The sequence below is a fragment of the Neomonachus schauinslandi genome, chromosome 11, assembly GCF_002201575.2.
Source record: "Neomonachus schauinslandi chromosome 11, ASM220157v2, whole genome shotgun sequence".
Classification (NCBI taxonomy): domain Eukaryota; kingdom Metazoa; phylum Chordata; class Mammalia; order Carnivora; family Phocidae; genus Neomonachus; species Neomonachus schauinslandi.
This window is the reverse complement of record NC_058413.1, coordinates 31,351,229-31,423,317: the sequence shown is the minus strand read 5'-3', so window position 1 is coordinate 31,423,317 and position 72,089 is coordinate 31,351,229. Positions and strand designations below refer to the sequence as shown.

Genomic DNA, 72,089 nt, shown 5'->3' with positions numbered 1-72,089 from the left:
GAAGGACTCAGAGTAGAAATAGAAACAACGCTCAAAAGAAGCCATGATATTTTTCAGAGTAGATACAGAGATGCTTAATAATTTACTTCATTGCAGGATCCAACGTAACACTTGAAAGCTTCAATAAATAAGCATAATGGGCTCCCTTTAAAAATGTATTGGTTGGCAATTTATTTACTCATGTATATGCATCTTATGGTATGTGACATGTTGCCCTTCCTCTCTTCAAGGAAAAGTACTCTATAGGAGGCTCTAATTAGTGCTGGTCGCTGAGTCCAGAAACTCTTTCCTTGCCATACTTAATTCCTCTTACGCGGTCCAGTCTTCTAGATCTGTTTTTCCTTCTCTCCTTCTTTTCGTTTTTATCTCCTCTCTCTCTTTCCTTCTCTCTGTTTCTTTCTTGTTCTCACTTTTTTCTGTTAATTTCTCTTCTTTCCTGTCTTTGTTTCTTTCTCTCCTTTCTTTATTTCTCTCACTTTGTTTCTCTTTCTTTCTTCTTCCTTCTTTCCTTTGTTCCTTCCTCCCTCCCTCCCTCCTTCGCATTTTTCCACCCTTCCTATCTTCTTTCCTTCCTTCCTTCCTACCTTCCTTTCTTCCTTCCTTTTCATTCATTCATCACACTTCAGCCAATTTCAACAAATCTTACCCCAAGAGCTCCCAGCTGCAGGGAGGAAAACATAGTGAAAGTATGATATAGTGTTACTGGTATTATAAATGATGTATATAGGCAGCACATATATTAGGGTCAGGTGAAATTCTAGGCATGCAAGTGATAGATAAGTGAAAATTAGTATAAACTTGCTAGAAAGCAACTTGAAAATAGAGAGCCAAAGCTTTAAAAGTGGACATACACATTGACCCAGTAGTCCCACTTTGGGGAATCCATCCTAAATGATGGGGGGAAGATAAATTCTTGAGTATGCAGAAAGCTTTATGTAAAAGATTTTATCATGTTTATCATGACATTATGCATTACAAAAAACCCCACAAATTTACCTTTAAAAAAAAAACCTTAAATTGTTTTAAAAATCAGGGCGCATCTACTCAACCAGGACAATTCTCTCTGAGGTAGGAGTTGGAGGAGGATTCTAGAAATGCTTCCTGGAAGAGTTGACAAATAAACAAAGTCCTGGGAAAATAAAGAAATGATTACTCTAGAAATAGCATTAGCAAATAATTTTGAGCAACAGCTAGGTGATATGCAATATACTAGCTGCTTGACATACTTATATTTTATAATCCTTTACTGAACACCTACTATGTGACAGTTTGCTAAATTTTCAATTTGTGCTGTAACGTATATAATCTTAATTAAGTCTCAGGAATTCTGTAAATGTTAGTATGAGTATCCTTCTTTTAAATGTCATGAAAATGAAACTCAGAGGAAAAGAAGCAACTTGCTCAAGGTCAAACAAATAAGTCATAGTTGCAGGATGTAAGTAAGCATAGGTTTCCTTGTTCAGACTTGGGTGCCCTGACTGACCTGATGCTGATTTGTAGATTGGCACGTGATAAAGTACGCAAAACTCATAAGCACCCATGCATAGGAAAGTGCAGAAGGTGCTTGTTCCTGGGCCATTGTGTTAGTTTGTTTCCCACTGGGGAAAAGGTTCCACACTATTCTTTTTTTTTTCTCAAGATTTTATTTATTTATTTGACAGAGAGAAACACAGTGAGAGAGGGAACACAAGCAGGGGGAGTGGGAGAGGGAGGAGCAGGCTTCCCGCCGAACAGGGAGCCCGATGCGGGGCTCGATCCCAGGACCCTGGGATCATGACCTGAGGCAAAGGCAGATGCTTAACGACTGAGCCACCCAGGTGCCCCTCCACACCATTCTTATTAAGTGAACAGTGCTCCTCTTTAAGAAGCCTAAATTAAGACAGTAGTTACTCAAGTCATGAAATCATGGCAACGGCCACTCACTGTGGTTAGTGCTGGAAGGCTGGCTGGGGCCACAATGTACTGCCATCTTAATTGAATCAGATGTGACCACCACAGTTTACACCAGAGATAGGCTCAGCTGTCCAGAGGAGGGTCGTGTCTGAAACACTGTTCCTATCTCGATGCCACTTAGCCTAATCAGATGCCAGTGAGAAATGACTACAGGGGTAGATCTCATGGCAGTTTCCAAAGCATGTCTACATACATTTGGAATCTCACAATAATTCTATAAAGTAGAATTTTTTCTACTTTATAGCACCCTCACTTGACAGATGAGGAAACTGATGTCTGGTGAATGCACATGCTGAGACGGTGCTGGAAATTGGTGCATTCATTTGGGAAAGTAATTTGAGCACACATATACAGCAACTTAAAAATATACATATTCCTTTACCCAGTAGTTCCACTTTGGGGAAACTGTCCTAAGGAGGGAATCCAAAAGTCTACAAAAAGCTGTGTACCCAAGACATGTATAGGAATATTATTTAAGATAAAAATAACTGGAAACTGCCAACATGCTCAGGCCTAGGGCAAAGATTAAGGAAATTAAGGCAAACCCACTGCATAGACTGTTATAGAGCAAATAAAATGGTCTTTTGGCAAAAGGCTTTTCATAAAATGGGAACATGATAACGTATAATGTCAAACAAAGAAGATAAATTATGTATACAACAATAGTATGGTGACAACTATATAAAATTGCTAGAAAGAAATATTCCAAAGTGTTAACAGCAATTACCTCAGGGTCTGGGATAGCAATTTCTCAATAACATACTAGTAATTTTTTTAAAAAAGATTTTATTTATATATTTAAGAGAGAGAACAGAGTGAGCGAGAGAGAGAGAGAGCACGAGTGGGAATGAGGGGCAGAAGGAGAGGGAGAAACAGACTCCCCACTAAGCAGGGAGCCCAATGTGGGGCTTGATCCCAGGACTCCAGGATCATGACCTGAGCTGAAGGCAGACCCTTAACTGACTGAGCCAACCAGGCGCCCCCATACTAGTAATTTTTAAAAAGTAGCATCAGGAACAGTTATAATATATTAGGTTCTCTTCTAAGCACTTTTGCATGTATTCATTCATTTAATTCTCTTCACACTGTATGGACTGAATGTTTGTGTCCCTGCAAGATGGCTATGTAAAATCCTAGTCCCCAGTGGAGATGGTATTAGGAGGTGGGGACTTTAGCAGGAGATTAGGTGATGAGGGTTCAGCGCTCATGAATGGGAGCAGTGCCTTACAAAGAGACCCCAGAAAGCAATCTTTCCCTCTTTCTGCCATGTGGGGACACAATCAGAAGTCACAGTCTGCAGCCTGGAGGAGGCCCTCACCAGCACCTGACCACACTGGCACCCTGGTCTTAGTCTTCCAGCCCCCAGAACTGATAGAAATACATTTCTGTTGTTTAGAAGCCACCAGTCTGTGGGGTATTTGTTCTAGCAGCCTGAACTGACTGAGACGGTATCCTTGTAAGACAGGGAGTGTTACCGATAAAGCTGCCTCAGTTCATCAGTGGCCTCTGAGTCCACGTTCACTCACAGCACTCTGCTGGCCTCGCCGTGACAGCTAACAAACAGAGTGCTGACTAGGTTTCTAGTTCTTACCTTGATCATCCCATCCAGCTCTCCCATTAGCACTGTGAGGAATATATTATAATTATTCCTATTTTACAGATAAAGTAGCTGGCGTCTGAAGAAATTAAGTTACTTGTGCAAGGTCCCACAACCCTGATGCGGGCCTTCCATTTGACCACCGCAGTAAGCTACCTGCTGCTTCTTGGTGGTCATTTCTGTCCTCTCCTAAACTTTCTGCAATGGAGATGCTTTTCACTATTATTGCATTAGGTGTCACCTAACCATGTCCATCCTGTTGCCTATTTTTTAAATAAAAATTTTATTGGAACACATGGATGCCTGTTCATTTATGTAGTATCTACGACTGCTTTTGCTAACTATGGTAGAGTTGAGTAGTTGGGACACAGGACATCTGGCCCACAAACCCTAAAAAATTTAATATCTAGTCCTGTAAAGAAAATATTTGCTGACTCCCGATTTTAAGTCATCACTGAACTTGTAAGGATAACAAGGGAACTAGAATCCTGGTCTTCCGACTATTGATTGCTTGGAGGCAAGGTGGGAAGAGAAATGAGGGATTGTGCCTGTAAGTGAATTTGTAGATGGGATACAGTCAGGCTCCAAATCAGCTGTTAGCCCTCTCTCTTCTCAGATCAGACCGGACTAGCAAAATCTAGGACAAATGGTATGACTAGCACATTGTTTTCATCTCTAAATCATTCCATGAAAGCTTGGATAATCATAAAAGTGGCAATGAATGACTCTGGGGTCCTTTGTAAATTGCCAACAGTAGAACCACTTTGAAAGACTTGGGTGTGTCCACAGGATAAAAAATTTGAGCAGACAAATGAGAATTGAGTGTTTTTAAAGAGCATTCCAGTCATTTCAGAAGATTCCCATCTACACAAAAATGCAGTAAATGGGAAGACACACCCTTTAGAAGAGTCTTCCTGCAAAAGTGGGCCTTCGAGGCATTCCAGATTGGGAGAAGGGTGGAATAATATTCAGCAACCCCTGAAATAGATGTAAATGTCCGAGGGGCCAAAGAACAGACAATACAGCCTCCGGACAGTGAAGCTGAGCTCCAAGTAACTGAAAAACTGGAGACAAGTCAGGTTTTATGTGAGATCAGTCTCTGCCTCCTTGGGCTGGGGATGTTTCTATAAACACAGAAGGAAGTTTAAGGAGATCTAAAGAAGTGAGAAGAGAGAGAGAACATCTTTTGAATACTACTGTATGTTTTACATAGGATATTACTTTGTCCTCAGGCTTTATCTTACAACATTTCTTGGTGCTATCCCTAATTTACAGATAAGGAAACTGAGGTTCAGAGAGACCAAAGAATTCGCTCAAGGTTATATATCTAATAATAATAATAATAACAACAACAACAACAACAACAAAGATTTACTGAATGCTATACAGTTTAGCGGTTTAGAAGACAGACTCTGGAGCCAAGACTTCCAGAGCTTGTATCTCAACTCTGTCACTTTGAGTAGATCACTCACCTTCTCTCTGGCTCATTTTCTTCACCTGTAAAGTGGGAATTACAATTGCCCTCACTTTGAGTATACATGAGAAGTAAATGAGTTGATTAATTTGTAGTGCTTAGGATACTGGCAACCATAGTGAATACAGGATAAGTGTTTAAGTTAAAACTATGTGCTAGGCAGTGTCCTAAAGCACTTCATATACATTATTAATGTAATCCTAACAACAACCCTATAAGACAGGTATTCCTTCATTTTACAAATACAAAAGCTGAGGCCCCAAACAAACAAGCAACTTTCTCAAATGATAGAGCAAATAGCCTAACTCCAGAGCTGACTCTTAACCATGTTACTATGCTGCCTCTACCTCTAGAGGTCTGTTTCCCACACTCACGATCTAGATGTTTTATGACTTGGCATCCTCCTTGGTGCTACAGCTCTCTTTGGGCCCATGTTCCATCATGGAAGACCCAAATGGCCCCAAAGCCTCAAAGTTTGGCTCAGCCAGCTCGCCTTCTTTCTCCTGTGTTTGCCCTGTGCCTGGACCTGAATTCAAAAACTCTCTTTATCAACCCTCAGAGGCTGTGTGCTGTTTTTACATCAACAGAGAGAGACTTTGTTCAGGATAGTTTTTAGCTGAGCCTTTTTTTTTTTTTTTGAATCCTGGGCATAATTTATTTTTTTTGCATAGGCATAAATTAGAATCTAGAGATAAAAAATTCAGAACCAATAGTGCAGCATTTGTGACAGGAGAGCACAAAACGAAACCTGGTTGTCTGGGATGGGGCCACTGCCAGAGGACCAGAGGTGGCCTTAGGCCTCCTCTTCCAGCTTCCTCCCCTACGAGCCCATCTGGGGCTCAGCCCTGCTCCCGGGGCACCTGCCTCCACAGCAGCCCCTCGCGGCTAGCTGAACCTTTTCAATGCCTTCAACATGCTCTGAGAGAGGATAGTCCAGGAAGGAAACCTGCCAGAAGATTGCAGTAAAGCAAAGAAGACATGGCAACTGAAATCTAAGGATGAGGTCCAAGACCTGTCTGTTAGTTTGCTCAGGCTATAATAATAAAGTACCACAGACTGGGTGACTTAAATAACAGAAATCTATTCCTCACACTTCTGGAGGCTACAAGCCCAAGATCAAGGTGTTGGTAGAGTTGCTCTCTTCTGAGGCTTCTCTGCTTGCAGCTGGTCACATTCCCCCTGTGTCTCTTCACATGGTCTTTCTCTGTATGTGTCTGTGTCCTTATCCTGTCTTCTTATAAGGATACCATTCATATTGGATTAGGGCCCACCCATATGATCTCATTTTACTGTAATTACCTCCTTAAAGAGGACCAATCATCAAATGTAGTCACATTCTGAGATACTGGGTCTCAGGACTTGAACAGTTGGTTCTTGGGAGCAACACAGGTTAGCTCATAACAACCAGGCTCCACCACTGTTCAGCTGTATGACTTTGGGAAAGACATTTAACTGCTCCAGTCTTTACTCTAGGTCAATCTGTGAAGAAGAACAAGGAAACAAGATTGTTGTGGAAGGCAAAGGAGACTCCAAAGGACTATACCAACATTTGGACCTGCAAATTTGTCTATAAAACACACAGAGATGACAATAATATACTTGAGATCTCTGATTTTGGACATTGTACTTCAAGAGGAACATTGGCAAATTGGAGTAACCAGTTTGAGAGGGACCAGAATGATGAAGGATCTGGAGGAGAGGACATGGAAAGAACAGCTGAGCAAAGCAAGATATTTAGGTCAAAGAAGAGATGAGAAAGGAAGATGCAGAGAGCCATCTCAAAATACTTGAGCATTCCAGTCATTTCAGAAGATTATAATTATGATGAAAAGGGGATGGAATGAGTCTGCTTGGTTTCAAGGAGGGGATCCAATGATAAAAATTTATAGGGAGGAAGATTTGGGCCCAATAACAAGAAGAGTTTCTAATGGAACATCCACAGTTGAGGTACTGAGTTTCCTTTCTCAGAAGGTGTAAGGCCCAGGTGCTTATTTGAGTATCTACTCTGCCAAACATGGTGTTAAGCAATTTCACATAGAGTGGAGTAGGGAGGATCTGTCCTGCATCAGGTGTGATGATGGGATATCTGGCCTCTGAAGTCTCCCCAGTTTTGAGGTTCTCTCTCCCATAAACAGTATTGCCTATGAGACAGGAAAACTTAGGCAAGCAAATTTTAGTTAATGGAGTCATCTTATAAGGAAACAGAAGATTTCATGAGACTCACTGCAAAAAGTATAAATTTCTCATAAAGGACTAGGCCTGGAAACTAAAGAGTTTTCATGGATAGAAGCCATTTCTCTCCCTTCCTCATTGTGCATGGCTCTCAAATGGCCCCCTTAGTCTCGGACTCCAGCTCACCTTTCAGGTCCAGCCCACTCAGCTAATTAACTAGAACTTCTGACTTTCAACTCCAAAGGAACCCAGCTTGTGTAGGATGTGCCTCCTTGCTTCAGAGAGCTATGGAAGGGTAGGCTGGGGAAGAGGGGTTGCATTGTTCAGGGAGCTTTCATGACCCATCCTTATGGGAGGGGCGTCAAAGCTTACAGCATATGGGGCTGGGTAGCTGCCCCAAACCATGTTTGCATCAGGATTTCTCAAACACCAAGACAGAGATTTTTGACTTCATCTTCCTTCAGAGATTCTGATTCCATAGTTATTGGTAGGGTTTGGGAATCTATATTTTTGAGTTGCTCTCATAGGTGATTATAACACAAATCACTATTCTATGTTGTGATTCTTCATGCTGCTAATTTACCCATTTTTTTTTCATTCAAAATGCACCCTTATCTCATAGGAATGTGTTTGCACCCCTCACATGACATCTTTCAAACTACATTTACTCCAATTTTGTTTTATAACCCCAACTTAGTTATGTGGTCCTGGAGGGCACAGATTATTTCTCTTTCATCTTGCCAGTGGTGTCTGGCACAGTGTTGATTCCCATAGAATCGATATTGTTGTGAGAACCTACAGAAAGCTGAATTAATAGGATATTTTCTACCTCCCCAACCCAGGCAGGGAAACCCACTCAGAAAATGCCTAATTGTTCTGTGATTTGACATAGCTGGTTAGTCAGGCTGGGATGAGGGTGATTAATTACAAGTGGCATGCTGTGCTGCCCCAGAGGCTGGTAGCCTGTGTTACACAGTCAATTAGCTACCAGACACAATCATCTAGGTTGTTATTTATTACTGGGTATGTCTGAGCAGTGAATCCTATGAGGCAGAAAACAAGTGAGGGGATCTGTCACTGTGGGCCTCTGGGCAGGAAATATGGGGGGGGTGCACCAGGGACCCCTGAACAGGGGCTATTCTCTCCAAGTCAGGCAGCTGGAGAGGTTCCAGGTCCTTCCTTCTACAGCTCTTAATACACAAGATGAGGAGGAGCTAAACGAATTCGGTTCATGCAGGGTGTACAAGGCACCAGGGAGGCCCCAGGGGGTAGAGAACAGAGAAAATAATAAGATCCATGTACGGGAAGTCTGCAAGCTGGTGTGTGAGAAAGAGGCAGGCACTAGACGAAAGAGAGGTCACAATAAAGGCTTTAAGCAGCTTTACCTGGCCTCAGTAGATGGGTTGTAGATGAGAAATCAAAAGGCAGCTCACAAGTGGTATGGATCATCATCGGCGGGAAGTAAAAGAATATCACTTTTGACCAGGGTGATCTGGAAGAAGGTGAAATAACAGCCAGACCTGGAGGGTAAGGGAAGAGAATTGCAGGGAAGAGGGGAAAAAGAAAGCTTAGGCTTTGTAGACACCTCCTCTCAGACACTTGACATTGTGAAAGACAGTGCTACATTGTGGAAACACCATGGATATTGGGGCCAGATTCAACCTGACTTTGAAAATCTGGTTCTGCTACTTACCTTGGCCTAATTTCTTAACCCATCAGGGGCTGTTTCCTAATCTGCAATAAGGAAAAAAAAGATATTTATCTCAATGTGTGGTTACAAAGATGGATTGAGATAATCATATATGTGGAACACCTGGCAGGTTCTCAAAAAGGGATAACTAGTCCTTTTATTATTGTTGTTCAAAATAAACCCACAAAGCTGGCTTATCCCTTTCACAGGTGAGAAAACTGAGGCTTAGAGAAATGATGTGATTTATCCAAAACGACAAGCTGGAAAGCAACGGAGTCAGAATTTAAACTCATAACTGTGTGACTCCAAAGCACATGCCTTTTCTAGTACATCTTAAAGAGAAGGGGGCAACACAAGCTATATTTAAGGGAAAGTGAGTACGACACTTTGTGGGGAAGTGAAAGTTCACAGAAAGAGGTATTGCTTACTCATGTTAACAAATTAGTTCAGGATAAAACCTATCATTGGCTTCAACAGGTCTGAGCTTCCTGCCCCCCTCTGCCCCCCTCTCCTGCACCTCTGGCCTGTCACTTCCTCTGGCCACTGCCACACTGAATGGCCCTGTCTTTCACTGGCTTCAGTTGCTCCCTACCATCCTTATGCTTGTTGTTTATGTTCCGGAGGGTCCAGCACAGCTTGGTGATATCTTGAAGAACTTTTTTCTCTTCTTAATAAACTGAGCAGGACCGCACCCCCCCCAGGTAGAATTTCTTAGGCCTCAGAGACTAAAGAGACAAATGTGAAATGGCATACTTAGCTTTTTTAGCCCTTTTCTCCATTGGGCGGGGGGTTGGAGGGGGAAGGGGATTTCCACACCAGAGAAGAGCAGGGAGAACAGATTTAGGAACCAGTTCCCTAGGGATCTGAGCACCAACAGCTCCCCTCGGATTCTCGAGCTCCATGACAAAGTCTAGATCCTTGGGCTAGACTCCCGCCATTGTGACAAATTCTCTCTCTGGTGTCAATCCACCACCATTTGCAATTTTGTCCCAAAAAGATCAGAAACCTGTGCTTGCTTGGGTTTGGCCTTGGGAATTGGGAGTCAATTATTCTCTAGGAGGTTTTTAACTGACTGAGCCACCCAGGTACCCCTAAACAAGTTTATTTATTATAGGACTTCTCAGAGCCTTTATCTTGATGGTTCATATAGATCTCTTAGAGCAGGGGTAATTCTATAGATGTCTTATAAATTTAATTTTTTGAGTGGGCATTGCAGTCATATGGTTCAAAATTCAAAATGTATGAGGATATACACTTCAAGAACCTTTTCTTCTTCATATCCACTTTATCTCACCAAAAGCAATATTATTATTTTTTTATATATTTTCCTAGGAATATTTTATTCATGTATAGCTAATATATATATTTTCTATCCATTTCTAGACAAAGGGTATCATATTATAAACACTAGTATATACCTAATTGTTCTCTTACCAAATATTTTTTTCCATGTTAGTACATTAAAAATCACCTTTATTTTTTAACAACACTGTAGTATTGCGTTTCATGGGTGTGCCAGTTCTGTCTTTTGTGAATACATAATTTTTTCTCATTTTACAAACATTGTTGCAATAATTAATTTCATACATATATTTTTTACATGTGTGAGACAAATTTCCAGAAGTGGAATTCCCATGTTAATATATCTGTACTATAAAGAGTATGCATGTGCTGTATCAAATTTTTGGAGATTTGCCAAAATGATAGGTGAAGAATACTTTTCTTGGTGTAGCAATAATTTGCATTTTTCTTATTATGAAGGATGTTGAACATTCTTTCACATGTTTAAGAGCCATTTGTATTTATTTTTCTGTGCATTCTTTATCATCTTTGCCAGTGGTTTGTTGGTCTTGTTTTTATTGATTTATGAGAACTCTTTAGGTATTACAAAAATTAGCCCTTTGTTTTGCTTTTAAATAATCTCTACGCCCACATAGGCTCAAACTCACAACCCAGAGATCAAGAGTCGCATGCTCTACTGACTCAGCCAGCCAGACACTCCTAGCCCTTTGTTTAATGAGTTGAAAATATTTTTTCTAATTTGTTTTTTGCCTTTTATCTTTAAACATGGTGTTTTTTGCCATCTGGAACATGTTTATGTAAACAAAATTATTCATCCTTTTTAAAAGACTTTGGGGTATTTTAAAAATCAGAGTTAGAAAGCTTTTCCTGAAATTGTAAAAGAATTTTTCTACAGTTTCTTTTAGTACTTTTATATTTTCATTTTTACATTTAAATAATCGATTCTTTTAAGATTTACACTGGAGAAGTGTGCTTGGGTTGTTCAGTCAGTTAGGCTTCCAACTCTTGTCAGCTCAGGTCATGATCTCAGGGTTGTGAGATCGAGCCCTGAGTTGTGAGATCGAGCCCCGCGTTGTGAGATCGAGCCCCGCGTCGGGCTCCATGCTCAGCGAGGAGTCTGCTTGTCCCTCTCCCTCTCTCCTCCTCTCTCTCAAATAAACAAATAAAATCTAAAAAAGAAATTTATGCTGGGGTAAGGTGTAGTTTATACATCTGTTTTTTTCCAGATGGTTAACTTGTTGTACTGACAACAATTATTAAATAATTCATCTTGTCTTCAATATTTTGAAATAGCACTTTTTTATTTATTTAAGTTTCCATGAATAGGTCTATTTCCAAACTTTTAATTGTTATTTGGATCACTTTCTATTCATGCATCAATAGCACACTTTTAATTATTAAGATTTTATAGTATGTTTTAATATCTGATAGAACTTGTTCCCTTGTTACTTTTCTTTTTCAGAATTTTCCTGGCTATACATTTTTTTTTATTTTTCAAAATAAACTTTGGAGTTAGCTTGTCTGATTTTTTTTTAAATTTCAGTTGGTATATTTATGGAATTGTTTTAATCTTATAAATTACCAACTGAGAATTGACATCTTTTTGAGGTTGCAGCTTCCTTTCCAACAATATAGAATGCTTTTTTCCATTTGTTTAAGCCTTTTGAATCCCTCAAAAGAGTTTAAAATTTTTCATTATATAGATCTTTCTATAGATATTTCTTATTAAATTTATTTCTAGGGGTGCCTAGCTGGCTCAATCGGTCAAGCATCCAACTCTTGATTTTGGCTGAGGTCACGATCTCAGGGTCGTGAGATCCGCACTGGGTGTGGAGCCTGCTTGAGTGCGGAGCCTGCTTGAGATTCTCTCTCTCTCAGTAAAGCTGATCGATCCTCCCTCTGTCTCTCCCTGCTCCTTCTCAAGATAGATAGATAGATAAATAAATAAATAAATAAATATTAAAAATTTATTTCTAGCTATTTCATCTTTTGTTGCTATTATGAATGGGGTCTTTTATGCTACACTATGAAGCTTTTTTTAGAAGGGAATCTTATGAGACTAGTGGTCTGTGGGATCATCTTGGGAAATACTACTGGACTTTGTGCATCCTCTTTGCTCTAAATAACTGTGGCTGGATGGAAAATGACATTTCCATAGAGCATCCTGAGACCGTGAGAAGAAGGGGCAGAGGAAGACCATTCTTTTGCCTTTGGAAGTGTTTTGGTCCCATTCTGTGCTATATAGAAGCACTCATAGAGTATCTGAACTGGAAGACTGTGAACGATCAAGCAATTAAATCCTCTCACATGGAGCTGAGAAAACAAATGATCAAAGAGAAAAAATAATCTGCTGAGGTTGGGCAGAGCCTGGGTTCTGGCCCATATCTGTGGATGTCTGGGGCTTCCTACAGCTAAGCTTCCTTGTCACCAGTAATAGCCAACACCCTCTTATTCTGTCCTGAATTTCTTCATGATTTCCTAAGGGTTTGAGGGAGTGTATCCAACATCGATTTTGCCCTAGTCATGTACCAGATGGTATGTTACTCACTGCATATACACCGATGGTAATGACACTACACATTCCCATCTTTCAACCCTGTGCGATCTTGACTAACCTGTGTTTTTATTCCAGTAGAACCTCTATCTCTTTTCTATACCTAGAGAAATGATTACATCAATTTGTCCTTGTATGTGCAGTCAAAGCTTGGTTATCCATTGTGTGTGTACCATGGCTAAGGTGCAGTGGGGACCTGAATGAGCTCTCCCACCGGAAGGGGTTCAGAAGATTAAAAATGGTTTTGATTGTTAATAGGAGCAGGGCCTAGGTGCCCACCTACTTTGCTTCCTCCTTCACCCCTTGCCCTTCCCATCTCAGCTAATAGGAGTTTAACTGTGGAATTTCTTTAAGCCTGATTTAGAGTTGATGATTCATCAATTTTTCTCCTTCCCATGTCCTTTTCTGGTTAATCAGCAGTGACTGCAGTTTACCATAGAGGGTTTTTAGTGATGATAATCATGCCAACAAGCTTTTTCCGCACAACCTGGTAAAAGGAATACTGACTTGGGGAGGCAAAAGGCCTGGACAGACATTTTGCTCTCATGGTTATTGGTTGTGTGACCTAAGTCTGGTCACATAAGCTCTCAGGCCTGTTTCCTCCTCCCATCAATGGGAGAGTGAATAAATGCACTGTAGTCAAAACATATGAATTACAGCAATATGCAAAAATCTGGATGAATCTTAGCAATATGCTTTTTGTGTTTGTTTGTTCGTTTTGAAGCCAACTCAAACTTATAAAAAGTTACAAGTACAGTCCAAATGCCTTTTTTTCCCCTGCTCCATTTGAGAATAAGTTGCCAATCTGATACTCCATCATTCTTGAATACTCTAGGGTATATTTTCTACACACAAGGGCATGCTTTTACACAACCACAATACAACCATCATGATCAGGAAATTACATTAATGTTTGACCACCATGCAATCCTCAAACCTCATTTAAGTTTCTTCAGGTATTCCAAAATGTCTTTTTAGACCAAAAGAGTCTAGTTCAGAATCACATATTGTATTTAGCTGTCATGTCTTTTCAGTCTCCTTCATCTGGAACTATTCTTCAATTTTTCTTTGACTTTCATGACCTTTACACTTCTGAAGATTAAAGCAGAGTCATTTCATAGAATGTCCCTCAATGTGACAAATTGACATTTGTCTGATATTTTCTCATGATTAGATTCAGGTTATGTATCTTTGGCAGGAATATTCTGGAAGCAGTGCTGTGTTCTTTTCATTGCATCCTATCAAGCATATGATTTTGATTTGTCCCATTGCTGATGAAGTTCACTTTGATCCCTTGATTAAGATGGTGTCTGCCAAGCTTCTCCTCTGTGAAGTCACCCTTTTCCCCTTTAGCAATATAATTTTAGGTAAAAAATAGTAAGTCCAGAAATTATAAACAGTATAATGCCTTTTTATAAAGTTAAAAATAACTAACTTTAAAAAATGCTTATTAGGAATATGTGTAGATGAGATAGAACCACATAAAAAGAAAAGTAAATGAATCATGAGCACAGGAATAAGGTTGGCTATGTTGGATGGAAGCAGGTAGGGAGGTGGGTGGGGGAAGGAAGGCACAGGTATGTGTAAGTTATTGTCAAGGCACTGGCATTGGTGTTGGGTGTTGGGTTCAGAGAGGCTTATTATATTGTTGAAACGAACAAGGTAAGAAGTAAAAGAAGGTCATGCTTGGACCGAAGGTGACAGTGAGTCAAGAACCATTGATTATGATTAATTTAATTCTATGTACTTAAGTTCCAATTTTTAAAATTTAAAGAATGTTTGATAGGTATATAGTGGAGAAATACAAGGAAGTAGAAGAGAGAATTCTAAGGTCACTCCAATTAACTGCCCCCAGCCCCAAACACAGTGATTATAGTTATGTGAAGGGAACCAAATACTCCAAATCCTTCTACTCCCTTGGCCATAGTGGATTGGTTTGAGCCCAGAGAATAGACTCTACAAACACAGGAAAGCCATTAAAGCTTAGAGCATTTTGATAATAAAATCTAAGAAAATTCATCTCCTTCCTGGAGCAATTTTGCATCCCCAGAACATTTGCATTTTCCAGCTTCATTTCCCATTTGCAAGAATACATATGAACTTCCCAGCCTCCTACCTCACCCAGGCCCTGGCTCTTGCATGTGTGAGTTTGGCACAGTTGACACAGACAAGTCTTTATTAGAAAGAGTCCTGGGTTCTAATCCCAGTTGCATTTTTCTTTTTTTAAAGTAAGCTCTATGCCCAACATGTAGCTCAAACTCACAACTCTGAGATCAAGAGTCACATGTTCTACTGAATCCCAGTTGCATTTTTAATTGCTGAGTGACCTGACACAAATAATTTCCCTTCCATTGGCCTCAATTTATCTAGGTGGGATTACCCACCCTTTTCTTCCCCCCCCAGAGATTGGTTCGGTAGGTCTGGGTAGAGCCCAGACAGGTATATTTTGAAAAAAGCTACTCAGATAAGAATCAATATACTTGTTGACCATCTCATCCACACTTCTGTGTCCTTACCTTAATGCTTTTGCTTTTCTAGGTGTTCCACTCTGTAGTGGGTGTCCATTGAATTGCAGTTTTTCTCTGGGAAATGACCACACTCCACAGAGGTCGGCAGCCAAATGTCTGCCCTGTGATCCTGCCCTTAACTGTAGTCAATTTGTCTAGGGGTTGTCACCCAACTGAAAATAAGTCAGTTATAGTGTTTGTTTTTTTTTCTTCCCCTGGGAATTTGAAATTGAGACAAAGAGATTCCAGTCTCAATCTTGACCACTCTCCTGTGTCTCAAAGGAAATTTCTACATTGTGAGATTTGGTAACACAGAAAGTTTTAGAATGAAGCTGATGGATGGTAAGGAGAGAGAGGGAGGGGCCAGTGAGAAGTGTACACAATTCTCAAATGTTTCCCATTTCATGGTTCTAGTCCCTCTGGATGCCTGTTTTTTTGTTTTTCTTTTTTTGTTTTTGTTCATTTGTTTGTTTGTCCTCGACTCTTATATGATGGCTAATTGTGTGTGTCAACTTGACTGGGTTAAGGATGCCCAGATAGCTGGTAAAACTTTATTTCTGGGTGTGTCTGTGAGGGTGTCGCTGAAAGAAATTAGCATTCATTAGATTGAGTAAAGCTGATCCCTCTTCCCCGATGTGTGTGGGCATCATCCAATTCACTGAAGGCCTGAATAGATCAAAAAGCAGAGGAAAGATGAATTTACCCTCTCTGCTTAAGTTGAGACATCTATTTTTCTTCTGCTCTTGGACTTTAGTGCTCTCAGTTCATGGGCTTTTGGACTCAAACTGGGACTTAAACCATTAGCCCCCAGATGCTCAGCCCTTCAGACTTGGACTGAATTACAACATTGGACTTGCTGGTTCTCCAGCTTGCAGACAGCAGACTGTGGGACTTTTCAGCCTCCATAACCACATGAACTATTTCCTATAATAAATCTCTTTCTCTCTCTATATTTATTATATTCTATTGGTTCTGTTTCACTGGAGAAGTACACTGACTAATATGCCTTGAGTAGGTGAGATGATGAGATATTAAGGTCTCTTTTATTTTGTTTAAGTTTTCTTTTTTGAGATAATTTGCATAATAATTTGTTCTCTTCTGTCCACTGCTCTGCTTGTCTGCTTTCCTACTGGACTCTAAGAACGTCACTCTGGGTTAATGGACTATAGACTGAATAACTATAGGTAGAAAATAAACTTCTGAACTTGGTGGTGGAGGTAGGGAAGTCAGATAAATGTAAAAGTAAGCTAAAGTCCTTAGCTTGTCAGAAGGAGAGATATTTATTAATTCTACACATTAGAAAAATACATTTGAATGTATGTGTTAAAAGTTTCAGAGTAACCACTGGAAAGGTAAATATAAATATGTATATCTTTCAAATAAGTAGAGTAAAGCAAAATGGACAGAAAGAATTTTATACCTTTTGACATTATAGATATCCCCATTAGAAAAATGAAAATAGAAACAGGAAGTTTCCCTCAATAAAAAGAGTAATGATATTAAATCAATAATGAAAATGCTGCTTTTGTCCTATCAAACTGACAAACAAGACAAACACACAAACAAAAATTATAATATCTAATGTTGTCTAGGGTATGGAGAAATGAACTCCATGTGAACTTCTGGTGTGAATATATATTGCTATAATCTTTCCAGAAGGAAATCTGGCAACATATACCAGAGCCCTCATTTATTTATCTTGACTTTTGACCCAGAAATTCCACTTCTCAGAATATATCCTAAGGAAACAATTAAGAAGGTAAATAAAAGTATTTATTCTAGCATGGTTTATAATAGTAAAAATATTAAAATAACCTAAATGCTTAAAATTATAGTATTGTTATAATAAATCATGTTATTTCCATACTTCAGAATACTAGGCAGTGATTATCAATTATAATGTAGGTTAATATTTATTAGCATAAAATGGAGCATATTCACAATAGTTTTTCAAGTAAGAAATAGCAGGATACACAACAATATGGATTGAGTTTTCATAAAATTACTATATATCTCTAAATGCATAGAAAAATGTGGGGAAGCACTCACATCATGTATTAACTGATGTGTTTTTCTTTAAGTAATAAGCTCGATTGTTCATTTTCTTTTTCCATGGCTCACTTGGAAATATGAGTACACAAGCTCTGGGGGAACTCTGAATCACTATTTAAAAAGGTATTATTATTATAAAATGTGCGGTAAAAGACAGTCCCTATCGCTTTGTATCCTTCTATTTCTCACTTGACTCTTCAACTTGGTCTACTCCTGCATTGCTATGTGACCTGGGGCAAGTTCCCTAACCTCTCAGTGCTTCAATTTCCATATCTTTAAAATGGGAATAATCATAATTTTACCTTATAAAGTTGTAATGAGCATCGAATGAGTTAATACTTGTAAATATAATGCCAGATACATGTCACGCTCCCAAATATTAACTGTTGTTATTAATACAATGTAACCCCATCACCTGGAAACAACAGTAGCCCCAGTGGAGTTTGTGGGCATATATGCATTTACCTTCTGGGCACTTAAGACATTCTATATTGAAAATGGTCTGATATCTGGTTCCCAAACAAATCATTTCTGATTCTGTTCACACTTCATGTCAACCCTCCACTCTCCCATCCTATCCTGCCAGGAACTTTCTCTGTACTTAAGTCCTTAAACTTCATTCCTTTTTTGTGAAGCTACCTTTCCATCCCTCTCCTGCACCACCTCCAGGGGACATGTTTATATTATTAGCAAGGACCTTCTAAAGACAGAATATCTCAACTTAGAGGCACAAACTTAGAGGTTTGCAAATTATGCTTTCAGACCCTTCCACTCGTACTTTAGAACCCTTCACACTTACCTTGTGATGACTAGGAAGAAAGATGGTTCTGGCTTACTTTGCCTGGGACTTGGTCTTCAAGGGGTTGCGAGATGGAGAGCAACCACAACTGGAGTTAAACTTGAATTGGGCAAGTATTTGGCAATTGTAGCCAATGGGGGAGACAGGTCTGAAGGTAGGAAAAGGGTATTAATTTTTGAATTGATCTCTGAGAACAAAAACCACAACTGGTTTTTGATTTTTGGAAATACCCTAACCTCAGTTGTCAATGCTATCACCAGTGGAAAATAAATATGCAAAAACTAAATAGCCATGTGGAATTTGCTATAGAAGTTGGATTGCCTTTGCGGCTACATTGGGGGCATTTCCAGAGAATTTCCCATGAACATTAATGAGATAAATACTGACAACTGGGAAATACTAATTGCTGGGAATCCTAAAAGCTGGCTAATGCAGGTAGAAAACAGGATGAGATCTTTTTGATTTTACATGATGTTGAGAAAAATTCTACTGAGCATTATTATGAAGGGACATTTCTCTGCATTGCCTTATCCTCACGATGAGTGTTGGACAGCAATACCTGAAGGCACCTGACTTTCCAAAGGCGCTTTCATTCAACCACTAATTCATTCACCAAGCATTTATTGAGGCACTGAAACTAAGGAGATGGGGATCAATGAGACACTCTCTTTTCCCTTGAGGAGCTCACAGTCTAATGTGGGAGACAGGTAAGTAAATGGATCATTACCATTAAAATTATATACCAAAGGTCTGGGAGCATACAGGAAGGGTGACTGTCATAGACCTGAAGGAGATGGGTGGAGGTTTGAAGGAAAGTTTTTTCAGAGGCGAGAATGTTAACAGCACGTGACTGCAGCCTGAGTAACTGAATAAAGACTGGAGACTTTGGTTGCTAAGAGCAACATGGACAAGGAAAAGCACAGTTTCCACTGATCTGGAAAAAGAGCTTTTGCAGTGCAAGGTATGATTCAGTGCATGGAAGGGGCTGCATTTTGTCACTTCTGTGTCCGGCTCAGTGTTCTATTTGTATTTGATGAATTAAAGTGAAAAAAGGTAGTGATAATGAACTATGAAGAAGGGGATTAGCATGGACATCCTCTGATTCACAGCTCACTTAAGTGTATAACTACAATTAGACCAATGTTTAGAGCCTCTGCACAATTGACATTTTAGACTGGATAATTCTTAGTCGTAGTGAGCTGTCTCTACATTGCAGGATGTTTAGCAAAGGAGTAGTCCCCTAGTTTTAATAACCAAGAATGTCTCCAGATATTGCCAACTGTCCCCTGGAGGGCAAAATCACTCCTAGATAATAATTACTAATTTAGAAGAAAGTAGCCAAAATTTTTCTATTTTTTTTTTTAAAGATTTTATTTATTTATTTGAGAGAGAATGAGAGAGAACACATGAGAGGGGGGAGGGTCAGAGGGAGAAGCAGACTCCCTGCCGAGCAGGGAGCCCGATGCGGGACTTGATCCAGGGACTCCAGGATCATGACCCGAGCTGAAGGCAGTCGCTTAACCAACTGAGCCACCCAGGCGCCCCAAATTTTTCTATTTTGCTAAGCTAAACTTCCACTGCACTAGGAGGGATTTGAAGTGAAGATCAATGGGGCTCTTGTGATAATAGAAAAAAATCTACATATCCAATAAAAGATTGGTTAAATTAATCATGATATACCTATATAATGAAATATTATACAGCCATTAAAAATAACAGTATAAAAGTGTATTAACATGGAAATATGCTCTGGATTAATTTTGCTCCAGCATGTGTATATATATGTATGTGTATATATTTGGCCTAGGCAAAAAAGCATGGGAGGACATACACCAAAATACTAGCAATGAAAACTTGGGAGGGAAGAATTATAGGCTTTTCTTTTCTTCATTTCTATATTTTCTACAAGAATCTATTTTTTTTTTTTAAGGTAGATTGGGAGGAAAGTGATATGCCACTTCTAGGCCTAAACAGTGGGGATTTGCTTGATATGTTTGCTTGTTTTTCCTCTTGAAGTTATATGCCAAAGAGGTGCAGCTCCTTTAGGGACCTAGTATATGGATTTTTCTGGAAAAATGGGATAAAGCTTTCTCAAAGGCTGAAGGATGGGTAAACTGTGTTGTTCCTGCAAATCCTCCTACTAACATGGAAAAGTTCAGATAAGAGATCCGCTCAGAAGAGTCTTGAAGAAAGGGTACCCAATATATAGTGGGTTTGTGTACCTCTTCCTGCTGATGACCCAATAAAGGGAAAGGCAGCCCAGGCTTGCTTTAAGAACATCCACTCTTTGGCCTCAGTTGACTGCAGGCCTTTTCTGTGCAACTGCCACTCATTGGGCTGTGTGCATATCTTTAATTATCCACTGGCTGCAGCAAGCATCTCTTTCCCTTCCCCACAGGCCATAACCCTGAGGAGGCAAAGCCTTCAGGCTTTAGTGAGTCAGCCCCAGTAAGGCCAGGGAAGAACAAAATGAAGGGAGGGCAGCTGCTCTGGGGTTACTTGGGTGTCTGAAGTCAGTCAACCTGGGGGCAGCCAGGAGGTGTGTATCTCTTCTGCAGGTCTTTTGTTTGGGGGGCTCAGAGTGAGAACCAGGAGGGGAGGTGGAGGAAATGAAGAACCCTCTCAAAAACAACAGAAGTGATTTCTTCTTGTGTATTTATAAAGGCAAGTTTTTAAAAGTGAGATTTGTTTGATGGTGAGTCATCCCCAACATTTGATGGATATGATTCAGATGACCTTCCCTGACAGCATATTCTGAAAACACAGGCGAAAGTTTCCTGATTGTTCAGAAGCCCTCAAAGAGTTCTAAAAGGTAGCATCTTCAGCTTGGTTTTTAATCATCTATATTTCTGGTGGTGGTGTTGATAGTTTGAAAGCAAATAATAACAACCCTTGGCTCTGCTGGGAGGAATGGATGCTTATCTAGCACTGGCAATAATTAGTTTGCCATCATATGTAGAGCATAGAAATAAAGCAGAATTCAAGGGTTCTGAGTTCTAAAACTACCTCAATGACCAGCAAAGTGCCTTGACCTTGATCAAGGTCAAGGCACTTCGCCAACCTCAGATGTAACATGAGGGCAGAGTTAGCCTGGAGACTGTTAAGGTCCCTCTCAGCCTTCCTTGGTAGCCCGATACTCATCAAAGTTAAGTGTCCACCCTCTGTGCAACCTCAGCATCCTATGTTTATCCCTGTAATAACACATCATAGAATATTGTCATTGCTTGAATTGTCTGTAAGTGCTCCTTAGACTACAGAGAGACTCCCTATCTTATTCACCATTGTATTCCCAGAACCTGGAACACTGTATACAGCACATAGTCAACTGATCCTTGTTGAATCAAAGTATGATTGATCTTAGAGTTTTTCAATTCCAGCCTCCAGTCTCATTCTTCTGCCTTCTATTATTTCCCCTGCCTTGCCTTCTCATTGGGTCTAGAATAGAAACTTTTACTCAAACTTTGGGTGACCTTCAAGCCACTTTGGGGAACCAGCTACACTGGACACCTTTCGGGTATTTACTCTGTTCTTAATGACCATTGTGGCCATGGGAATGCACCTCTCAGATGTTCAACTATGAGAGTATGATTCACCAAGGGCCTAAGCTCCTGAGCTCTGAAATCCACTGCCATGTTTGCTCGAAGCCCACCACTTCCAAAGGCTACTTCTAGTCAATGGCTGAGTCCAGCAGTGATACTAAGGCATACTTCTTCCTAATTGGCTAGGATCTCCCCTGATGAGCAACTTTGGCTTGAGGACTCCCAATTGGCCTTGCTAAATTCTCCTTGAAGCTTAAAACTTGGATCTAATCCAGTCTAAAACACTTCCACCCTTCCTCTCTCCATCCTTCCCTCCCTCCCTCCTTCCTTCCTTCCTTCCTTCACTTGGGGTCATATTTACTTCTAATGGCTCTTGTTTGGCTCCTTTGCCATTCTATATCACAAACATTTCCCTTAATACATTTTATCCAATTTAATCTTCTCTTGGCTTTTGCTTCCTGGGGGACCTGGACTAACACAACCACTTTCTCTGAGATTTCCTCTATATCACTGGGTGGGTCCCTAATTATCTTCTTTGTCCTTCATCCCACTTCTAGCAATTTGGACCAGGGGCAGACTAATCACATTTTCTTTCCAAGGAATTTGAAATTGGTAACAAGTTAGTCTCTGTGCATGGCTGTAACTGAGGGAAACAAATGTTAACCATGGGACAGCTATCTTCTGACTATAGTGTACTTGAAGAAGCAGAGAAAGCCAGTCTGGAAAGAAAGAAAATGACACAAATTTTAGAGTCCTAAAGATAGTACTGCCTGATACTGTCTCTTGTTTCAGACCTAGCTGTCACTAACTTCTGCAAGATACTTTAGTATCTATCCAGTACATTCCATTTTCAGCTTAAGCTATTTAAATTGATGTCTGTTGCTTGCAATCAGAAGAACCTAGATTTAGTCACTACTTGTACCCTAATAAAGTTTCAATAATGAAATTGTAAACACATAATCACAGAAGGTCACTGTCATTACCTTATGCCCTATCGTGAGGGTGATCATACAATTTATTACCCAACCGGTAACAGTTTTGAGAGTGAAAGGGGGAGCTAGTCATAATTGTATTAGAACAACAGGCTTAATCTAGGAGTTTTCTGGACAAACTGGGGCTATTATGGTCACCATACTCCCATAAAGAGAGTCAGTTGATAAAAGAATTAATGAGGTTGGACACAGTTGCAGTGAAACAAATCCCTTATGGGATCATCAAAATCCCAGATGTCTCTGAAAAAGGAATTTTTGAGATTTGTTTTTCATGTTATTACTTTTCAGACAAAGAAACTGAGGTTCAGAAAGAAGTAATTCATTCAAGGCCACTCAGCCAATAATTAGAAGAGCTAGACTCAAACCCAAGTGTCTCTGTTCCTCTAGTCCGGGGTTCTTTCCTCAATGCAAAAGCCCTCAGAAGTATCAGTTCCCTTTCAGTGTGAGCTCTGGCCTCCTCCCCCTGGATTCTTGCCACTCCTTCATCAAAATGTAGTCTATTTTCCCACTATTTTGGATATGGGTGAGCCCTATGACTGCTTTGAGCAAGAGGATGTGGTGGAAGTAATGCTGATGGAGTGTGGCTTCTTTGCAGTTTTGCTTGGGCTACTTGGAATGCTTACTCTTAGGAAATTCCCTTTTGGAACCCAGCCAGCATTCTGTGAGAAGTCCAAGCCATCTGGAGAGGCTGTGGTCAACAGCACAACGGAGATTCCAGCCAACAGCCAGCATCATGTGAGTAAGCCATCTTAGACAACCAGCATTGCTGAGACTTGAGATGCTGCAGCCTAGCCAACGTACAATCTCACGAGCAACACTGAGTGAAGATCACTCAGCTGAGCCAACTCAACCCTTGGAAACATGAAAAGAGCAATACATTTTTGTTTTAAGTCCCTGAGTTGTGGAGTGGGTTTTTTGGGTGGCAATAGCCAGAACACCCAGAATCCTCTTTCCAAGTCCAAAGCAGTCCAAGCTGGGAATGGACCACCTTCTTGGGGTAAAGTGCTCACCTCATAATTATAGCCACTGTGAATAATCTACTATTTGTCAAGAGAGCTCTTTATGGGGGAGCTTGAGGTACCATTCATCTGAGTTTTTATTACCTGAGATAGAAACTGAGTTCCATTGGGATCTTTTCATGTAAAATCCAAGAATACTTGGCACTCCATCCATGACTTGACTTCAACTTACCTGCCTCATCCCCCAAACTCTCTGCTGTTATCTGGCAATACCTCATGGCTTTAGTGATTTACTGACAGCACCATGTTTTATTGTACCATGCTATGCTCATGCCATGGTCTCACCCTGGAATTCCATTCCTATCTCAATTCACCTATTCCCAAGTTACTCATGCTTGATGTAGTTTGAGACTGGACATTCTCCTCCCAATGAGGTCTCCTTAAATTCTCTGCATTTGTTTATCTAAGCAGGTAACACATTTTATTAGAATTACCTGTTAATATGTCCAACTTACCAAGGAGGATGTAAGCCTCTGGATGATGGGACAGTCTTTATCTATCTATCTATCTGTCTATCTATCATCTATCTATATCTATCTATTTATCTATCTATCATCTATCTATCTATCTATTATATATCTATCTATCATCTATCTATCCATCCATCCATCCATCCATTCATCTTTTAGTTAGTTAGTTAGTTAGTTAGCTAGTTAGTTTGGGGTCTTATTTTTTTTTTAATCCTCAGTATAATGACACTGATCAAGAAATGTTTAATGAGGTAAAACCAAGGAGTCAATGAAAATAAATGGAAGATTTTCAAAGAATCATTTCCCTTTTAACCAGCCCCTCTCACCAACAATTACTCCTTCTACCAGTAACAATCGCAACAGCAAAAGCAAACACTTATGAAGCATTGACATGTGCCGGGAACTCTTCTAAAGTGTCACACATGCATGATGCATACAATCCCCATAGCTTTATGAGGTAGATATTATTATCACCCTCATTTTACAGATGAGAAAAATCAGTAATTCATCCAAGAGCCCACAGTTTTTCAGGGGCAGAACTGGGATTTCAATCTCCACACTCTGGTTCTAAAAATGGGCTCTTGCCCTTTCAAGTCTTGGTAACTTGGGACAAGTCACCATGACTTGAAATCCTTGGGAATGCTCAGGGTTAACCGACCCAGCTCTGCTACTGTACTCTGTCTGGGGCAAGTTGCTAGTAAATACTGCATTCCCATAGGAAGACAAGGTTAATGAAAGAGAAAGAAAGGTGGATAAATAATTTACCACCTGAGCACTGGGAAGAGATTTCTTGGATTAAAAGTCAGGAAACTCAAAAGACACAATTTAGACAATAAAGTAATAAATGACACAATTACTATCCAATTGGCTACAGGCTCGTTCCGGCTCTGGAGTCTGCATTTCCCCTCACATGGCACCTGCTTCTGCTCCTCTACCACAATCCCTCTACAAACAGAGGCAGATTTCCTCCCACCCACCTTTATCAAAACAAATTTGCTTATAAAGCCTGAATTCTGTATTTTTAAAAGAGTGAATCTCCCAAATTATTAGCATGTGTGTTGAGCTATGGGACTGGAGAAGGACCAAGAGAGAGAGATAAGAAAAGTGGGAGAAAGAACAGAAAGCTTAAGGGGGTCAGCAGAGAGAGGGAGAGAAAAAGAGAATTAGAGGTAGAAAGAAACAGAGACATGAGGAGACATCATGCTGCTGTTTAATACAACCTCACGCTGAGCTGGACCCACCCCTCCCCCAGCCCCATAGGATTCCTGGGAAGTGTGGCTAAGCCAACTATAGATCCATTGGAGAAATGGGTTAACTGACCCACCCAAATTCCAAAACAAAATAAATTCCACTTTCTTGAGTGAGAGCATGTGCTCTGGGGCCAGATTGCCCAACTTGGACTTCTGGCTGTACCACTCACTGACTGTCAGAGCTAGGGCAGTTTTCTTTATTTCTTTCTGCTTCAGTTCCCTCATCTATAAGAGCAACACCTACTTCAGGGTTGTTGTGATGAATTTTCATGTAAAACACTTGAAGAGTGACTAGCACATTGGAAGTACTTGAATAATAGTAACTTAAAATAATTAGTCATGGCAAAATATGTGAGAGCTAGAGCTTGTCCCTTCTTTATAGGGGTTGTGGAGCTAAGACTCTGCAGGTTACTTCTCTCTGCAGTCAGAGTTATAGGCCAGAGAGAAGGGTCTTGCCTAATGGGGTGGAAGTTAGGCAGAAAGACTGGGATCACCAGTTGGATTCCCAGTTAAGGCTGTGGAGTTACCACCTGGATCATCTTCCACCCATGTATCTAGTTGTTCATTTATGAAACACAAGTAGTTATTACATTCTTCTTAGTAGGTCCTGTACTAGGAGCAAAAGGTAGAGAAATGTGTGAGAAGAATCTGCCCTCTTGAAATCATCACATTACAGGGAATGATATGGACATGTAGAATTAACATGAATATAATGGGTCTCCAGGAAGATCTGGGTTCAAATCCAATGACTGATGAGCTAAGTGACTTTAGGTTCATGACTTCTCTGAACCTCAAATTCCTTTTCTCTAAAATGCAAATTATAGTAACAGTAATAATAATAAATATGTAATTCAACAGTTTTGTAAAGCATACATGAAAAATTCACATAAGATGGCTTAGCACGTAATGCATACTCAATAATTACAGCTTTTAAAGAGTGTGATGTAATAGACAAAAGAAGAGTAATAGAAAACACAATAAGCTTTAAAAGAAATAGTGATATGAATAAAGACCTCTGAGGTGCCAAAAGAGGAGTTAGGCATTAATCCATTGTGAATTTGGGGAAAGTGCTTTGGGTTAGGGGGGTGGAGCTAGTGGTTAGCAGGGAGTTTACCAGGGGAGAAAGGAGAGGGCATTCCAGGCAGAGGAAACAGAAGAAGCAAAGGCACAGAGGAAAGAAAGGGGATATAGCAAGTTCAAAGAAGAGAAATTCAGTGAGTCAGGGAAGGGAAAGTATGGTCAGAGATGTTGTGAGGAGGTAAATCAGGTCAGCTCACAAAGGAGAACTTTCTTGACCAAATACAGAGTTTCGACTTTATCCTGAAGGCCAACACCTCTCAGGATCTGTTCTGTACAACATTCACATTGGAAGTTGTGAGCAACCACTGCACGAACATGGTCTGCCCTCAATAAATTCCAGAAGTGCTGGGTAGAACTACAGGGAGCTCTTCACTCCCAGAATCTGCAGTGCCTTTAACGTACTAAGAGTCCTCCTACCCCCAAGATGAAGAAGCATCTACAGCATTTCCCAAAAAGTTTGTCCCATACCCTCTGATATTAGTTCTGGGAAATTCCATTAGGCAAATGCTGCCATAGGTATGACAATAGTAGAGGCTGCATCTTGAGAACTGCCTTTAAGTGGATTAATAAAGAGAGTAGCAATACAGAGCATAGACTCTACAGCCAAACCACCTGGGTTGGAGTCCCAGCTTTGTCCCTTACTAGCCTTGGACACAGGATTTCATCTCTCTGTGCCTCAGTCTCCTCCTCTATAAAATGAGAGTGAGAATATGCTCATGGGGGGTATTATGAGTATTGAATGAAATAATATTTATAAAGCACTTAGAACAGTGTCTGGCACTTATTAACACTGCCAGAGCATTTTGTTAATTAAATGGAGAGGACAGGATAGAATTCTCAAAGGAGCTTTGTTGGAGCAAGTCAGAAAAGAGAGTGTGTGCAGTACAAAGCTCTCCTGTCCTATGCAGGTTTCTTTTTTTCTTTCAGTTCCCTTGGTTTCCTTTCTCCCTTCCTTGTTTCGTTTGTAGAGCAGAGCAGTCATTTCACCTGACAAAGAAGCAAACCAGGACTTTATATAAGCATTCAACTTACATGGATGCAAATAAAACAAAATAAAATATTTTTTAAATCATAAACACATATATTAAAATTGCATACTAATATAAGATATATAAAAATGACATTCATATAAACATTTAAGTGGTAGGGGCCATTCATCTGCCCACCTCCATATTCAGAGAGCTAGTGGGGGTATAGCTCAGTGGTAGAGCATTTGACTGCATATTCAGAGAGCTAAGACTGCTATGAGCTTAGAGGGTCTCTGCTCCCATGTGCTGCTTAGACAAGGCAGAAACTTGCCAAGCTGAGGATGATTCCAGGGTTTAAGGGTTGCTATTTTTCTTATGACTTGCCTCCTAAATGCAAGCCAACTTAGTCTAGTGCACAACTTAAGAAAGAGACATCTGTTTCTGGAAGAAACACTGTGTTAGTCTAACCGGAGGCACCTTTATAAAGTCTTTGAAAGGTAATTTTGATGACATGTTATTTTTGTCTAATATACTTTAGAACACCCCTGCCATGTAAATTGACACTCTCTTGAAGTGTAGAGCTGAGATTATGACCTGGGTCTTCCTGACTCCAAAGTCCCTGCTTTTTCCACCACATAGACCCTTGTAGTCAAGTGCTTGTGTGTCATCCACTTTTTCATTCAACACCTCTTTACTAGATGTCTGCAATGTGCCAGGAACTATGCCAGGTGCTTGGGGATAGAGTGTGGAACAACTGAGACACAGTTCCTGTTCTCACGGGGCTCCCAGGTTTTAGGGAAGGTACAGAGCAAGAAATGAACTGATGCAGGGCAGTATAGGGAGAAAGACACCCATTTACTTGCACTTACAGCACTGCCCTAACCCACTTGGTAAACCAGAACCTAAGTTAGGGTCCTGGGTGTTATGATTAACTCAAATCAAAACCAAGGCTAACTTTTAAAATGGGAGGGGGAGTCTCAGATAGTGTGACTTCATTCAGGTATCCTCTACCCTCGCTGCCCATTTAAATCATCTAGGAATCATCAGGCCTTATCCAAGATAAATGTAGTAAAAATCTCTAAAGACTAAGAGGCTTAGAACTGACCCAAAGATTGAGAAGATGCTCTGCCTCCACATATCTTCCCATACACGGCAGAAAAAAAATATGTCCTAGATCTTAGAGATAGATGTATGTGGAATGGAGCTTAAGCATACCACCTCTGGAGATGGATCATCAGAACTGGAATTCTAGCTCTGTTACTTGCTAACTGTGTGGCCTTGGACATGTCATTTAACCTCAGGGCCTCAGCTTCAAATTAGGAGGATTAAATAAGTTAGTAGATCTAAACCTCTTTAAAGAGAAAATAAAATATAGCAAATACTTAATAAATGTTAGCTTTTACTGTTTTTCCCATTATGAGAAAAATCCCAGAGACCAACATGAAGCTTGAAGGAATAACCCTTCTGCTCTTTCCATGAGCTCTTGGTGTGTTCCTTCTCCTATGGTTCAAGCCTTCCCAGGTCATTTGGGCCTCCTATTGTCCCAGTTTCTAAATTACACATTCTGTACTCTAATGCCTCTCTCTCTTTTTAATGGAGATATAATTGACATATAGCATTATGTTAGTTTCAGGTATATGACATAATGATTTGATATTTGTATAGGTTGTAAAATGATCATCACAATATGTCTGGTTAACATCTGCCACCACACATAGCTACAAATTTTTTTTTCTCATGATGAGAACTTTTAAGGCAACTTTTGAATAATATAGTATTATTAACTATAGTCATTATGCTGTATATTACATCCCCATGACTTATTTACTTTATGGCTGGAATTTTGTACTTTTTAACCTCCTTAACCCATTTCTCCCCACCCCCCATCCCCCACTTCTGGCAATCACCAGTCTGTTCTCTGTATCTGCAAACTCAGTTTTTTGTTTGTTGTTTTCTTTAGATTTCATATATAAGGGAGATCATATGGTATTTGTCTTTCTCTGTGTGACTTATTTCACTTAGCATAATGCCATCAAGATCCATCCATGTTGTTGCAAATGTTAAGATTTCTTTCTTTTCCTGATGTTTCTTTTTTTCCTTTTCTTTTTTTAAGATTTTATTTATTTGAGAGAGAGAGAGAGAGCATGACTGGGGGGAAGGGCAGAGGGATAAGGAGAGAGAGAGAATGTCAAGCAGATTCTGAGCTGAGCGGGGAACCTGACTGAGCTGGATCCCAGGACCCTGAGATCATGATCTGAGTCGAAATCAAAAGTCAGACGCTTAACCAACTGACCCCTTAGGTGCCCCCTTGATGTGTCTTTTAATTGATGCTTTACTTATTGTTTGGCTACGACTATTGTGGCAACTTAAAAATGACTGCAAATTCATTGCTATTCATCCTATTAAGAGGTAGAGTCTAATTCTGTTCTCTTGAATCTGTTTTGAGCTTTGTCTTGATTGATCATTAGAATGCAGCAGAAATGATGTTCTAAAATTCTGAGACAAAGTGATAAGAAGCCTTAGAGCTTCTGCCTGGGCATCTTGGAACACTCACTCTGGAAAGCCAATTGCCATGTAAGAAGTCCAACCACTCTGAGGCTGCCATGTGAGAAAGAGCATATGGAGAGGTCCCGAGACTGTATGAAGATAGAGGCATGCTAGGACAGCACCCATCCGCTTCAACCCCCAGTGATTCTCTCAGCTGGTGCCCCAGACATCACATGGAGCAAGAGGAGTTCTTCTTGCCAACTCTGGCCTCAACTGCAGATTCATGAGCAAAAAAATTAATAAGATTTAGGGTGGTTTGATTTGTAGTGATAGATAAGTGGAAAATAAATTTATAAACTTCTGTGCAGAAGCATCTTCTTTGGGAGAGTAGGGCCAGGTATAAAACATGCTATGGATATCATGATGAAGAAAGAATACACATTCTGTAAAGCTGGGGGATAGTGGCTTCAGTAATTCTGCTGTCCACTTACATGTTTGCAGATCTAACTAGAGCTAAAGCTCGTGATTCCTGCCATTGCTGTAAAGTTTGCTCTTGTGTTCTTTACAACTGAAAACATAGTCCAGAAGAGGGATGCTGAGGATAACTGGCAGGCAGAACTGATTCACAAAGCTGAGACTAAAAAAGGAAACGATTCATATGTTGAGGATATGAATTTCCATTCAACAAAACTTTGTTGAATATCTAGAATATGTCAGCCTATGTACTAGGTATGAACAGATGAAATCTCCATGGGTGTATGAGTAAGGTGTGGGAGCATTAATTCCCTTCCTTTATGTTAAGAATTATCCTAGAGATTTTGTGCATGGTTCAGTGGGGGCACAAGAGAAGATAAATTCAACTCCACCTGAAGAGATTAGGAAAGACTTTATGGAGGAGGTGGTGCTTGAGTGGACTATTGAAGAATAAAGAGGAGTTCACCAGGAAGCCACAGGAGAGGCAGCTGTAACACAATGGTTAAATGTGTACAATCTAGAAGCAACCTCCATGTATCTCATTCCTGGATCTATCACCATTAGTTTTCTAGACTAGGACAAGTTACTTAACCTCTCTGGGCCTCAGTTTCATTTCCAAAGCTTGGCAAGAATGAGGAATGAAATTTTTTAAAGCTGGGGCTGGGAGGAGGTAAGAATCCTTTAGTGGGAAATAGGGAGCCATTGAAGGGATGCAATCAGATGAGAATCATGATTAGCATTGCATTTTAGAAACATGACTTTTACTGCAGTTTGAAGGAAGTATTGGGATGATAGAAGAAGGTCAATGCTGGAAGCAGATAGACGAATAGGAGAATATTGCAATGGTCCAGGCCAAAGATTATTAGGACTTTAATTAAGGGTATGGTAATGAAGACGGAGAGGAAGGGACACAGCCTTTATAGCAGAATAGATGGATGAGGTATGTCATAAAAGCTTCCAAATAACTGAGTACCCTTGGATTCCTATGCCCATGACAGGGCCCTTTGGCATCTCCCTGTCTCTCAGAGCAGCCTAAACAGATTCATTCTATGAACTCAAACTTGTGAGTTCCTACACTGTGGCAGGCCCTATGCTAGGCAATAAAAGTAAAGGTTATGGTTGTTCTCTCCCGGGATTATCTCACTGTATATAGTCGAAAGACCACAAATAATCTTGACCCATTAACTTGTGGGTTTTTTCAGCGGAGAGCCAGAACCACAGAAAGGTCATTTCTTAAAACCCATAATCAGGCGGATTTCCCCTAGGCTGGTTTTGCCACCAGGTGCAGACCTCATTTCTGAATCCTGCCTGACTCAAGATGGCCTTCTCTGTAGAGATGTGAAGGAAGAGGAGGGCAGCCGAAACCGTTCTGTCTTCACACCCAAATCCTGGGGATTAGACTCATCATCATATCGTGACTCGGAGGCTTCTGACAGGAAAAGCCAAGACATAAATCCTTTCCATTGTAAAACCGTGTGGGAAGTAAGCCAGCCTGTGTTTGAGAGTCTCTTTCTCAAAATCGCTCTGATCTCCAGGAGCTTCACTCAGCGTCTTGATGCCTGTGGTTCCCCACCTATAAAGTCACAGGGACCGCCTGCTGGCTGCCGCCCTCTTCTTCCCAGGAGAGGAGAAAGATGCCTGTGTGCATGCTTCTACTGTCTCCAGCTCCAAGCTCACTAGCACAGCGTTCTTCTCGGAAATATGATGTCTTCTGATGAAGTAAGCAATCCTTTTTTTCAAAACTTCTATTCTTACAATGATTAAGACAACCACATAATTAAACTTTGTATCCTTCATCCACACAGGTCAAAAATAAAAGGGAGGATGAGCAAGGCAGTGCAAGGGGGACAACACAGTAATGATACCGAAATCTCCCTTTGTGAAAAGAAAAGGCTCCTGTCAGGGCCTGGGAATCTGAGCTAGACAAGAGGCTGGGGTGAGATGGGGAGTTCTGGGGCAGGTGGGGGATATCATTTGCCTGTTGCTTCCTTCCAATTCATGGAACTGAGTGGCTGTCTAAGGAGAGACATCTTGGGGACAAACCAAAATCAATACTACCAGGCTATCCCAACCATAGGTCATTTGGATAGGAGTAGACAAAGAGAGAGACTCTAGATGCTGAACCCAGGGAGGGGCGCTTAGGAGACTGGGTAGGAAAAAGTGACTTGGAAGGAGGAGATAGGAAGCCTAGATAAAACTTTCTGACCTAAAGAATATGGTGACAAGGGCTTTGAGCATGTCCAGTAAAGCAGTCGTAGAAGTAACCAACCTGACTTGCAAATACCATATCTGATTCTGGGTGCCCTACTCACTTGGGTGATCAAGGAACTGGAGAGTAGGATTTACCTCCTTTTACAGATAAGGAAACTGAGGCTCAGGAAGGTGAAATAAACTCATGTTTGTACATCTAATGAATAACAGAGCCTGAATTAAGCTCAGGACATGTGACTTCAAATATCATGTCCTTTCCACTATACCAAATGTTTTACAAATGTCTGAAGAGGGATGAGAATCTGGGTTCCCAGAGTAAAAGTCGGATGTGAATCAACTGATGTAATCAGACTGGTATTGGGGGCCAGTAACTGGAAATGGGCTGGAGCCAGGGAGGTATTAAAGGTGCAGCGGGGTTACAGAGAGGCAGGTATCTCCAAAACATGCAGATGAGGTTTGGTGAGCATTCTAGAAAGGAAACTGGATTCAGAGGTGGGTTCGTTCCACCTCAGAGACATCACAGGACAGGGGGATAAAAGTTCTTCTCCAAAAGGCATTTGCCACCTCAGCTGCTTAAAGAGAACCCACAGTGATGTCTACATAGAGCTTCCCGGTGCAAAATGAAAATGTGGTCCACTTACCCAAGAAGCAGGAAAAAAGTGCTGTTAAATCTAGTAGAATATAACACTTTTTCCTGTCTTTGGTTCTCTTGCTTTCTTAATCCATCATGGTACTTTATTTGCTATTTAATGTTTCATTCGCTCAGGCATGGGGATTCTCACCAGCTGAGGGCCGACCTTCACAGGCATTTGAGGTCCCACTCTATAACTTATCAGGTGCTCAAGCAGCGCCCAGCTGCAGGGATCCCTCTCCTGCCACCAAAGCACAGGACCCAGGCTGGGGGTAGGGGAGTCATTCTCCCCTTTCTACAGGCCCACAGTGCACAGTTGATGCCCAGCAGATCCCAACCTCTGCATCAGACGTGCTCGGTACTGGGATGGGGGCAACCAAGGTAATGCCAACCTTGTCAGGAATGGGTGTCACTATGCCACCATGTTCACCATAACTGGGATCTTACTATGGTTGTATCCAGGCCCCCTCCAGAGGCAGGGGGCAGAAGATGTCACTGAGCAAGAGTGCAGAAAAGGAGGCCAGGGGAGTAGGCCCACCTGTAGAGGCATGGAGGCAGCCGTGGGCAGGATGAGCTGAGACTCCAACTTCCTGGAGCATGCTCTCTTGCCTTATTGTACTTGACTTAAGAAACACAATGTCAAAAATACAATTGTTAAGAATTTCAAGATGGCAGGTACCTGGGTGGCTCAGTTGGTTGGGTGATTGCCTTCAGCTCAGGTCATGACCCCAGAGTCCTGGGATTGAGTCCTGCATTGGGCTCCCTGCTCAGCGGGGAGTCTGTTTCTCCCTCTGCCCCTCTCCCCCACTCGTGCTCTCTCTCTCTCAAAATAAATAAAATATTAAAAAAAAAAAAAAAGAATTTCAAGATGGCAACTGCAAAACATGAAACCCCAAAAGCAAGGTTCTTCTGAGGGGAGGGTCCTTGTTGCATGCCCATGAAACCAGCCCTGGGAATATGCAAGCTCCAATAGCAATGGTCCCAAACTATAGATAAACCCACTAATCTGGGGGTGCCTCCTAAGCTCCCCAAACTGTTTGACTTCCTACTGCCAATGTTCAGCTGGCTTCCATGGTCTCCTTGGAAGTCATGAAAATGTCCTTCTGTTGTCACTGCTACTGTCTTCACTCTGCAGCCTCCAGTGGTGCTAGCAGAACTACCCTTTGCTGCTGTTGGTGCTGCCTCCCTCACCAAGACAGGTAAGGGCTCTCTCCTTGCAGGTGTTTATATGTCACTATGTTCTAGAAAGTGTGGCCTAGTTCCTTCCATTTCTCCCATACCCTGTGTTGAAGAATTTGGGGAAGTCTCTTAGAGCTAATGTGACTGTATAACATATCATCCATATTTAACATGAAAGGAGGTTAAATTTAATAACCACACTAGAACAACAGGAGTAAGTGGGACTGTCTCAGGCAAATTAGGACATACAGTCATCCCAGTTGGGACTGAATAGGAAGACATTTGATTGGTCTTATACAGTATCACACACTTAACAATTCAAATACTGCCACCACCTCAAACCAGTTTACTAACATGAAATCCAAGCATCTCAATTTTCTCCCTCCTTAGGGCAGCTTTCCAGCACTTCCAAGGGAAAGACCAGCCTTCCCATGCTCTACCACTATTTCCAATCAATGTCCCTAATCTTTTTTTTTTTTTTAAGATTTTATTTATTTATTTGACACAGAGAGAGAGATAGCGAGAGAGGGAACACAAGCAGGGGGAGTGGGAGAGGGAGAAGCAGGCTTCCCGCCGAGCAGGGAGCCCGATGTGGGGCTCGATCCCAGAACCCTGGGATCGTGACCTGAGCCGAAGGCAGACGCTTAACAACTGAGCCACCCAGGCGCCCCATCAATGTCCCTAATCTTAGTGTCTGTGAACCTAAATGACAGTTACAAAGTTCCCTATACTCTTTCTCTGCCAGGAAGCCTAGAGGGTCTTTATTCAAATTGGACTCCTAGTGAGCTGTCTAGGGATTTCCAGATTTGGAGTGGGATATCCTTGCTGTGTCTGTCAATGGACTGATTTTTCTCTACTTTCCAGTTGCTGTTGGGAAGCATCAAACACCCACCCTCACACCTCCATGTTTGCTGATGCTCTTTCAAAGGTGCCAGAGGACTGATGTCACTAGCTGAGAAATCTTAATTGGCCTTAAATAGCATATTTCAGAGTTTAGAAGGGATTTTATTAATGATTTCATTTGAAAGGTAGAGCTCACTATTGCTTAACCTTTGCTGTAAAGGTAATTGCTCAGCCCAAACTATTCTTCTAAGAGGGTGAAATCATTCTTACCCTTTCTGAAGTGACTATCAATAAAGAGAGATTTCCTTTATACTGCTATGCCCCATTTTTTTCTCAGATGCTATCTCTCTTCCCACCATGGGAATGTGGTCACAGAAAATCAACTCATTGGGTTTCCCATTTGACATCTGAAATGATTTTTATCCTCATATTATTTCTCTTGAACAAGAACTACGTTTTTGAAGAGTTCTATTTATGCCATGAAATACAAGTATAACCTTTTTGGTTCCTTCTGAAACAAAAAAACTTCAAGGGAGTATAACTTCAGTAGTGTCAGCCCTGAGTACTTGGGACATTTATGGTTCACAAAGGTGGGAATCCTCCAGATCTTCCCTTATAATGGGATAATAATGGAAAGTCTAAACTTAAACTCTCAAATTTTCTTTCTTCATTTAGTAATTTTGTTTGAAAGTTTACCATTCAAGCAACTATGTTCTCACCTTTCTCTTCTCCTTTCCCAGCCTCCCCACTTCCTCATTTTTCCCCCTCTTTTTAATTGGAATAGGATCCATAAAGTGAAGGCAAAATTTTTTGATCAATTATTTTTTGAGACTCCTGTGGCATCCTGATCTAGCTCACCAATAGTATAATCACCATAAATTTATTAAATGAAAATAAATGTTTGGTTGTACAAGTATTATGGGCTGATTTCAAAATTCATATGTTGAAATCTTAACCCCTAGTGCCTTAGAATGTGATTGTATTTGGAGATAGCACCTTTAATTAAGTTAAAATGTGATCCTTTAGGATGGATCCTAATCCAATATGAATTAGTATCTTTATATAAAGAGGAGATTATGGAAGATCACATGAAGAGGAGGAGAAGATGACCATCTACAAGCCAAGGAGTGGGGCCTCAGAAGACAGTGACCCTGCCAACACTTCAGTCTTAGACTTCTAGCCTCCAGAATCATGGGAAAATAATCATGTTGTTGAAGCCACCACTCTGTGATAGTTTTTCATGTAGCCTTAGCAAATCAATAAAATAAATTTATGTCGTATCAATTTACCACTTTTTAATTCTTTTTGTTTTTTAAAATCAACTTTATTGAAGAATAATCTGTATCTTATTAAATATGTCTTATTTTAAGTGTGTGATTCAGTGAATTTTTACAAATGTATACACCCAAGCAAACATGCCACAATCAAAATGTAAAATACTTCCTGCAACCCAAAAAGTTCTTTCATGCCCCTCTGCAATCAATCCCTACTCCCCAGATAAAGGCAAAAACTGATCTGCTTTCTGTTACAATAGATTAATTATGCCTGTTCTAGAACTGCATATGAATAGAATCTGATAATATGAACTCCTTTGTGTCTGGTTTCTTTCACTTAGCATAATGTTATTTTTTTTAAAGATTTATTTATTTATTTGAGAGAGGAAGAGAGAGAGAGAGAACAGGTGGGGGTTGGGGGAGGGGCAAAGGGAGAGAGAATCCTGAAGCACATTCCCCGCTAAGCACAGAGTCCAATGCAGGGCTTGGTCCTAGGACCCTGATATCATGACCTGAGCCAAAATCAAGAGTTGGCCGCTTAACCAACTGAGCCACTCAGGCACCCCACTTAGCATAATGTTTTTGAGATTCATCCATGTTATTGCATATATCAATAGTTTGTTCCTTTTTTTTTAGATTTATTTATTTTAGAGAGAGAGGGAGAGAGTGTAAGCATGAGCAGGAGGGGCAGAGGGAGAAGGAGAGAGAATCTCAAGCAGACTCTGCACTCAGTGCAGAGCCCATTGCAGGGCTCTATCTCACAACCCTGAGATCACGACCTGAGTTGAAACCAAGAGTTGGCCGCTGAACTGACTGCGCCACCCAGGTACTCCCCTCACTTTTTTTATAAAGATTTTATTTTTAAATAATCTCTATACCCAATGTGGAGCTCAAATTCACAAACTCACAAAGCTCTACCAACTGAGCCAGCCAGAGGCTCCAAATGTTATGTTCCTTTTTATTGCTGACTTGTATTTCATTTTATGTATAACCACAATTTGCTTATTCATTCACCTATTGATGGAAATTTGGGTTATTTCCACTTATGAGTTTTTATGAGTAAAGCAGCTATGTACACAACATTTGTGTACAAGTCTTTGTGTGGATATCTGTTTTTATTATTCTTGAGTAAATACCTAGGAGTAGAATTGCTGTATTACAGGTTAAGTGTATGCTTAATTTGTTGAGAGAAAGAAAGAGAGAAAGGAAGGAAGGAAGGAAGGAAGGAAGGAAAGAAGGAAGGAAGGAAGGAAGGAAGGAAGGAAGGAAGGAAGGGTCTTTTAAATTTGTTTTTCAAATTGTTTTACTTTTCCACTGATTTCAGTTTCTTAAATCACAGATTTACCATTTTACTTTCCTACCAACAGTGAATGAGAGTTCTATTTGTTCTATATCCTTGTCAACCCTTGATACTGTCAGTTTTTAAAAATTTTAGCCATTCTAATGAGTGTGTAGTGTTCTCTTATTGTGGTTTTAAGTTCAATTTTCCCAGATAATTAATGATGTTGAGCATCTCTTCATGTGCTTACTGAATACTTGTATATCTTCTTTGGAGAAATGTCTGGTCAAATCGTTTGCCCATTTTAATTGGGTTAACATTGAATTGTAACTATTCTTTTATATATCCTGGATATGTCTCTTGTCTGATATATGTACTGAAATTTTTTCCCTCCTTCTATGGCTTATCATTTCATTTTCTTGGTTGTGTCTTTTGGTGAACATATTTAACTTTAATGATGTCCATATTTATCAACTTTTTCCTTTCAATAATTACTGATTTTTGTGCTCAAGGAAATCTCAAAGTTGCAAAAATATTCTCCCATGTTTTCTTCTGAAAGTTTTGTAGTCTGATTTTTATATTTAGGTATGTGATTAACTTTAAGGTGTGTGTGTATATGTGTGTGTGTGTGGTGTGAGGTAAGGGTCAGGGTTCTTGTGGCTGTTCAATTGTTCTAGCACTTTAGTAATAAAGATTATTCTTCCCCCATTGAATTACCTTGGCATCTTTGTCAATAATTTATTGACCATACTTATGGTAGCTTATTTCTGATACTCCATTGTTCCATTGCTCTGTATGTCTATCCATATATCAATACCACCTCATCTTAATTACTGTAACTTATAGTAAGATTTCAGGTCCAACTATCTTCTATTTTAAATTTATTTTGGCTACCCTAGGTCCTTTATATTTCCATATAAATTTTAGAATCAGCTTAACAATTTCCCAAAAATCTGCTAGAATTTTGATTGGGATTGTGTTAAATGTATGGGTCAATTTGGGGAGAATGGGCATTTTAATAATAATGAGTTTCTCATGCATAAACATATGTTTTCTCTCCAATTATTGAGGTCTTTGATCTCTCAACAATGTATTTGAGTTTTCACCATGTAATCCTGTACATATTTTAATTTATCTCTAAGTAGTTAATATGTATTGATGCTCTTATAAATGATATTTAAAAATTTTTATTTCCTAATTATTTATTGCTAGTACATAGAATTACAATTGAGCTTTATATATTGACATTGTTTCCTGAGGATTTGTTAAAACCCTTGTTAGTTTTAGTAGCTTTATTATGGATTCTTAGAATTTTCTATGCACACAATTGTCTGCAAATATAGTTTTACTACTTCCTTTCCAATATATATGACCTTATTTCTTTTTATTGCCTTACTGCACATGCTAGGTTTCTAGTCCCATGTTGTACAGAAAGAGTGAGAAGAGACATCTTTACTTTGTTTCTATTCTGAGTGTAAAAGCATTCACTGTTTTGACATTAACTTTGATGTTAGCCTAAGGTTTTCCACAGATGACTTTTATCAAGTTGAAGAAATTCCCATCTATTCCTAGTTTGTTCATGGCTTATCATGAATAAGTGTTGAATTTTGCCAAATACTTAAAAAAAAACCTATTACGATCATCACATTTTTTCCCTTTTAGTTTGCTATTGTGGTGAATAAAATTGATTGATTTTCAAATGTTAAACTAAACTTAATTTTTCTAGATAAACCCAGCACTTATTGGCAGTTTCAGATCAGCCTGATGCTGCCCCATCAGACAACCAGCAATAGCTGAGTGGAGCCTCTTCCTCAGAAGTCTGAGCACCAGCTCTGTGGGAGTATTTCCTCTGAGACTCTGAAGTAGATAGGCCCTTCTCTGAGGACCAACTACTCAGGGTCAATTCTCTGGGCAACTAATTTCTGGTAATCCAATCTTCTCCTTTTCACCTCCCATCCCCATGACTCATGGAGCTTTCATAAAATCATGGTTTCTCAGAGTTGGAAATACCTTAGAGATCATTTAGTATAAACTTCCAGCCAATGTACAAATCCTTGCTACAGTGTCTCTGTTAAATAGTCCTCCATTGTAGGCTTGAAATCACTTGGGACAAGGAACTCAGTATCTCTTACTTCCTCAGATACGAAGAAATTAAGAAAATCAAGCAGATTAAGAAGAGATGCTCTTACAGTTGGGGTTTAGCTTTCCTGAGCAGTGCCATAAGGCCATGATCTCAGTTTAATCTGTTTCAATGCTGGTGTTTTAGTTTTTTCTTTTAACTGGGTTCTGCAAACTCCCATGGACATATTCTCAGGATTCCCTGAGTTATTTATGGAAAATTAAAAAAATCTATTTCTATAGCACTCTAAAAAAAGTTATATAAGTATATATTCTGACTTATTTCCATGGCCACAGAATACTCATAACAGGGTACTACCACACAATTTCAATGTCCATGTTTACTTTGTGTTTATATTTACAGTCTACTTGAGAGACTATTATTGGTTAAGAACAAGGACACTGGATCTGGGATGTCTGGGTTGTAATTCCAGATCAGCAACTCATTATATGTATGACTTTGGGCAAATTATGTTATCTTTCTGAGCCTCAGTTTCCTCACATATAAAATGGAGATAAAGTACCTCACTCACAGAATTGTCATGAGGATTACATAAATTAATATATTAGAACAATGCCTAGCACACAGCAAGTGTTGTATAAATGTTTGGTAGTATCATTAGGTAGTACTAGCTTAATTATTGCCAGCTATTAACAGAAGCAGGCAGAATTAACGTGTACCTTAATCACTATGTTAGAAGTGGAGACGAAACAACATCACAGCACATTGCACAAAGGATTCATAATACTTGTAATAGATAAAGTCATAAGAGAATTAAGTAATCATGTGACACATAGTACCATAAACATACTCCACAACACACAGAGAGACAATTTAGTTTTGGCAAAATACTATCATTTGTCATATTAAAGATCATTTAAATTTCACTACTTTTATGGTTTGCTTATAGTTAATTGTAAATTAGTTTTCTATTTATATGGGATAAGGACTAGAAGCATATGGAGTTTATATTTAGTTTCATGTTGTATATACTTAAATAACATGCTACTGAAAATAATTTATCAATACCTGAAGTCCATGAGATAATTTTTCCCTTTAAGGTGGGTACATTCATTACTCAAACTTGAGAAGTACTGATATAACCAGGCCAGTTCTTTCCCTAATGAAGCACTGTCCCCAGTGGTAGCTATAAGCTGGCAACACTTAAGACAACAAGCTCCTGTTGAAGCTCCTGAATCAGGGGGGGGCTCAGTCACCACATTTAGGATCCAAGGTATGAAACTGGGAGAAGGTACATTTAGAAGAGACTAAGTACCTATGATGGAAGAAAAATGAAGGCCAAGAGTGGATAAGGTGGCCCGGAAATAACAAATGTTTGAGTTCTGTTAAGTGTCAGGTACCACTCTCATAACAATTCTGTGAATTGATGGCCTTATTCCCCACTTTTCAGATGAGGAGAATGAGGTTCAGAGAAGTTAATAACTTGCCTACCATCACAGAGCTAGAAAGTAGCAGAGCCAGGGCTCCCACCTGGCTGCCTGGCTTCAAAACTGATCATTTTGCACCATAGCTTTGTCCCTGAAATCCACCAGCAAACTCTGAAATGAAGACCCATGACCAGGACTGCTGTCTGAAACTCCAGAATGCAAGTTTTTTTGGAATGGCAAAACCAGAAGGGCCTCTTTGAGTATTCCTTGGCTTCTGATCCACAGAGAGAAGGTTAGTTACTGTGATGGTTAAAGTTTGTGTCAATTTGACTGGGCTATGGAATGCCCAGATAGTTGGTAAACATGATTCCTGAGGGTGTCTGTGAGGGTGCTTCCAGAAGAGATTAGCATTTTAATTGGGTAAAGTGGATCCAATCCATTGAGAATGTGAATAGATCAAAAAGGAGGAAGTAGGTTAATTGACTCTTGGCTCTTTGAGCTGGGACAGCCATCTTCTCCTGCCTCCAATGATCCTGGTTCTCAGGCCTTCAGATCCAGACAGGAATCTACATCCTCTTGGGCTTCCAGGCTTTCTAACTACACTACTGGCTTTCCTACATCTCTAGTTTGCAAAAGAGACTGTGGGACTTCCTAGCCTCCATAATTGTGTGAGCCAATACCTCATTATAATAAATCTCTTCCTAGAAATATATAAATATATATCTTATTGGTTCTGTTTCTCTGGAGAACGCTGACTAATACAGTTAGCCCCTGGCAGAGGCAGCTAAAGAGGGCTGGCTCTCAGCATCCTGACAGTTCTAGCTATAGCTGATGTTGGGGGAACATTCCTACCAGAAGCTTATTTCTTTTCTTAACCCAACTATGTTAAGGAAGAACCACTGGCCACTTATTTTCACAAGCGGGTTCATGACCTCAAGTAGTTATAGATCCAAATATGCCTGGGAAAAATATGCTTTTCCTTCCTCAGTTTACATGTCATTTTCTGCTAAGGAAGTAGAGGTGTCCATGTCTTACTACTGGGAGAATCCTCTTCTCCCAGAATAGCATGGATGCTGAAAAGAAGACACAGAGACCAATGACCTGCTTTCCCTCTACCCATGGTTTTGCATTTTTCTTGTTTTTCACCACTGGAAAGCTACATGCTAAGCTTCATCCTCAAATATTCATGAGGCAAGTTAGGATTGAAACACCCCCAGGAACTCTGTTTTCAGAAAGCCCAGTCTCCAAATACAGAGAAGACTTCTGTGAAAATGCTGTGGCTCCTCTCCTCCTTTGCTGCTTCAGTGTTCCCCAGGGGCTCCCAGACACTGAAGAGCCTTGTTCCCCCAAATCTAGGCTCCTCTGGCTTCCTCTGCTATGCAGGGTAAGGGGCACTTAACATTTGTCCACTGGCTTCACCTTATTGTTAAGGTCAGATGTGGTTTTTGTGGAGTACAGTTAATATAAATATTTTTAAATTATTGATAGTTTAGAAAGCTTTTTTCAGCTTTACAACTCATTTTAGGTAACATCATGTAAATTCTTAGAATTGTCAAATTTATAAAAATTTTATCAAGCTATTAGATTTGGAAGGAGTTTCCACATACCAGCTTCTGGCTCCATACATTCCAGACCTTATTTGCCCTCCACTCTCCACATACCTCTGGTGCTGAGTGCCACAGAAAACATTCATATCATCATATGACCTCTGGCCTTGCACCTTCAAGTCATGACACCAAGTGAGTTAGCACAGAAGGCAATAGGATTATTTCTGGAAGCTACATCAACACCAGCATGGCTAATGATAGTGCATAGAGAAGTGACCTTAATCCACATGAATATGTACTGCCAACCCCAAGTTCATTGCATCCGCAATTCAATTTCCCCTTAGGATGTACAAAATACCTCTGGCCATACCGATGCTACCAGACATGGAGGTGAGTGCGAGAGAGGGAACATTGACGGGAAAAGGGCAGTCTTAACTAAGTGCAGTAGAGTATGACATATATTGCAAATATTACAAAACATGTGACCACATCAACACATTACTAGAGACTTGGAAGGGACTGATGCAAATGAGCCCTGAAACTCAAGCTTTAGTAGCTTCTCAATCTGTCTCTGCCTTGCATTATGGGTGGATGAACTTCTTACTCTTCACAGTCTATTTATCTTTAATGTTAATAGTGTCTTTAAAGTTACTTTATTCCTTTACTAGATGGCCTTCCTAGATTGCTAAGATAGATCATTAGCCATTTAATTATTATTTAAATAATTAATCCCTACTCCTCTTTACCCTAATGCACATTACAGAGTTGTCTGTGGGAGAAACAGTGATTTGATGGGTCTTGCACTTGCGACTTTCAATTTGGGACATAAACTAAGGTTTGTTTTTTCTGACTATGTCTGGCATCTTAATATTTTTGGTTCATCTTTTCTGGTTAGTCAATAACTTAGACCTCATGTACTTTGTTTTCAGCTACTCAGGAAGATAACTGCCCATCTCTTTGAAGTGCCCCCTCATAGCCCCCCAAAGTAAGTTTCATGTACAACACATCACCTGTATAAGACTCATAATCCCAAGCACAGTCTCCAAATTTGGAGAAAATTTGGTCAGTTGTTGTCACGTGATCTATTTACAAATAGACTGAAACACACTTTTATTTGTATGGTTTTATGCCCTATAACATTCCCTAAAGGATTTGAGGTACTTTATGATTATACACTTTTTTATGTTTTTCAAAAAGAGAAGAACAAAACAAAACAAAAAACCCAAAAAACAAAACAAAACAAAACAAAATACTAAAGCAAAACATAAAACTGAGAGGAAAAGAAAACCTGGTACAGAATGGTTGGAGATGAAATTTCAACAAGCACAAATGCAAGTATGATGACCACATCTGGGTTATTAAATCAACTCTGAGTTGTTTGTGACAAAAACAAAAAGGGAAACCTGATTAGTTATGAGATGCACACTGTTCAACAGATCAAACCGTCACTATTTTTCAGAAGCTCAGCTTTTCCTGGCTCTGAGAGGAGGCTCAGGATATATCTCATTCATTGTTTAAACCCCAGAGGGGTACCTGGTACTTAGTAAACACTCATTAAATTTTTTTTTTTGGAAAAATGAATAAATGGTTGAATGAAATCAATGTTTGCTTTCTCTCATAAATAAGTTGAAAATTATTTAAAGGCCCATTTTGTGCCTCATTCATTTTTATGTCCCCCCAAATACTTACTATGGTTCATTTATTCACTCAACAAAAATTTATTGAGGGCCTGTTATATGCCAGGCATTGTTCCAAGCTCTAGGAACATGGTAGTGAACAAAACATTCTAATGAAGAAACAAGCAATAAATGAAGTAATTTTTATGTATGTATATATTTTTATTTATATAGTATATTAGATAGTGATCCTTCACTATAGTGAGCACATGTTTGAATTTTGTATGAATTCCAAAAGGAGCCCCATCCACCAGAAAACCCTAAAGGATCTTCTAACCACAAGGCCTCACAATTGTGTTGTAACAACTGGGTCTGTGGAATGGCTTCGCTGGAGGCCTTAGAATGGTTCCTGGATTGTGTGTTCCCCAATAATGGCTCGGATGTCTTTTGAAAATTCTAAATCAGAAGGTTATGGGGTAGGAGACTTGGAGCCCAGAAGCTCTCTTGGGAAACCCTGTCCCTCTCAAATTAAGTAGTGAGAGCCTGAACCGAGGCCATCTTTAGAAACAGGATCTCCTCATGGCCCATATATAACTCTGAGCCATTCTGTTTCCTACTAAGGGAACTCCCAGGATGGAGCCACCCCACCCAGTCAAATGCCCGTGGTCAAACAGGGTCATTGGCCCCCAAAGAATGTTTCTCTCCTCTACTTTGGCTCTCCTTCTGCATACAAGGACTGTTCCTGCATCCCCCTTATCTGTGGCGCCAAGAAGACTAAAATCCCCTGACAGCAGGGGCTGGTAGGGCACGCACTGGAGGCTGCCTGACGACCAGGGACCATTAACCTCCTCTTCCAGCTCATTGTTTTACAAGTGGTCATCGCCACCTCGCCGCCCAGTCAGAAGCCAGTAGCAGCTTTATAGCCTACTTACAGAAAATGGCTCAGCACTTAGGCATTTTCTGGTGCCCCAGGGTTCAAAGTGAAATTAATTTCCATTACTTCCCATAATAAATCACCTCACCCAACACATGTATGAAATTCCATTCAAGAGACTCAAGTCATTCTGGGGCTTCACAGAAACGCATACACACTTCAGCTTGCACTTAGTTAATTTCTCTGCTTGGGATAGAGCCGATGGGGCCCTGGAAAACAACTACGTTCCAAGAAAGCCAATGGAACGCAAAGCAGCCTTATAACATCCAGACAGGAAGCCAGACCGATGATCCTGGCTATATGTAGAAGAGAAGGGGGGGTTCTTTTTCTCTTGGGACCCTTTTTGGTGGTCCCTTTCTCTCCCTCCATGGCCTTTCTTATCACAGGCACAGATAAACAGAACCTGATAAAGGAATAGGGACAGAAGTGGCTCCCTCTGTTTGACATCATAATCTGGGTCTGGTTGGAAACATTTTGAGGACTTTGGGGAGCACGTGTGTGGCTAGTCCTTCTGATTCTCAATCTTTTTATAAAAGAAACCACTGAATGATCATAAGTGTGGCATACAACTGGATAACGAAGAAACTAAAGAGCAAGGTATAGCATCATGAAGATCCATGTAGGTTATAAGAATGGTGAGCATGACTCACACATCATGTCTGAAGAATTTGAGGTGGAGGGAGAGGGAAAGAGAGAGGCCCAGAATCTTTGAGCTGGAAGGGATTTTACAGAGCACTGAGTTCAATCCCCATAGGTTAGAGATGGGGACAGAGAGAAAGAGACAGAAGATAACAATAGTAACTACTACTGTTCATAATAGTAATACCCACTTTGCCTAAAAAGCACTAATTTCTAACATTTATATCAATTAAACCTCATAGAAACCCTATGATCTAGGTTTCTTTCTTTTTTTTTTTTTGAGAACAGTTTTATATTTATAGAAAAATTGAGAAGATAGCACAGAGAGTTTCCACATACTCCACACCTTGTGGCCCTTATTAACATTTTACATTAGTATGGTACCTTTATTATAATAAATGGACCAATATTGATACATTGCTATTAATTAAAGTCCATTTTTTACTCAGATTTCAATTTTGGGTAGTTGTGATTAGGTATATTTTAGGATGCCCCATTATTGAAATTTGTTTAATCTTTTTTTTCTCACAACTATAGACTGGGGTTATAGTTTTTTGTGAGAGGAGATAGGTATTTTTATCCTCATTTGGAAATGAGAAAACAAAGATCCAGTGGAATAAGGGGAATGACCCTGAGCCATGTCACCAAGAAGTAATGGAGTCAGGTTTGTAACCCAGGTCTTTCTCATTTTAAAGATCAAGTTCTTAACCATCACACTACCTCCCCATAACCCAATGAGTTGAAGCCCAACTGAGACTTAAGTCTGAAGCCCAAACTGATATTCTTTCACAGAGATGGATGGATGGATGGATGGATGGATGGATGGATGGGATGGGTAGAATGATAGAGTGATAGGGAGGGAGGTAAGTCGATAGATGATAGATAGAGAGATAGATAGATAGGATAAATAAATGGATGGATGGATAGATAGATGATAGAAAGATGATAGAGAGATAGATAGATGATAGATGATAGAGCTAGATGGATGACTCTTTATAATTGCTTTCTGATGATGTAAGTAACACAGTCTCACTAAATACTCAAGTATTATAGATATGCAGTAAGTGTAAGTCCTCTGAAATAATTACTACTGTTAGGTATAGCTCCCTCCAATTTTTTCTATGCTTATGCCATAAATTATGCTAACATAATTTTTTTTGTAATTGGAAACACTTTTCACTCAATTTTGCTATACACCTAAAACTGCTCTAAAAAAATAAAGACTGTTTAAAAAATGGAAGTATCTTACACATATTGTTCTGTAAGTTTTTTCTTAATATATCACACAACTTTATGAACTATATACATTTTTAGTTTAACATCAAACTTTCTACACACTCTTAATGAATTGATCCCTTATAATAAATATCAAGTCACTCAATTTATTGTTGGTGCTCTTTCCATTAACATGGTGGGTCTGAAACTTCAGCAGGCATGAACGTCATTTGGAGAGCTTAGTAAAAATGCATAGTCCTTAAACATTGTTAAAATGTCTATGCTGCCCAGAGCAATCTACACATTCAAAGCAATCTCTATCAAAATACCATCAACATTTTTCAGAGCTGGAACGAACGATCCTAAAATTTGTATGGAACCAGAAAAGACCCCAAATAGCCAGGGCAATGTTGAAAAAGAAAGCCAAAGCTGGGAGCATCACAACACCTGACTTCAAGTTATATTACAAAGCTGTGATCATCAAGACAGCATGGTACTGTCACAAAGACAGACACATAGATCAATGGAACAGAATAGAGAGCCCAGAAATGGACCCTCAACTCTATGGTCAACTTATTTTTGACAAAGTAGGAAAGAATATCCAATGGAAAAAAGAAAGTATCTTCAATAAATGGTGCTGAGAAATTTGGACAGCCACATGCAGAAGAATGAGACTAGACCATTTCCTTACACCATATACAAAAATAGACTCAAAATGGATGAAAGACCTGAATGTGAGACAGGAATCCATCAAAATCCTAGAGACGAACACAGGCAGCAACCTCTTCAACCTCAGCTGCAGCAACTTTTTGCAAGACACGTCTCTAAAGGCAAGGGAAACAAAAGCAAAAATGAACTATTGGAACTTCATCAAGATAAAAATCTTCTGCACAGCAAGGGAAATAGTCAACAAAACTAAAAGGCAACCTACGGAATGGGAGAAGATATTTGCAAATAACATAACAGACAAAGGGCTGGTATCCAAGATCTATAAAGAACTTATCAAACTCAACACCCAAAAAACAAATTTTCCAGTCAAGAAATGGGCAGAAGACATGAACAGACACTTCTCCAAAGAAGACATACAAATGGCCAACAGACACATGAAAAAATCTTCCACATTACTTGTCATCAGGAAAATACAAATCAAAACCACAATGAGATACTACCTCACACCAGTTAGAATGGCTAAAATTAGGGGAACCCTCTTACACTGTTGGTGGAATGCAAGCTGGTTCAGCCACTCTGGAAAACAGCATGGATATTCCTCAAGAAGTTAAAAATAGAACTACCCTATGACCCAGCAATTGCACTACTGGGTATCTACCCCAAAGACACAGATGTAGTGAAAAGAAGGGGCACCTGGACCCCAATTTTCATAGCAGCAATGTCCACAATAGCCAAACTGTGGAAGGAGCCGAGATGTTCTTCAACAGATGAATGGATAAAGAAGATTCCATATACAATGGGATATTACTTAGCCATCAGAAAGGATGAATACCTACCATTTACATCGACATGTATGGAACTAGAGAGTAGTATGCTAAGTGAAATAAGTCAAGCAGAGAAAGACAATTATTATATGGCTTCACTCATATGTGGAATATAAGAAATAGCACAGAGGATCATAAGGGAACTGAGGGAAAATTGAATGGGAAGAAATCAGAGAGGGAGCCAAACCATGACAGACTCTTGACTCTGGAAGACAAACTGAGGGTTGTGGAAAGGGAGGTTGGGTGGGGTGATGGGGTAACTGGGTGATGGGCATTAAGGAGGGCATGTGATGTGATGAGAACTGGGTATTATATGCAACTAATGAATCATTGAACACTACACCAAAAACTAATGATGTATTATATGTTGACTAATTGAATTTAAACAAAAAAAATGCATATTCTTAGGCACCAAGGCTGGAGATTTTTATTCAAAAAGTCTGGACTAGAACCCATGAATTTAGATTTTTTTAAAAAATAGACATAACTTCTTCCTCCAGGGGATTATAGATACAAATGATTTTGAGACCATATTTTGCAAAAATATTTAGCTTTCCCTCTTTGTATCTTGGCAGTATAGTCCTCCTCAGTTTGGAAAGAAGCAATCTAATTTGGTGTCCAAACTTCAGAAACTCCAATTAATTGACTAGAGTGAAATAAATCTGAATATGTGACTTTGAAAAATAAATGCTAGTTGAGCTCTGAATGGACTTGCTTTAATGGCATAATAGATTTTACAGTATATGTTGGGGGTACTTCATGTATACTGTTTTAGTATATATCTTCACATATACTGTCTCCAACAATCTAACAGGTAAGCAGATCAGATGTCTGTGGCATCTTATGGATGAAATGCTTGAGTCTCAGAGGAGCTTGTGAATGTCACATGGGTAGTGGTCCAGTTTCAAGGACATCAACCTAGGTTGACTTTGAGTTTTGTATCAGCAACCTTTGGGTTAAATGATTTGACTGGCTCAAGTAACAAGCTCACAAGAGGAGAAATAGTCCAGGGTTACCAAGTCTCTCACTTTGCAGAAGGCATTTTTCACATGGTGGGAAACCTCTCCATTAGTAGCTCAAACCTTACATTCAGCAGTATTGTGGCTTAGAAGGAGGAAAGTTCTTCCACCCAATTTTAGTACAAAAGGAATCCCAGAGGATTCCCTGGATTCTGATTGGCCTACCATGGATGCATACCAACATCCAGACCCACCACACTATAGCCAAGTGTATGGGGAGCTACAATTGGCCAGACCTGGGCCATGTGCCTAACTATGAAGCCCCATTAGAATCACAGGCAGAATAGAAGGAGATGTAGATCCTTAAAGCAAGAAGCTGAGGGCTGGACACAGTTACTAGAAGAAAGGGAGAGGGTGCTGACCAGACAAAAACAGCCCATGTCTACCACAGGGCTCTCTCCACATAACACTTCCCATTTGTAGAACTATATTATTTTCAAGACACTTTTACATGTATTCTCTTCATGATAAAAATCCACTGGTAGGGGTGCCTGCGTGGCTCATTCAGTTAAGTGTCTGCCTTCAGCTCAGGTCCTGATGTTGGTCTCCTGGGATGGAGCCCTATGTCCCACTCCCTGCTCAGCGGGGAGCCTGCTTCTCCCTCTCCTTCTGTCACTCTCTCTGCTTATGCTCTCTCGCACTTTCTCTCTCTCTCTGTCAAATAAATAAAATCTTTAAAAAAAATCCATCGGTAATTAGCAAAAGCTGTTAGCATCAAAATAAAAATGTCCTTTAGAAGTTTTTTTTTTTTTTAAGATTTTATTTATTCATTTGAAAGAGAGAGTGAGTGAAAGAACACAAACCAGGGGAGGGGACAGAGGAAGGAGAAGCAGACTCCCAGATGAGCCCAGAGACCAACATGGGGCTCCATCCTAGGACCCGGGGATCATGACCTGAGCTGAAGGCAGATGCTTAACCAACTGAACCACTAAGGCACCCCTAGAAAATTTGTTTTTTAAAGATTCTACAATTGCATATGTTACATAGTTGAATGAACACAACATGCTAATTTTCTTCTTGGCGATACACACTCCAGAATAGCATATGGAAGGCTCTAAAAAGTCCTGCAGTAAAGAAACCTGTTTAGCTTATTCACCGAAGCATTTTCCAAAGTAATTTTACTATGGATTTTTTCCCTTTATATATAACTATCAATTCACTTAGAACTAGAGTTCTCCAAAACTCACTGAAGGAAATGCTATACCGTTCAATTCACCAGCAAATTCTCCTTTATTAGTCATTAGTAGTAAACTTCAGCCAAGTCAAATAATTATAATTTGAAATAGGCATAGCCTGAAATAGTAGTGCTTTACTGCAAAAAATAAGGTTCACAACTAGCTTTACTACATCAGAGTGCTCCAACTTTGTCAAACAGAATTCTTTCTTTCTATAAACAACATTTTGTAATACTCCCTTTATCATTGTAAAATAAAATTCATGGATGATGTTGCCTACCTACATATACATTTTTTAAAAGATCAATGATACCTTAACTGGAATATAATAGAAATAAAAGGAAACCATTTTAAAATAAATTAACATCTATGGCAATATGTAACTGTTTAGCTATCTACACTAGAACATCTACTGAAGAAAATCAGACCCTTGCCCTTATGCATAGAACCTCCAGAAAATGTGACAGCAACAAATACAGAATGATAAGGAGGTGTTGTATTGCTAACTCAAATATTCTGGGTGCTGTTGCCATCAATAATGTGATTTTTTCAAAGGGTCAACTACTCTTGGTAGAGTTCTACACCGGAGAAAGGACAGTCCTCTCTATTTAGGTGATGTTGCTTTGCGGGAAAAATCAGTCCATACTTTGTGTTTATATGTAAGATTCAGTTCAATTTTAAGCTCAAATAATTATAAACAGATTGTTTGATTTATCTACAAGAAAGCCTACTTGGACATTCAAAAGTCATGCAGGACAGGGAAAATTTCTTCATACACAGGTTAGCCCACATAAAATGCAAGACATTTAGAATCCCTGGTCCCAGCCCACTGAAAGCCATCCCCCAGTAATTTGACAATCAAAATACCCCCACAAATTTTCAAAATGTTCCTCATGTTGCAGAACTATCTCCACTAAGAACCACGGAGATACAAGTTATCTTTTGGGTAGTAGCCAATTTTGTATTATAATCAAAGTATTCAGTTCTCAAAAAGAAAGCTGGAAATAGAAAATTCATTGTCCTAACAATGTTTCCAGAAATTTCACAAGAGAAATATATGGGGCGTCCTTAAGCCATTATTTTCTCTATTTGGAAAATATGTTGATGTATAACTAAATCTAGTGCCCAATGGAAAATGTTACCTCTCTGTTTTTCTCTACAAAATCCTGGTCTCAACAATGAGAAAGAAACACACAAAGAACAGGGCAGGAATCACTAGTTATTGCTAGATTCCCAACCACCAAGCCTGGTGCAAAGTACATTGCATTTATTATCTCTTTAAAAGCAACTTGTAAGGAAGATATAATTTTCCTTTTTGGTGAGGTTATGGAGGCTGCTAGATCTGATAGGTCTGACTGATGCCAAACTCTGTACGGTTTTCCTTTGTCTTGAAGCACAGCAGGGGGGGACAACAGCACAACACCAAGGATATGCCCAATGTTCAAATCCTAATTCTATCACTGCTATAGGAAATTGAGCAAGTCACTTAGTCTCTTTGTGCTTCAGTTTACTCACCTGTAAAATGAGAATGATAGTAGTATCTATTTTCAGAGGATCATTATGAATGTTAAATGGATTAAAACACTTAAAACTGTGCCCAGTATATAGGAAAGTCACATAATTATTAATTATAATAATAATTATCATTTCTTTTTCAGATGCCTTAGCTAGTTTTGTACTTTCTTTCCCTGGGTCTAAGTTTATCTATCGAGGTCCACATTTCCTCCTTTATTACAGATAATGTCTGTCACCACACCCCATTACACCAGATACTGCCTGTCACCACATCCCTGGGGGCATTTCACAGTTCTGATGCAGCCTCTGTCTCTCCCATCCCTGCATCCCACTTCAGTACTTCCTTTTCAAAAAGGGTGCTGGCTCCAGACACATGAAAAGATGCTCAACATCACTGATAATCAGGGAAATGTAAATCAGAGCTACAATGAGATATCACCTCACACCTGTCAGAATGGCTAAAATCAACCATACAAGAAACAACAGGTATTGGCGAGGATGTGGAGGAAGGGGAACCCACTTGCACTGTGGTGGGAATGTCAACTGGTGTAGCAGCCACTCTGGGAACCAGTACTGAGGTTCCTCAAAAGGTTAAAAATAGAACTACCCTATGATCCAGTGATTATACTATGAGGTATTTACCCAAAGAATACAAAAACACTAATTCAAAGGGATACGTGCACCCTGATGTTTATAGCATCATTATCTACAATAGCCAAATCATGGAAATAGTCCAAGTGTCCATTGACTGACTGATGAATGGATAAAGAAGAAGTGGTATATATATATATACAATGGAATATTACTTAGCCATCACAAAAGATGAAATCTTGCCATTTGCAATGATGTGGATGGAGCTAGAGAGTATTATGCTGAGACAAGTCAGAGAAAGACAAATACCATATGATTTACTAGTATGTGGAATTTAAGAAACAAAACAAATGAGCAAAGGGGGGAAAAAGAGAGAGAGAGAGCAAGGCAAACCAAGAAATAGACTCTTAACTACAGAGAACAAACTGATGATCACCAGAGGGCAGGTGGGTAGGGGGTTGGGGGAAATAGGTGATGGGGATTAAGGAATGCACTTGTGATGAGCACTGGGTGTTGTATGGAAGTGTTGAATCACTCTATTTGTACACCTGAAACTAATATTATACTGCATGTTCACTAACTGGAATTTAAATTAAAAGTCCTATAAAAAAGTACAAATTTTTAAAAATTAAAAAAAAAATTTAAAAAATGGTGCTCGCTCTAGGAGGGTACATGGTATAGAGAAATGAGCTCCCATCTCTTTCTCTAACTTGCTGGGCAACCTTGGGCAAGTCACCTCAGTCCCCCAGGCCTCCACTTGTGCATTCTGAAAGCCCAGTGACTACTAAGATCCCTTTAAGCATCATTCACCTCCTCCCATCCCATCCCTACCTGGATGTGGGAGAATTTGGGAACTAGAGAAACTGACACTTCTCTTGTTAGAAGCCTTTGTGGGGTTCATTCATTCAGTATCTGGTTTTTAAATGGCCTCAGCTACTCCCAGAAGTCAGGGTTTGTCAGTCTATTAATCTGAACCCCAGCCAGGAAAATGACTGCTACAAAGGCAGAGAGGCACCTGCTCAAAGTGGAAACCAGGCCCTCAAACAGTCTGTTGGAAAGTGTGAAGCATTTAATGATTATTATCCTTTTTATTTGCACAGCACTCTGCCTTTTATACACACACACACATGCACACTCACTCGCTCACACAGCTGTCAATCATCATAGCCCTTCTATGAGGAAAAGATTAGCGATCACCATCCAATTTTGCAGTTGAGAAAACTGAGGTACTGGGAGGTTATGTAGTGCACACATGATCCCCAAGTCAGGCTCTGCTGGGACCCAGGTCAGCTGACCACTGGCCAAATGTTCTTCGCACCACTGATAACAAGCAGTATGTTCAAGTATTTCAGACATATCACTCAATCTTCACAACGGCCTTAAGAAATAGGTATTACCACCCCATTTGTAAACAAACTCAGAGCCCCACTAGACTTAAAAATCCCCCAGGCATGGGGCCTGTCACATTCTCAGTGAACTCCCCTAAAGTTAGCTAGATTGAAAATGTCAGATTTGGGACCACCGCCAGATTATCTCTCTGTCCAGCACATACCTCCAGAGCCCCTGGGCTGAGACCATGAGGCTCTACCTGTGTGTGCAAAGCAAACAGCCTCCTGGGCAGGAGGCTCTGGGAAGCAGAGGAAGACCTGTGTTTACTGATCACCTTCTTCCCAAGTGCAGGGTCTTTACACCCTTTACTGCATCCACTCCACCAGAATTGACCTCCCTAGAGTTCCTGAAGTAATGGATTCATCCAGTTGTCACATTTTAATTTATGTGTTATGAGTACTCTTGTCAAGATCTGGGGTGAGGACAATATATCAGGGATAACTTTTTGGGAAAAAGGAACGTTAACATATCATCTGAATTCCAAGATCCAGGCTGGATCGAAAGGAGTTCTTGAGACTGGCGGGAGATGGGCCTCAGTTCAGATCGAATGTCATTAAACCTCTACACGGTGCTGTCCCTACACAGGTGCTGCATTAAGCTCTGCCAACATAGAAATGAAGAAAGACCATCCCTGCTCTCATTCTAATAGGGAAGATGGATGGAAAGAAATATGAAGAAATGGAGGCAGCATGTCTTGTGCGCTCTGGAATCAGACAGCCTGGGTAGAATCTCTGCTCCAGCATTTCCTGTGTGACCTTGGGCACATTTCTGAACCTCTCTGTGCCTTAGTTGTTTCATCTGTAAAAGGGGAGATATGCTATTAGTCCTACATATGTATTACTTTTGCAAGGATTAAATGACTTATCACACGTGAAGTGTTTAGAACAATCCCTAGCACAGTGACAGAGATAAATCCAAGGCATGGAATAGGGAACGGTGAATTCTTTCCAGGTCAGTGGGGGTCAGGGATGACTTCCTGGGTTTGGAAGGATGACTAGGATTTTTTTCAGGAGATGGCAGAATGAGGGCAGCTGGTACTGGTACTACTACTAAGAAAAATAATTACCGTCTCTTGAGCACTTACTGTTTGCAAGCCCTGTGCTAGCGCTTGGCATGGACTATCTCATTTAATTCTTGCAATAGTAATTCCATGAAACTAGTACTGTTATTACCATTGGAGAGATGAGAAAGTAGAGACCCAGAGAGGTTAAGTAACTCACCCAAGGCCACACAGTTGAGCTGGTATGTGACAGACAGAAGTAGGACTTGAAAATCCAGATGACGTTTGATGTCAGAACAAACATTTTACACCATTAAGCTATATTTTAGTGGTTCTCTGTCCCACTCACGATTACTAAAAGCAACTTTCCTCATTTCAGAGTTCGACCCTTTAGAACCTATGATTCAGTCATTTGCAGAGCTTGCCTGTCAGTCTGTCTGTACTCGGCCAGCTTGTCTCCTTGGCTGATCACTGTGGTGTGGAGAGTGCTGGGCTGAGAGGGGACACCTAGTGACAGGAGAGCCTTCCAGCTTTCCTCCCAGGCCCTGCTGCAGGCACCACCCGCCTTCCACCCTTTCTCTGAGCAACCCTGTGACACCTGATGAAATAAAACCTGCCCCAACAGGAGTAAACTATGGGCATCTGCTTCCCTGGCACTTTTAGTCTAATTGCTGCCCAATGAATATAATAGTTTCCCCACTATCTTTTCAGCAACACAAGCTCCTGAAGCCATTCAGAAAGGGCTCAACACCAATAACACTCGTCCTACTGTCTGAAGGCTGAAATCCAATATCAGCCAGACGGTCCTAGTTTACAACTTGGTTTTCATCTCAACAACATCCCTTGGTCTTGAGTTTACTGCCCAGTTGCTAGACATCTGGAGCAGTCTGTGACATCCCCTTAATCTCTCTCCTGCTTCTCACATCCCAGGGCTGCTAAACTCAGGATAGGATCATATGGCTACTTTTTCGGCTGAGCAGCAGTTGCAAACTCTAGTTGAAACCCATTTTGTTGAGCTGCTACCTATTGACCTTGAAGAGGCAATTGGCTACAATCGTTCCAGGTTTGAGTTTGGAGGCCAGATGGAGGGGTTCATCAAATTAGACCTGCTAATGCAGTTGGCAAATGTGGATCCAACACTGGAACATGCCTGCATGTAGCACCTTGCCTTTATCCTAGGTCTGGCAAGGAGCCAAGAGAAAACCCAGCTCCTGAAAACTAAATCTCAGGTCCCTCAGTGTTTTGGTTATCTATTGCAAGGAAACAAAACAGACCACTCCAGAACTTAGTGGCTTGAAACAACAGATATTTTGTTTTTGTTATTTCTCACATTCTTGTGGGTCCACTGGACTCAACAAAGCAGTTCATCTGCTGTCTCACCTGGGGTCTCTCATGTGGCTGCAATCAAATAGTGGCTGGGCTGAAGTCATCTGGAATATCCAAGGTAACACCTCTCATGTCTGGCGCCTTGGCAGGGTGCTGGAAGACTGGGCTCAGCTGGGCCCTGGGGCAGGTAAGGCCCATCTCTCTGTACAGTCTCGGGGCCTTCCTTTCTACATGGAGTCTTCATGAAATCTGAGTAGCTGGACTTACTACGTCATGGCCCAGGGGTTCCAAGAGTAGAAGCTGTCAGTCCTTATAGGCTCAGAACTGGCACAATGTCGCTTCTGCTACATTCTACTGGTGAAAGTCATAGGGCCAGCCCATATTCAGGGAGGGAATTTACAAGAGTGAGAATATTGCATGATTGATTCAGTGGAAGCCATCTTTGGAGAGTAGCTATTACACTCTCCAGAGTGTATGCATCCACCAATATAAACAAGTGCAGAACCACAGTCCCTTATGTAAGTATACGTTCATCTTTTTACACAGCTGCCATTTGTTTTGTGTTTACCATAGGTTAGCCACTATGCTAAATGGGTTATATCACAGTCTCTTTCAGGCTCACAAAAACTGAGAGCTGGTCATTAGTACCACTATGTTACAAATGAACAAACTAAGACCAGAGAGGTTGAGTAAACCTCTCTAAGTTATCCAGCTAGTAACTGGTAGAGCTAGGGTTAAATCTAAGATCTGTATGCCTGCAAAAATCTGTTTGTTTTTCATATACACAGACACAAGTCACAGTGTTGTCCTTTCTTATCATTCTGGTACAGTAAAAAGCCACACTTGGCCAAGCTGAGGCTGTTGGTGTTTTGCCTGAGAGCCCAAGGATGTGGAGGGTGAATGTGGCTACATGCTCAAAAGATGTCGCTCTAGGCTTGTCAGGCTTTCCACACTGGGTTCCTGCCATCCTACACGTGTATGCTTTTGATGAACTCAGGTCCTGGGCAGAAGACCTTTGGTTCTGGTTAGTGTATTCTTGCTGCTGTCCTGAACCTGTGAATTCAGCTCTTTGGCTAGATCCTGACCATTACTGCCCGGCTTTCCCAGGCTTTGACCCCTCTCATCGTTACCTGGGTCCTTAATCCCTACTACTGGCCATTCCAAAGTATAGGATTTTCCTGCCCAGACCTGAGCTACCTGCCTGATTTACCTGACTTTGATGAACTTGATCCATACCCATTTAACCAGATAGACCTCTGTTTCTGGTCTACTTGGATCTGTTCTTTCCTTCCTTCCTTGCTCAGTCAGTAGTTGTTTATTGAGGGCATTTCATGTCTGAGGTCTTATTCCAGGCACTGGAGATGTGGCAGGGACCAAATTGACATGTATCCTGTCCTCATGACCTTTCAATTCAAGTCTGGGGGACAATGAATAAATAAGCAAAATTATGAATGCTTATGAAAAAACAGGAAGAAAAGGAAGTGCAAGAAGATAATTTAGTATGCATGAAAAGAGGGTGTTCTAAACAGGGCTGTTGAGAAGGCCTTCTCTGAGGAGGGGATACTGGAGCAGAGCCAGGATCCTTCTGGATAAGAAGGAACCAGCCTGTGGGAGGCTGAAAAAGTGATCATTTTAGGCAGAGGGAACACTAAGTACAAAGGAAAAGAGGTTGACATATTAGGAGCCATGCCAGTGGGGTTGTAGAGGAGTGGGGGAGGAGAGAATTATCACACTTTGCTGGTTCCAACATGCTGATCTTCCATCCTAAATTTCATTGGGATGAAAGTTGTCTACAACAGAGAACACTCAGGGACAGCTGAGCTCCTCTAGGCTGGGTTGAAGACCCTTCCTATCTGATTTCACTTTCTATAGTTCCCACTTAGTTGCTTTTATAAAATTGTTTTGATTTTTCCTATTTGTCTGTCTCCTTTATTAAATTGTGAATTATTCCCTCTCTCCTACAAAATGTTCACCACAATGTCTGTTCAGTAAATATTTGTTGACAGAAGGAAAAAAGGCATGAAAGAAGGACACATGTTTGGTAATTAACCTTTTCCAATCCTGTCATTTGTCATCTCTGGTTTTACAAATCAAGTTTCATAAAATTAACCATCTCATTTCTGAGTATTCGCAAGGTTGTTAGCAAAACTTTCAGATGAGCTGGCAGCTAGTTTCTCTACTTTCTTTTTACTTTTTCTACTTCTTAGAAAGATGCTGAGATTCTGACATGTGATACAGAATGAGAATAATCATTTATTCTTCCTAAACTCCCCAATTGTGGAGAACTTTCATGCAAAGTCCCAGCTCTGTCCACCACTTCTGGAGCCAGTCTATGGTCCTTTACTACTTGCTGAACAGTAGTGGATTTCAATCTTTCCCTCTGGATCTTTCCACCTATATTGAGACTTCCTATCCCTTCCTAAAGGCAGAAGTTTCATGGAGAGCAGAGAAGGAGAATTTGACTAAGGCCAATTTGATTTCGGTTAATTGGATGAGTGAAGATCTAGTTCAAATCAGGGATCAAAGTGGGGCTTTGTATTCTTCACAAATTTCACAGCAATGCTACTTCTTCATAAAACTATGAAAGTCAACTCAACAAATATTTACTGAGCACATTTTGTCCCGAGTACTGAGCATATAATGGTAAACATGATAGACACAGCCCATACCCAAATTAGAAAAGAGGTAGTAACTACAAAGAATGGAAAAATTCCACAGTGCTATGGAGAGGCATAGGATGAGCACATAGCCCTGTGAATCAGTCAGGGTAGGCCAGGTTATGCTGTGGCAAAAAAAAAAAAAAAATCCACAAATTTCAATGGCTTAAGACAATAGGGATTTGTTTCTCATTCATAGTACAAGTCCAAAGCAGGCTGGCAAGGGATCCAAGCTAATGGAGCAACCAGTAATAACAGAGGGAATACAGCTCAGGAGGGTCTTGAACTACCAATGAAATGCTATAGCCTGGAAATGATACATGTCACTTCTTATCAGAACACATTAGCTAAATCCAGTCACAGTTCTACCTAAACAGAAGGGGTCCAGGACCCCTCCTACGTGCACAGGAAATGATGTCTAAGCTGAAGGATGAGTAGGAGTAAGGTAGAAAGGAAAACATGAGATTTCAGGCAGGGTGAAGAGCAGGAAAAATAACTTGGGGGCAAAGAAGAGAATATTATTTTGGAGGACATAGTGTGGAGAATGAAGGATTTGTAGGATTTAAAACATCATAGATATCTCTCATACGAAAGAAACAGCCTTCAATAAATCAGTTGACAACTCATTCATTCACTCACTTAAATCAGGTATGTACCCTTTCCAATCTTATTTTATCTCAAGGACTTTTAGTTGTTCTTCCAGTATTCCTTCAATGGTTTTATCATATTCTCTGTGTGGGCAGATGGCTATGAAAATACTTAGCAATTTCTTCAATGCTAACTCCATGACTTTACTACAATATTTTACTCAACAAAGAACTTTAGAAACAAGTTTAACCTCCATTAGTCACAAAGAAATTGTCAGAATTCAAGACAGTAAGAGAGGAAAGTGATCTCTCTGAGTGAGTGACCACCTTAAATATCTGCAAACCAAGCCCTATGCAGATACAAGTAATAGAACTCATCTTCTGAACAGGGATTTAACTGATCTATGATTTTATGGGGCCACCAGGTAATTTCCATAGGCTTGCATCAGAAGAACAAGAAGTTCCAGAAAATAATATCTCACTGAAGAATTTCAGTATATTTATTCAGTCTTTCTTTTATTAAATACTTACCGAGAACATGCTGTATACCAGACCTAGGCACTGAAAATACAGTTGTGAACAAAACAAAGTCCCTGCCCCCACATGGAACTGACAATCTAGTGAGGGAGACAGATAATGAATGAATAAATATGTATTGCATCAGATGGCGGTAAGTGCCAGGGATAAAAATAAAGTAGGGTAAGGAACATAGGGACTCCAAGAATGGTTAGGGAAGGCCTCTAACATGATCTTAAGGGAATGAAGAAGGATATCTGAGAGAACAGCTAAGAGAAGGCAAAGGAAAAGACAAGAGCAAAAAGCCTTGGAAGAGAATCATCCTTGGAATGCTCACAGAACCACAGGAGGGCCAATATGGCTAGAGCAGTGTAAGCCATGAGGAAAGAAGTAAGAGATATTTCTAAGAGATAGGAGAGGGAGACAGATAATGTCTCTTCACTGTAAGGATTTTTGCTATAAGTCAGAGTGAAGTAGAAAGCTGGTGAAGGATTTTGAGCAAAGAGTGGTATGATGTGATTTGGGTTTCAAAAGTATGACTCTCGCTGCTGTGTTGAGAACAGAATTGGGGGCCTTCAAGGATGAAAACAAAGATCAACAAAACTAAAAGGCAACCTACAGAATGGAAGAAGATACTTGCAAATAACATACAATGAAGGGCTAGTAACCAAAATATATAAAGAAATCCTACAACTCAATACAAAAACCCAAATTATCCAATTAAAAAATGGGCAGAAGACATGAAGAGACATTTCTTAAAAGAAGACATCCAGACGGCCAACAGACAAATGAAAAGATGCTCAACATCACTCATCATCAGGGAAATGCAAATCAAAACTAATATGAGATATCACCTAACACCTGTTAGAATGGCAAAATCAACAACATGAGAAACAACAGATGCTGGTGAGGATATGGAGAAAGGGGAACCTTCTTACACTGTTGGTGGGAAATCAACTTGATGGAGCCACTGTGTTGAGTATGTAGCTCCCTCAAAAAATTAAAATAGAACTACCCTATGATCTAGGAATTGCACTACTGGGTATTTATCTCCCCCCAAATACAAAAACACTAATTCAAAGGTATACATGCAACTCTATGTTTATAGCAGCATTATTTACAATAGCCAAATTATGGAAGCAGCCCAAGTGTTCACTGATAGATGAATGGATAAAGAAGAGTGGCATATATATACAATGGAATATTATTTAGCCATCGAAAAGAATGAAATTGTGCCATTTGCAACAACATGGATAGAGCTAGAGAATATAATGCTAAGCAAAATAAGTCTGTCAAAGACAAATACCATATGATCTCACTCATATGTGGAATTTAAGAAACAAAACAAAGGACCAAAGGGAAAAAAAAGAGAGAGAGAGGCAAACCAAGAATCAGACTCTTAACTATAGAGAACAAACTGATGGTTACCAGAGGGGAGGTGGGTGGGGGGGATGAGTGAAATAGGTGATGGTGATAAAAGAGTACACTTATCATGATGAAAAACAAATAAAGTAGAATTATTTTTAAAAAGAGAATGAAAACAAAGAGATTCCTTGGATCTATTCTAGATGAGAAATAATTGCAATTGGCCTAGGGTAGTAGCAGTGGGTGTAGTGATGAGTGGTCAGATTCTGGTTCTATTCTGAAGGAAAAGCAGAGTATCTGATACGGGATTAGATATGGTGTGTGAGGGAAAGAGTAATGTATGACCCCAAGGTTTCCATCCTGAGCAACTGGAAGGATGGAATTGTCATTTACTGAAATGGGAAAAGATAAGAGCCCAATTTTTGACATGTGAAATGTAAAATGTCTATTAGACAATCAAGTCAAAATATTAGGTAGGTAGCTGGATATATGAGTCTAGATGTCTGGGATGTGACCAGTCTGGAAATGTGTATGTAGCTAAAGGAAAAGCATTGTGTAACTCTTAGGTGAACTAGTTATACTTTAGATTTTATACTGTTCTTTACTAGATTAGAGTTTATGAGAAGGAAGCAGAATGTTGCAGGGGAACAAAGTTCTCCAAAAGAGTTAAAAGTAGTTCTTATACTACAACACTGGGAACACTGAGATATTGATTTCTTGAGGTCAGTGAGTGAATACTGGTATTTGAATAGCTCAAAATTAACTGAAATATATTTTTCTAAACTTGGTCAAGACCAGCACACCCCAGACCATTCCATTTTATTCCATTCCACAATTTGTCAAGCACTATCATCTATAAAGATGAAGTTTATAAATTTTTGCTTCAAGAAACTCAGGATTAGAGGGGATCCACAGCAGACCTTGAAGTAGGTGCAGGATGAAGCAAGAGGGCGACCATAGCCAACTCTTCTTTTGCGGTCTCCAGAGCCACTCCCATGAGAAGATGAAGCTGCGAAAGAGAAAATCAACTTTGTTCCTCAGCCCCCAGAAGAGCACTGAGTGCTGCAGAGATTTGGATTCCTAGATTTGCCCAAGCACTTCTGTCTGCTACAGAAGACATCAGACTCTCCTCATTAATGAAGCAACTAGAAAATCAGCAAATGACAAGATGGGTATTTTTTTGCCAGTTATGCTCTTGGTTCACATGGTATTGCTTGGTATTGCTTGTAAGAACTCTTACAAACACCATGGAAACTGTTCTCACTATAATTGCTCTTTTTTACTATCCTTTGGAAGGTTCAAAGTCTATGAACAGTGTCAAATACTTGTCCCTGATGGCACTTACCTTCATAATTCATCCCACAGCTATCATTCCATGGATACCTTTGGTCTTCAGACATTTCTGGCAAGAACAGAAAAAGCTTGACCTTATTCTGCATCAGTTTTTACCTACAGGATTTGTCACTTTGAGTTTGTCTCTGATAATTGATCGTATTTTTTTTTTTTTTTTGGTCAATGGACCCTGTTTCACTATAACTTTTTGAAATTTAATGTGCTTCAGAATTTGGAAACATTTTATGGTTCTCATCCATGGAATTGGTATTTCAGTCAAGGATTTCCAGATGTTTGGGGTACCCACCCTTCTTTTTCTTTTTTAAATTTTTTATTGTTATGTTAATCACCATATATTACACATTAGTTTTTTTTCCTTTTTTTATTGTTATGTTAATCCCCATACATTACATCATTAGTTTTAGATGTAGTGTTCCATGATTCATTGTGCATAACACCCAGTGCTCCATGCAGAACGTGCCCTCTTTAATACCCATCACCAGGCTAACACATCCTCCCACCCCCCTCCCCTCTAGAACCCTCAGTTTGTTTTTCAGAGTCCATCGTCTCTCATGGTTCATCTCCGCCTCCAATTTCCCCCCCTTCATTCTTCCCCTCCTGCTATCTTCTTCTTTTTTTATTTTTATTTTTTCCTTAACATATATTGCATTATTTGTTTCAGAGGTACAGATCTGTGATTCAACAGTCTTGCACAATTTACAGCACTCACCATAGCACATACCCTCCCCAATGTCTATCACCCAGCCACACCATCTCTCCCACCCCACCTCCACTGCAGCCACCCTCAGTCTGTTTCCTGAGATTAAGAATTCCTCATATCAGTGAGGTCATATGATACATGTCTTTCTCTGATTGACTTATTTCACTCCAGTTCCATCCACGTCATTGCAAATGGCAAGATTTCATTCCTTTTGATGGCTGCATAATATTCCATTATATATATATACCACATCTTCTTTATCCATTCATCTGTCGATGGACATCTTGGCTCTTTCCACAGTTTGGCTATTGTGGACATTGCTGCTATAAACATGGGGGTGCACGTACCCCTTCGGATCCCTACGTTTGTATCTTTGGGTACTCACCCTTCTTTTTTTTTTTTTTAATTTTTTATTGTTATGTTAATCACCATACATTAAATCATTAGTTTTTGATGTAGTGTTCCATGTTCCAGTAGTGCAATTGCTGGATCATATGGTAGCTCTATTTTCAACTTTTTGAGAAACCTCCATACTGTTTTCCAGAGTAGTTGCACCAGCTTGCATTCCCACCAACAGTGTAGGAGGGTTCCCCTTTCTCTGCATCCCCACCAACATCTGTCATTTCCTGACTTGTTAATTTTAGTCATTCTGACTTGTGTGAGGTGGTATCTCATTGAGGTTTTGATTTGGATTTCCCTGATGCCGAGCGATGTTTAGCACTTTTTCATGTGTCTGTTGGTCCTCTGCATGTCTTCTTTGGAAAAATGTCTATTCATGTCTTCTGCCCATTTCTTGATTGGATTCTTTGTTCTTTGGGTGTTGAGCTTGATAAGTTCTTTATAGATTTTGGATACTAGCCCTTTATCTGATATGTCATTTGCAAATATCTTCTCCCATTCTGTCGGTTGTCTTTTGGTTTTGTTGACTGTTTCTTTTGCTGTGCAAAAGCTTTTTATCTTCCCAGTAGTTCATTTTTGCCCTTGCTTCCCTTGCCTTTGGTGATGTTCCTAGGAAGAAGTTGCTGTGGCTGAGGACGAAGAGGTTGCCGCCTGTGTTCTCCTTTAGGATTTTGATGGACTCCTGTCTCACATTGAGGTCTTTCAACCATTTGGAGTCTATTTTTGTGTGGTGTAAGGAAATGGTCCAGTTTCATTCTTCTGCATGTGACTATCCAATTTTCCCAACACCATTTGTTGAAGAGACTGTCTTTTTTCCATTGGACATTTTTTCCTGCGTTGTCAAAGATTAGTTGACCATAGAGTTGAGGGTCCATTTCTGGGCTCTCTATTCTGTTCCATTGATCTATGTGTCTGTTTTTGTGCCAGTACCATACTGTCTTGATGATGACAGTTTTGTAATAAAGCTGGAAGTCCGGAATTGTGGTGCCGCCAGCTTTGCTTTTCTTTTTTAACATTCCTCTGGCTATTCGGGGTCTTTTCTGGTTCCATACAAATTTTAGGATTATTTGATCCATTTCTTTGAAAAAAGTGGATGGTATTTTGATGGGGATTGCATTGAATGTGTAGATTGCTCTAGGTAGCATTGACATCTTCACAATATTTGTTCTTCCAATCCATGAGCATGGAAAAATTTTCCATTTCTTTGTGTCTTCCTCAATTTCTTTCATGAGTATTTTATAGTTTTCTGAGGACAGATTCTTTGCCTCTTTGGTTAGATTTATTCCTAGGTATCTTATGGTTTTGGGTATAATTGTAAATGAGATCAACTCCTTAATTTCTCTTTCTTCTGTCTTGTCGTTGGTGTATAGGAATGCCACTGATTTCTGCGCATTGATTTTATATCCTGCCACTTTACTGAATTCCTGTATGAGTTCTAGCAGTTTTGGGGTGGAGTCTTTTGGGTTTTCCACATAAAGTATCATATCATCTGCAAAGAGTGAGAGTTTGACTTCTTTGCCGATTTGGATGCCTTTTATTTCTTTTTGTTGTCTGATTGCTGTGGCTAGGACTTCTAATACTATGTTGAATAGCAGTGGTGAAAGTGGACATCCCTGCCGTGTTCCTGACCTTAGGGGGAAAGCTCTCAGTTTTTCCCCATTGAGTATGATATTCGCTGTGGGTTTTTCATAGATGGCTTTTATGATATTGAGGTATGTACCCTCTATCCCTATACTCTGAAGAGTTTTGATCAAGAAAGGATGCTGTACTTTGTCAAATGCTTTTTCTGCATCTATTGAGAGGATCATACGATTCTTGTTCTTTCTTTTGTTAATGTATTGTATCACGTTGATTGATTTGTGGATGTTGAACCAACCTTGCAGCCCAGGGATAAATCCCACTTGGTCATGGTGAATAATCCTTTTAATGTACTGTTGGATCCTATTGGCTAGTATTTTGGTGAGAATTTTTGCATCCATGTTCATCAAGGATATTGGTCTGCAATTCTTTTTGATGGGGTCTTTGTCTGGTTTTGGGATCAAGGTAATGGTGGCCTCATAAAACGAGTTTGGAAGTTTTCCTTCCATTTCTATTTTTTGGAGCAGTTTCAGAAGAATAGGTATTAATTCTTCTTTAAATGTTTGGTAGAATTCCCCTGGGAAGCCATCTGGCCCTGGGCTTTTGTTTTTTGGGAGATTTTTGATGACTGCTTCAATTTCCTTAGTGGTTATAGCTCTGCTCAGGTTTTCTATTTCTCCTTGGTTCAGTTTTGGTAGTTGATACATCTCTAGGAATGCATCCATTTCTTCCAGATTATCTAATTTGCTGGCATACAGTTGCTCATAATATGTTCTTATAATTGTTTGTATTTCTTTGGTAATGGTTGTGATTCAATATTTTGTTGATTTGGATCATTTCTCTTTTCTTTTTGATAAGTCTTGCCAGGGGTTTATCAATCTTGTTAATTCTTTCAAAGAACCAGCTCCTAGTTTTTTTGATCTGTTCTACTGTTCTTTTGGTTTCCATTTCATTGATTTCTGCTCTGATCTTTATTATTTCCCTTCTCCTGGTGTGTTTAGGCTTTATTTGCTGTTTTTTCTCTAGCTCCTTTAGGTGTAGGGTTAGGTTGTGTGTTTGAGACCTTTCTTGTTTCTTGAGAAAGGCTTGTATTGCTATACACTTTCCTCTTAGGACTGCCTTTGCTGCATCCCAAAGATTTTGAACAGTTGTGTTTTCATTTTCATTGGTTTCCATGAATTTTTAAAATTCTTCTTTAATTTCCTGGCTGACCCATTCATTCTTTGGTAGGATGCTCTTTAGTCTCCATGTATTTGAGTTCTTTCTGACTTTCCTCTTATGATTGAGTTCTAGTTTCAAAGCAGTGTGGTCTGAAAATATGCAGGGAATAATCCCAATCTTTTGGTACCAGTTGAGACTTGATTTCTGACCTAGGATGTGATCGATTCTGGAGAATGTTCCATGGGCTCTAGAGAAGAATGTGTATTCCATTGCTTTGGGATGGAATGTTCTGAATATGTCTGTGAAGTCCATTTGGTCCAGTGTGTCATTTAAAGTCTTTATTTCCTTGTTGATCTTTTGCTTAGATGATCTGTCCATTTCAGTGACGGGGGTGTTGAAGTCCCCCACTATTATTGTATTGTTGTCGATGTGTTTCTTTGCTTTTGTTTTTAATTGCCTTATATAATTGGCTGCTCCCATGTTAGGGGCATAGATATTTACAATTGTTAGATCTTCTTGTTGGATAGACCCTTTAAGTAGGATATAGTGTCCTTCCTCATCTCTTATTACAGTCTTTGGTTTAAAATCTAATTTGTCTGATATAAGGATTGCCACCCCAGCTTTCTTTTGATGTCCATTAGCATGGTAAATGGTTTTCCACCCACTTACTTTCAATCTGGGGGTGTCTTTGGGTCTAAAATGAGTCTCTTGCAGACAGCATATCTATGGGTCTTGTTTTTTAACCCAATCTGTTATCCTGTGTCTTTTGATTGGGGCATTTAGCCCATTTACATTCAGGGTAACTACTGAAAGATATGAATTTAGTGCCATTGTATTGCCTGTAAGGTGACTGTCACTGTATATTGTCTGTGTTCCTTTCTGGTCTATGTTGCTTTTAGGCTCTCTCTTTGCTTAGAGGACCCCTTTCAATATTTCTTGTAGGGCTGGTTTCATGTTTGCAAATCCCTTTAGTTTTTGTTTGTCCTGGAAGCTTTTTATCTCTCCTTCTATTTTCAATGACAGCTTAGCTGGATATAGTATTCTCGGCTGCATATTCTTCTCATTTAGTACTCTGAATATATCATGCCAATCCTTTCTGGCCTGCCAGGTCTCTGTGGATAGGTCTGTTGCCAATCTAATGTTTCTACCATTGTAGGTTACATATCTCTTGTCCTGAGCTGCTTTCAGGATTTTCTCTTTGTTTCTGAGACTCATAAGTTTTACTATTAGATGTCAAGGTGTTGACCTATTTTTATTGATTTTGAGAGGGGTTCTCTGTGCCTCCTGGATTTTGATGCCTGTTTCCTTCCCCAAATTAGGGAAGTTCTCTGCTTTAATTTGCTCCAGTATACCTTCTGCCCCCCTCTCTCTTTCTTCTTCTTCTGGGATCCCAGTTATTCTAATGTTGTTTTGTCTTATGGTATTGCTTATCTCTTGAATTCTGCCCTCGTGATTCAGTAGTTGTTTATCTCTCTTTTTCTCAGCTTCTTTATTTTCCATCATTTGGTCTTCTATATCACTGATTCTCTCTTCTGCCTCATTTATCCTAGCAGTCAGCGCCCCCATTTTTTACTGCACCTCATTAATAGCCTTTTTGATTTCAACTTGGTTAGATTTTAGTTCTTTTATTTCTCCAGAAGGGGTTTCTCTAATAACTTCCATGCTTTTTTCAAGCCCAGCTAGTATCTTTAAAATCATGATTCTGAACTCTAGTTCCGACATCCTACTAATGTCCGTATTGAGTATGCCCCTGGCAGTTGGTACTACCTCTTGTTCTTTTTGTTGAGGTGATTTTTTTCCATCTTATCATTTTGTCCAGAGGAAAATAGATGAATGAGAGAACAAAATGCTAACAGGGTAACAATGTCTCCAAAAAATATACTCTAAACAAATCAGAAAAGACCTGAAACTGGGGGAAAGAAAGGGAAAGAAAGAAAAAAGAAAAAGAAAAAAAAAGAAAAAGAAAAAGATAAAAACAAACAAAAACAGAACAAAACAAAAAAACCCAGAACATGATCAAATATGATCAGGCTGGTGCATAGATCAGTGGCACACACTAGATTTTGGGTGTATTTTGGTCTGTTAGAAGAAAGTGTGTCCCAAAATTTTAAAGAAAGAAAAACTTATATATGTACAAAAATAAGGGTTGATACGATGAAGGGATGGAATATGACTGTAAAGATGAAAATTATAAAAAATTTTATAAAAGGAATTGATAAGAAGTTGTTTGAAAAAAGAAAGAAGAGGATTTAAAAAAGAAAAAGAAAAAAAAAGGGAGAGAATGTGATCAGGCAGGAGACTAGAACAAAGCCATACACTAGAGATTTAGGGTATTTTGATCTGTTAGAAGAAACTGTATCTCAAAATTTTATAGAGAGAACAACTTATATATATATATGCCAAAAATAAGGGTAAGTACTATGAAGGGATAGAATATGACTCTAAAAATGAAAAATAAAAAAAAAATTTTTTAAAGGGATTGATAAGATGTTGGTTGAAAAAAGGAAAAAGAAAAAAAATACAGTTAAAAATAATTAACTTTGAAAGACTACAGAATCATGGTAAAAAAGCCATGGATTCTATGTGTAGTATTCCCCTAGTGCTGGAGTTCTGCCGTTCTCATTGTTCGGTAAACTTGGTCTTGGCTGGCTGTTCTCGCTGATCTTCTGGGGGAGGGGCCTGTTGCTGTGGTTCCCAAATGTCTTTGCCAGAGGCAGAATTGCCCCGCCCTTGCCAGTCCGGGCTAAGTAATCTGCTCGGGTTTGCTCTCCGGAGCTTTTGTTCCCTGCAAGCTTTCCGTACAGCTTTGGAGGATGAGAGTGAAAATGGCGGCCTCCCAATCTCTGCCCCAAGGAACCGAGGACTCAGGGCCCCACTCCTCAGTGAGCCCCCAGAGAAAAGCAGTCAATCACTCCCGTCTCCCCGGTCTCCGGCCACACTCCATGCTCACCCAGCCTGTGACCGAGCATTTTTATCTCTGGCACCCGACCCTGTGTGGAGTCTCCAAACCCAGCAGATCCCTGTGGTGCGCTCCCGCGCAGCTCCTCCCGGGGGAGGAAGGTGAGTCTCCCCGGATCGGCCGCTTGTTGGGTCCCTGCTGGAGGAGCAGGGGACTGACTGTAACGCGGATCACAGTTTATGGCAACCCCAAGCTGACAGCCCGCGCCTCGGCTCCTTCTCTGCAGCCGGCTTCCCCGCTCTGATCCCTGGGAGCTCTGCCGCATTCAGGCACCCTTGGTCTTTCTGTGATCCCGAGGGTCCTGAGACCACACTGTCCCACAAGGGTTCCACCCTCCGCTTAGCCATCGGAGTGACATCCCTCAGCGGAGCCAACTTCTAAAAGTTCCGATTTTGTGCTCCGCTGCTCTCTCACTTGCCAGAAGCGGCCGATGGAGGCCCCCTCCCCCTCCCGTCTATCCTCCCGAATATCGCCTCGGATTCACTTCTCCGCACGTCCTACCTTCCGGAAAGTGGTCGCTTTTCTGTTCAGGGAGTTGCTGCTATTCTTTTCTTCGATCTCCTGTTGAGTTCGTAGGTGTTCAGAATGGTTTGATCCCCATCCAGCTGAATTCCTGGGACCAGACGAAATCCAGGTCTCCTACTCCTCCGCCATCTTGCTCCGCCCCCCTCACCCTTCTTTATTCATGGCTGCTTTCTGGCCCCAAATAGGTACCAAATTACTTTTGGTAACTGTGCTGTGGACACTGCTAGTTTATAGCATGTTGAGCCACAAAGAATTCAGGTTTAGCTATCCAGTCTTACCGTTTTGTATGGTGTTTTGTGGGTACTTACTAAACCACCTGAAAACATTTAAGAAACCAGCTCTCAGTTTCCTGTTTTTATCGAATATGCTCCTCGCCCTCTATACTGGTTTAGTTCATCAGTGACGTACTCTTGATGTCATGACTCATATTCAAGAACTCTGTTACAATAATCCCAATAAATCTTCAGCTTCCATATTTATAATGATGCCTTGCCACTCTACTCCTTATTATAGCCATGTCCACTACTCACTTCCAGTGAGATTTCTCCAATGTCCCCCAGAGCTGACTGGAAAAAGTCAGTACCTTAATGAAGCAGATATCTTCTATCTGAATCCCTTAAACTGGTTAAAGAGTTTCACAATGACTCAACATTGCCTACTCACTTGATCATCTTCAGCATTTCAGAGGAGGAAATAAGTGCTTTTCCTAATTTCAAGCAACTATGAGAGAACAGCTGTGTTCTTCCACACTCACTTGTCAGAATGTTGAACTGGAAGTCACATATATGTCTATGAATGGAAATTAAAAGGGACACTCAACAGAAGATAAACTGCGTTTAAATCTTTCCTAAAGAAATAGACATTGCTGGGCACAAATATTCAGATGCTGCATAAATATGCCCGTAAACACTGGGTAAGATTCGTGGAACTAGCAAAAAGCCACTGAACTTCTTTACCAAATATCACTACTGAGGAAATGTATGAAAAATATCACAAAGTATAAAATATATTAATACAAATGCCAGATTTTAAATAAAGACATTTAGTTTTCCTCAGAAAAAGAAAAAAAGAAACTCAGGATTAAGTGGCCATTCCTGGTGAAATATCCCACCTAGAGGGTACTTCTTGGTCAGGTCAGTTCTTAAGGAGTTCAAAGGAGTCTTCAAACAAGATTTGTGTTCACAGATGAGTCCAGCAATAAGAAAAGCTGCAATCTTCCCACTGGATAACTGTAACATTTGAAACATCCTGCTATAATGACAACATTTTAAAAAGAAAGTGGCACTTTTTCATTCCAGAACTGTCCCCCTTGAAGTACAAATGAAGTTTCCCAATGCACAGGGAAAGTGATTCTCATTGCTAATTAAATAAATAAAAAGTAAAGTAACACAGAAATACTATTTTACACCCATTAAATGAGCATGAAGAAAACATAAGTGATAACATTTACAGATACTAAAATTGTAGGAATATTCTAGGCTTATGGAAACAGTAGAAAAGTGATTTGGTACTATCTTTGGTTAAGTA

At 40.0% G+C, this 72,089-nt stretch overlaps 1 pseudogene; it reads left to right on the top strand.

Annotated features, from left to right (window-relative positions):
- Window positions 1–23,150: 23,150 nt before the first annotated feature.
- On the top strand, window positions 23,151–71,391 carry LOC110575725 (annotated as a pseudogene).
- The last annotated feature ends 698 nt before the right edge of the window (window positions 71,392–72,089 follow it).